The 72,089-nt window shown below is 37.3% G+C and overlaps 1 protein-coding gene across 1 annotated transcript; it reads left to right on the forward strand.

The window, feature by feature from the left end:
- Nucleotides 1-19,182: 19,182 nt before the first annotated feature.
- Nucleotides 19,183-48,555, forward strand: LOC146163169 (MAM and LDL-receptor class A domain-containing protein 1-like). Its single transcript, XM_083382944.1, has 32 exons — nt 19,183-19,497; nt 22,548-22,824; nt 24,309-24,472; nt 25,361-25,413; nt 26,988-27,084; nt 27,486-27,603; nt 28,458-28,639; nt 29,847-29,968; nt 30,981-31,074; nt 32,170-32,340; nt 32,754-32,948; nt 33,338-33,550; nt 34,068-34,230; nt 34,540-34,648; nt 35,069-35,330; nt 35,885-36,019; nt 37,344-37,483; nt 38,649-38,792; nt 39,225-39,281; nt 39,702-39,747; nt 40,241-40,381; nt 40,869-41,050; nt 41,348-41,503; nt 41,830-42,673; nt 43,173-43,359; nt 43,958-44,166; nt 44,497-44,715; nt 45,263-45,502; nt 45,919-46,037; nt 46,275-46,421; nt 46,751-46,841; nt 47,370-48,555. The coding sequence occupies exons 1-32, from the start codon at nt 19,437-19,439 to the stop codon at nt 47,561-47,563; spliced, it is 5,532 nt and encodes a 1,843-aa protein (XP_083239070.1). The 5' UTR covers nt 19,183-19,436; the 3' UTR covers nt 47,564-48,555.
- Nucleotides 48,556-72,089: the final 23,534 nt, after the last annotated feature.

Consider the following 72,089-nt stretch of genomic DNA (forward strand, 5'->3'; position numbering starts at 1 on the left):
TTGAAAACGGAATTTGGGGTGAAACGGCACCCCGGTTGAGAACGTAATATAACATCAACGCTTCTGTGGTACTCTAATGTTTATGTTGTGGGGTTGGGGATTTCCTTCAGATATCCAGATTGGCCTTGGTGGCAAAACTTGTGGTGGAGCATGAAGGTGGTAAACTTCTTGATTTGTTTGTTGCAGTCAACCTAGTTAGGCAATAAACAAACTCGATAAGGCGAAATGCAAGATGCTAGGGAGCAATTCGGGTTTGCAACCTTGGCAGACAAGCTAACGCCTTAACCTAAAACCTAAACACTGAAGGCAGTTAATGCATTCGCTGTAGGTTTGCAAAGCAATACAGTTTACCTGATAATATCGTTATGAATCAACAACAGTTGATTTTTTTTCAGACATTGCCACATTTTAAACAAATCACCGTTTTAAGCACTCAATTTTAGATTACATTCTAAAGCAATAGTTTCAAACCTTTGCGCTTGCAAACATTTGTATATTTCCACCAGCACTTGTGACACTTGTGAAAGTAGCATTTTTAGAAGTGTCACATTAAACAAAATTGAAACATCATGCAAAACGGATTTTTTTTACACCGTTGGCCAATTGGCAACCATTTAAAAAACCTTAAACAGCTGCTTTTCGTATGTGTAGGTGATTTTTTTAACCTACAAAGCAGTGTTGTAATGACTTAAGTCACTGACTTGACTTAAGTCACTGTTTTAAAATGAATTGACTTGACTTAAGTCTTTTGACCAGAATGACTTGACTTGGACATAAGTCATTCTGTCAAACATCTTGGGATTAAGTTAAGTGTTTTTTATTAAAAATGTATCCCAAGTTTTGCACACTAAACAATTTATTGCTGCATATTTCCTTTGTGTAAATTTTTAGTTGAACTGTTGCTTATTATCGGACGAGTTTACCGATTTTAATGGTTTAACAGTTTATTTTTATGACAATAACTTGACTTGAAATTGACTTGCTCTCATAATGACTTCACTGGGACTTGACTTGGGCAACCTTAAATTATTTTTCAAATGACTTGACTTGGGCAACAGATGACTGGGACTTGACTTGTTATTTTCGCAAAAGACTTGACTTGGACTTAAGTTATTTTTCAAATGACTTGACTTGGACTTAAGTTATTTTTCAAATGACTTGACTGGGACTTAAATCACTTTAAAATGACTTGTTTACAACACTGCTACAAAGTAAGCTGAATCTTTAAACCAGCCTTAAAATGTACTGACGATTGTCATCTTTCCACGGTTGCATTTATGTATAAGGCCTTTTGTGAGGCATCGGCAAGACCTGCAGGTTAACCTTTTCGCGATAAGAACTTGATTTTATCTCAACTCCAGATACCACGCTGCCTTAAGCGTGGGACGGCGTGACGTTGTTATAAGTTGGACTATAATGCGTCTGGCGGCAAGCTGTCTTTGTCGCAGCCCAAAATTCTCCTTTAATAAGAGCTATTGGAGGCCCACTATACGTGAAAACGAATGAAAGTTGAGTTATAAAACACTTAATCGTATACATGAAACGAATGAAAGTTGAGTTATAAAACACTTAATCGTATACATGAAACGAATGAAAGTTGAGTTATAAAACACTTAATCGTAAAAACCCTGTGTGTAATGCGAAAAGTTTATAGTCTAACTTAATAAAATTTTACCTTTGTAACGTTTATGAGTCACACGGCGCAACATCCCATAGCGTGCATAGCGTCTTTGGGCTTAAACGATGAAGCAAAGTTTATTTTTTTGGGGGGTACATAGCACGGTGATCCTATAAAACTGAAATATTTAAAAATAGCCCGCGGCCCACCGCTGTAATGTGTCTGGCGGCGAATAAAAATTGCAATTTTTCGTGTAGGTTTGTTTGCAATGTCTGTAGCCTCCCACATAGTCTGTATTTTATGCATATGTCGCCCACGCCAGTTACTTGCATATCGTCATTTTGCAGCATAATGCAGACGTTTCACTCAATGTCTGCATGCAGCAAATTAGCGTCCGAACAGGAAATCAATTTGGGCATTTTGGTGTCTGTAGAAAGTAGGCTAATTATTTTTGCTCGACTGTGCATTTTAGGGCCTTAGTGGTTTTAAAGTATATCAGTTCCACTTCAATTGCAGCTTATATATAATATAATTTAACCGCTAAATGTGTTTACAATTTTTTTTATCAGGACGAAGTTAATTTACAGAACGATAAAACACAGTATGTATGCGTGGTTCGACACTAAGATATACTTTCACACCACCCATGGAATAAAAATAACCTTTTTAACCCATTTACTCTAGTGGTGATTAAAATTAGTGTTACAAAATATTTTTTTACTTTAGTTATTAAAGGTCTCTTGACCACTTTTAGCTCAAAAGGTTCTCGTTATATTTTCTTCTACCTAACATTTGTTCAAGTTTTGTGAAATTTGTAAGTTTGGTTTTGAAATAGTTTCGCTAGTCGCATATCGAAAGAAAGAGTAAAATTTGGATAGAAAAAACACTTTGTGCTATTTTGATCTAGCCTACTAGCCTCACTGGCGAGGTTTCTTGATTTATATTCAAAAAATTCGCTAACCCTCATTTTAGTTTGTAAGAGAATATAGTTTTGTTACCATTTGCAGTGAAGATCAAGCCAATTTTTTGCAAGCCGACGCTGCACCTATCAGTGCAAAGTGTCAAACAAAACTTGGCGATCTGTCAAAAAAATCGCCCAAGGTGATAGCAATCGCCTCTGCTCGTGATTTGACCCAAGTTAACCTAGCTTTTTACTGCAATAGTTTTCATTGAAAGGAGATAAATTAGCAATGTTGCAGTTGGTCTTTAGCCTAAAGATTACAACGCTAAAGAAAAAAAAACATTTTTAACGTAACAAACACTTTTTGTACGCCATATCTTGTGATAATTCTCAACTCAAATTCGTTTTCAATTTTAGACAATTATAGATGTTCGAAAAGTGGCGACTGTAAACGAGTAATTGTGACGTCAAAGTGAAGCGTTTGTTACAAACTACTTAGTTACAAAAGTCTAAACACACGTTTTTTAGCAAGATTTTTGTAGAATATCCTCTATATACCAACTATATTTATCCTCTATATACCAACTATATTTATCCTCTATATACCAACTATACTTACATCCTACAGTAAGATAAAATAAAACTAATATTCACGCCACTTTTTTATGACTTTCTATTGTTTTTTGTCGATTCAGCACATATTATCTTCCAGTGTTGTATAATGTCTTTGTCACTGTTTTGAAATTACTTGATTTAAGTCTTTAGGACAAATGACTTGGACGTTCTTTACGTAAATAACTTCAGCCAACTTTAATTAAGATGTTTTAATTAAATACATTTTAGTAAAATTTGTTTTTCTAAGCCAATTATTATTATAATGTTGACTTGGTATTTGTTCCTGTACTTAGTGTGTGCTACGCGAATGGTCGATGAGACTTCAGCCATTATAAAGTGACTTGTTTATACCATTGCTATTTTGATGTGTACACAATTTATGAGTTATTTCGTTTACATGGCTGGTAAAAAATGACCCCATCCCATAGGCTGTTTTTAGCATTTGTTTTTTAGCATTTATGAGCAGTACCACAACAGTCGATAACAGGCATGCCACACCTTCAGTTGTCATACACTGTGACGTCACAAACTATGTAGTTAATATTACGTTTGCTAGTATACAGTCATTTAGTTCTACTACTTTCAGAGTCTTTGCTCTTTGAATGGTTTTGAGTATTGCGTTAACACTCAGTCAGTTGCTGCTCGAAACGGTTTGTTAATTGCTAACATTGTTATTTGTGTTCGGTACGGCAGTTAATAGAATAACAAAAGCTAAACAAGAAGCAAAATTTTTGACCCCCATCCCCAAATTTTCGGCTGGATACGCCACTGGCCCATCCCACTTGTATTAACTGTTTTGACGTATATAGCGCTCAACCATGCACTAAATCGCACGCTAAACATTCCACCGAATTAATCAAAGCTATTGCGAAACTATGATTACCGACGTAGTGGCGTTCTATAATTTCCGTTGGCTGCGAAACGTTTTTCAAGTTTTCCATTTATATCAACATTGAAAGCTGCAAGCTCAAATCCGAAGTCAAAGTTAAATGCAGGAGAAAACAAACCTTTATTGTATTTTAAAATACATTTAATAGGTTATTTACACGGACCACCAAATAGTATAAATCGATATATTATAATTATCACTAATCGATGTATTCGTACCAGAGCGAGCCGAATAAATAGCCAACAGTTCCTTCCTATAGCTATCTACACGTATATCAATGTAATTAAAATAGGTTTAGGATATACATCATGGAATTAGTACAAAAGTGTGGGTAAATTAAAATTAATCCGAACCCAAACTCTAACCTATAGCAATATATAATCACTAATGGGTCTATGTTTACTTAAACAATTCGGTCAAATAACCAATTTGATTTTAATATCACTTCTTATCTTAATTTAAAACTAAACAATTTCATTCACATTGTTACGTAACAAACTAGGTCAATGTGTGGCTTTACTGTGGGTAAAACAATAATCGTGCTTTGGTGACCACGAGTTGGTTTAACATTGTCGCAATTGGCATTGTGACGTTGTTATTGAATTGGACAAAATGTACGGTGTCTATGCATGCTTGAGAGCCCCAGCATCAATCAAAACATTACCACGACTTTTGATTGATATCCTCTGTCTGGGGCAATGCGTTGGTAGGTTCTGATATTACGCACTCATGTACAGGTCGATTCCAATTCGTTTCGTGAAATTTATCTTGATTTTAAAGTAAATCAGAACTAATTGATTGCAAGTAGTTAAGCCATTTTGTCCAACAATATACACCTATTAAATTGGGGAAACATTTTTCAAATTTGATAGACCTTTTGTCGAAAATAGTAAACCTTTCCTAAACTTATCAAAACTTTGCCTAAAGTTAGTAATATTTCGCTAAATATAGTAATTTTTAGGCAGTTTTATTTTTTTTTAATTCTCTTATCATAATTAGTAATTTGACTTTCAAATTCAGTCTTCTGTTGTCAAATTTATTAAACAATTGTAAAATTTAGTAATCTTAAGCGAAATGCTTTTTTAGTAAATCCTAAAGCCATTTTGGTAAATTCTAGGTCAATTTTAGTAAATCCTAGTAAAAGCCTACGATTTATAAAAAACATTTGTTAAATTAAGCCATTTCAACCTGTAGTGTCAATAATTCTTCAACATTTACCAAGTGCTTGAAATCATTGGATCAATTAGCGACCTAACGAATTACAGGTAAGGGGTGCATTAGCGTCGCTGATTAAAGCAAGTACTACCCTGTAATCGCGTACAGCGCGTATTGCACACACTAGCTCACCGAATACCGCACATAAATTGCTGCTAGAGCATCCATTAGAAATGTAATTGGGCTCAATTGCTCGTTAGCGAGAGCACGTTTTAATTCCCCTCTTAGTTGACGAGAATGATTGCTTCCCTGTGTGCGTTGATTGCGACCACGAGCAACGTTGCCGGTTTTTATTCGAAATTAAGTTTAACATATGTTCGAGCTTAGTTTACCAACTGATGGAGATTAGGGTTTGATTCTTAGCCCTGTGCTTAACACTTTTTGGATTAAACGAAGACTTTTAAGCAGTTTGGAGATTAGTTTGATGAAACATGTTGCAAAAAGCATGTTGCAATTACTAGGCTTTTGTATACATATATAAAAGGAAGAGCTAGCCGTATACATATATAAAAGGAAAGAGTTAAATAATATTTTGATTCTTAGCATTGTGCTTTCACCTTTTCAATTAGATAAATACTTTAAGCTAGTGGAGTTTGTATTTTAATTTAGTAAGAGTTGATAAATCGAGTTTGGATTTAAAAGGCTTTCAAATGATTGTTACTGTTTGGATTACTTTTCAGGTGAATGATTTAAAAAACGTTTTCTTGGTCAGTTGCAGCGTTGTCTGATATTGATTTCCTAGAAAAAGTCGGCGTTATTTAAAGTCGGTGTTATTTTAAATATTTAAAGTTTTGACTGGCTGTAGTTCAACATAACGGAATAATTCTAAGTGTGCCTATATTATTTAGGACAGGTTAACTCAAACTATGGTTTGTTGTTTTTTAGTTGAAATTGTTATACAAACGGTGATTTTCTGCTAAATCGTTGTCAGGTGTGTTTTTTCAGAGTATTCCGCAACAAATTTGATCTTGTGAACTATTTTGTAAAATTTGGCCGCTGTAGTTCGCTTTAAAGATTTATAGAAATACTGTTTATGCAAGTTTAGTGCAGTTTATTTTGTTCACTGAGGAATATCTATAATTGCAACAAACAATTAACCCCAACTATACTTTATCCACTGCAAGATTAAGATGTAGGATGAGAGTTAACATGAATATTCTTTTGAAAGAATTGAGGCTAAACCAATCCATATAGCACGTCCCATTCAGTTTAGCATTTATGTTACAGCGAAGTATGTTTCATAAAAAAAAAACATACAGGGATCCGTAAATTGAAAGTGGTCAAAAGTAAACTTTCCGATGTACTGTATCGCTTTTTAAACTTGCCACAGGGGAAGAATGTTCGCTCAAAAATTTGTTTATTCGACGAAATATTTTCGAGAGCAATACTTCGCGGCTTATTCTGCGTTCAGGATGTTTTTGGGTTTGTTTTTTTTCATTGCATTTCAGGATCGCATAGTAGTTTTAAAGAAGGGTGCCTAAGTGTTTTAGAATGTCAAAGCACAGAATGAATGTTTTTTGTTTGAAAAAGCCTTGGTTTAAAAAATGAATAAAGGGTTGTTCGAAACTTTCACAAAATGTTACCCACTTCTGTAGGGACTTTGGCATTCTACGTCTAAGTACAACCTACAGCCTTTTTTAAGTTTTATTCGTAAACATTAAAAAAATCCTGCTTCTATTTGGGCGTTAATATTAAGGCTACGATTTATTTTCCAAGTTGTAAAAAGTAAATAAGTACACAAATTAGTATGTTTTGGCATAGGGCCTGTGTATCTTCTCTATGATGTAGTATCCATTCCAGCAAATTAAGTAAACGTTCAAGTATGAATCTAAAAAATTTAATGAAACTTCACGTTCAACGAAACTCGGACAAAGGGAAGTACTTAAACACCCAAGAGTTACAACAAATACACTCACAGACTTAAACTCGAATCAGGCGAGTTTTACCGCAATTTGGCAGAAAACAAAGTATCTTAGCGCCTAGAACGACACATTCAGCCTACTAGCTGGGTGGTACACTCAACCTCTTGTGAAAAGCGCGTTAAACTTTCACTCTAAGCAACCAAAGCACTCAGCTTATCGTTTTGCGTGGCGTACCATCAGTTCTGCTTGGCCTGGATTAAATTCTGATTCCAATCTTAACGAATAACGCGGTACAGCCGTGGTTTAAGTAACTTGAGAACGTCGAATGCTGGCAGCTTTTATTGGCCTACAGATAACGTCGATTGAAAATGCGGTCTCCTATCTTACAGAAGGTTACTAGGTTTCACCTGTATCAAATAACGAATGTGGTTGGCTTATGCCTGTTTTATATCCTTATGAGGTTAAAAATTTTGGCTAGGAAGCCTATTTTCTGTCGCCAATATTTTGCCAACTCGTATATTGTGGAAAACGTGTTTTGACTTTATTTATTTTGATCATATTGCGATTAAGAAGTTGCTTTAGTAGTTTAAGATGGTTGGCCAGAAATATTACACTTACCAATAAAGAAAAATTGTTAATTGAAAAATAGACTAACCCTCAAATATATGAGTATTAGTTTGGTATTAAGGTATATATATACAGTGCTAACCAAAACTATCTTTTTATGTTGAAAAATACATGAAATGTAGTAACATATAAGTTGATTTGCATTGGAAATTGGTGCCTTCGTAGAACAATTAAAAAAATGACATTTTTTAGAAATATGAACAGTAATGTTCTAAGGTGCAGACCTTAAATTGAGATAAACCTTTAAAATAAGGACGGTATAAAGCCCATTGTATATAATGCATGCCATGCCCACCATAACGCAAGAAAAAACGCAATTTGAACGTTCCGATATAAGTTGATAATTTTATCCGATGCCTTAAACGACATTGCATTCCGTTTCACCGAAAAGTGCTCAACAACTACACGAAAACGTTTTCAAAATCACTCTCGTTTTGGCCGACACTACAAGAAAACTCTTTCAAAAGCTTGCGAACTTTGGCAGAAAATTCACCCGGAAGGCACGATAACATGGTGACCTCTCAGTTCTTGTGCTTCTTCTGTTTCTGAGAATCCTGCATCGCTTGTATACATCGGCCAACAACTTAACACCTTCAAATATCTGTAGGTTGAAATGTTGGACGCCTAAAGAAGGCATAAATACAAAAAAAAAATTATAACGATACCCGCTTCATAGACAAGACTTTTGCAATTGGACATGTCGTTCTTTTTTAATTGCAGTATAGTGTTTAAAAATGACTACATGCTGTACCCAAAAAATGTGTCACAAAATACTATAATTTTCTAAAAAAAGCTCCTAAGCATGGCAAACAATTAACACCAAATTTTATTAATGAAGTAACATCTCTATAAGGGATTTAAAGTAGATCCGTTCTAGACGTTTAAGGTGGATAGTAATCCTGCGAAAAAAAAATAAGTATGTTAAAAACTTTCTAAGCTTTTGTTGGCAAAAATCGTTGAAGTTTTTCTTAATCAAAATATGCAGAGGATTGTTTGAAATAGATATCATTTCCACTGGCGTTTTAATACTTTCGCTTGCAACTGAAAGTAGAAAAAACAACTTACGCGAGAAATTCCCAGGTCCGCACTTAACAAAAAGCACAGCACAAATCAGCATCGATGATGTAATTATTTATTGTTGATAATAAACAAGACGGAATTTGCGATTTTTTGCGATTACTAATCGAAATTGTGCCGATATAAAAATTTCCACGATTAACATAATGTACACCGTACACTATGCACGGATCTGTAATGTAGCTTAACAATGTATTTCAAGGCCAGCAGGTCGAGTAGATCGACGACATCATCTTGATTAAGACGTTTCGATACGAGCTTGTATCACCTTCAGTTAATGTGATGTAGAAATCGAAATGTCTTAATCAAGATGATTCTACTCTTTTGGCTTTGCAAAATTATTATCAAGCTACATAATTTATAAATTTATAAAAAACACCTTTAAGACAGCCGTGAAATATTTCGCCGTGGTACAATGTGGTAACAGTATAACTTTTGTAACAAGGCAGGGGGTCATAAAACACCCCTAGCATTTAGCACATGACGTCATGACACGATTACGTAACTCATGAAGAAATAGCGTCCGGAAGGGTTTTGTTTGCTTTTAGCGGAAGTACTTTGTGTACTGTATAGTTTGAAACGCGTCTAAGAAAGTTTAGATTTTTTTAATTAATTGCAAAAGCAGTTTATCGAAGTATTGTCTGTTTGCCAGGGGAACTTTTGTGTAATGTTTTTATCAGGTTGTTACTTTGTCCCCCCCTAGTGCCCGCACTTTGGTAGGGGGAGACTTTGTTCAAATTACGTCATCAATAAATATAGGAGTGGGCCGAAAAGGCCCGGAACTGCGTTCCGGTAAAAGTATATCATTTTTAGAAACTATATGTTTTCCTCTTTAGTTGCATGTTAGTGCGCGGCATCGAACGCTAAGTCTATGATTTTAAGGTTGTTTGCTTTATGACGTAGCTTAATGTCGTCATCCCTGACAATCTTGTTGCGTTTCGGTAAGAAAATTATTTTACTTTTACCCCTAGGTCAGTTTAGTTCATTTTTAGTTATTGTATAGCTTCATCAAAATTTGCATTCAAATTTAAATACATTTTTTTCTGATAAAAATTTTGTTAGCCATGTGTTAAGTCGCGTGGGCGTGATATATTGTTGCTTATCGTTAATTTTTTTGGCCTAAACTCTAAAATGCCAACCAGCTTAATGCCTTTTTCCTCGAGTTTTGTCGCAATCCGAAACATTACCGACGAAGCGATTCATAAAATACCATAAGCGTCCAACAAGCAATCCCGTGCATTCCATATATGGGAATTTACCTGTCCAAAAAGCGTGGGAAACATCCAAAAACAAGCAAGCTTTCGTATCGGCGTCACCCTACTTTATACCGCCTTGCGCAATACGCAAAAACAGCACGTGATCAGTCCGACGTAAGCCGCAGGATTCCATAAACAGCTTAAGTCTGTGTTAAGCTACATGTTCGGCGTCTCGGGAGAAATAGGTTCGAGGTGATTTCAAAAATCAATTTTTACAGTTGAACTGCGAAATAAACACCAAGAACACAGTTGTTCAAAACGCCATAGAATACTTAAACGGAATTTAGGCTTACCTATAATCTCGTTTTTTCACAAACATTATAGTAGGAGACTACCACCATATGCCTGGCCATTTGTAGTTACTTCCTATATAAATCGAATTTTCGTTTTACCTAAAATACTTTTGTTGAAGTATTGAGTTTGTGTGAATTTTAGGCTTGTATTTAAAGTGGATAAATTGTCATTAAACTTCTAAAACTTCCCAAAATAGCAACAAACCGAATTGCACAAATCCGTCCTTTATATTCCACGTATAGATATACGCGACTGTATAAAATACCTTAAAAATTAAAATGGTTATTTCTGAAATATTCTTCATGTAATTTTATACGCATAGACCATACAACTACATTTCTTATTATAAACTGCGAAATCTTTATAGGTTTCCAATTTACAAAAACAGATGCAGGATTCTTACATCCTTCAACCCATTATGCTTCATATAGTATAAGTCTGTATACGGCTGCATGTGTAGCTCAGGAGAATTAAACAGGAGGTGATTTCGATTCGACAAATGAGTCTGATTCTCATTCCGACTTCGAAGCTGACGTAATGAATGGCCGTAGCAGGTTTAGGCGGTTAGAGGAATTGCTGTAGGATTTCCAGAGTGCGTCTGCTGACGATTTTAACTTGTTCAACACTTGACAGATGGAAGTTTAAAATGCGTTGTCACTGTAATACGACTAAAAATAAATCTTGATGTTGTTGTTGTTATTGGATTCGCTACTTGCTGATTTATTTAATGATGTGTTAATTGTCAAAGATAGATTTAAAAATAATTACTCATTTGTTAAAAATATACATGTCGTCGATTTTACCTCTTAGAAAAAAATCAGACAAATGTAAAAAGCTGTGATTTATGTATTTTTTCTTGAGTCATTCCAAACACGTTAGAACGTAAAACAGCACAATTGTGGCTTGCCACTCATTTAGTATGAACAAGTTTGTTTCCTGCTTATTCATCACTCATTAAGCATCTTAATTGTAAACTCATCAAACTTTCAAACAACAACGAAATGCTTTTTGTTTACAGAAAATTGGCATTGCCCCTCCGATCAAAACTTTGCACAGAATATTTGGCATTATCCATTTCAAAACTTTAAGTTAAGTTTAAAAAAATAGTTATGTTCTTTCTTTTAAACTATTTTTTTTATATTGTTAACATTATTTGCTTTAGGGTGTGAGTTAGCATTTGGGTTCGGGTGGGTCAAGTATTATTATTGATATATAATTATTATCTCATATTTCTTTGTTTCTTGTATTAAAATTTTTACAACTTGTTTCATTAATGTGAAAAGTGGTAGGATGCTTGGCCATTTAGAAAGAAACAGTTCGTTTTGTTCTTATTTATAATTCATTAAAAGCATCAAGTTTCGAAAACAACAACGAAATGCTTTTTATGCACAGAATATTCGCATTGCCTCTTTAGCCCTTTCAAAATTTAAATTAAGGTTTACAAAATATTTTTATTCTTTCTTTCACACTAAGGCATGTTAGGTCGGCACGATGGACGGTCATGCGAATAGTTTGACTGTTATGTATATTGATAACATAACTTGGGTTAGGGTGCGAGTAAGCGTTTGGGGTTGGGTTTGGGTTGAAAAGTATCACCATTATATTTATTCTCCCATACTAATTTCTTTCTTGCAATTTCAATTTTGACAACTCGTTTTGTTGTTGTAAAAAAGTGGTAGGATTCTTGACCAGCGACCAAACTAGCTGTGTTTCTTCTTTCAAACCAAGACATTTTAGTTCGGCACGACCCACATTCACGCAAAAAGTTCAATTGCTGCCGAACCTTTAATGAAATTCTCATAAAGTCACTCGTTTGCATAATAGTTTGACCATTTTCAGAGAAGGCATGCAAATATATGATGTGTTTGTATCTTTAGGAACCACTATTGTAGACAGCAACTTACTAGACTTGGCTGATTATTATGTTATTGAGTATTAATATGTTGATATATGCGTAAATTTAAAATCGTTCTAGAGTTTTGAAATGTATGGGATGTGTTTTTAAATTAAGAAATGTGACATAAGCAGAAAACGTTTTTCAGTTTAGAATTGATTTTAAAATTATAAAAGTATTTGTTACATTGCAAATTTACATTATTGTAAAAATTTTGAACTTCAGAAATTGGTTAGAAATTAGGAATTTAATCCATAGTAAAAGCTGACTTAGAGGTATAAAAAAGTATAAAATGTATTTAAGGTTTAAAAATCTCGGCTATAGTTCAGAAAATCATTGAAAGTTTCTGACATGGGTCCTGTATTTTAAATGGTTGGTTCAAGTGCCGAACAATTAGCACGAGCGTCATCAATTGTTAATCCTCTTGTTTCAAAGCGCGACAGCTTTGCTCAAACGACAGAGTTACTTGTTTTAACACTGAACACTCCTTGTAGCCAAGTACGATGACTTATGTCTGCCCAATGGTCATCTCTGTAGAGACCAGAATTATTTGATGGCCAAGGTACGAGGCACATCTCTTAACTTGTTCGTACAACTTGTAATGTTGGCCTTAATTTGTTTTCGTTGGCAAATTTGTTGGTGGTTATTTTTTTAGGCTAAGATTTTGTTTTTTAGGGTTACCTTTGTGGCTGATTTGAAAATATATGTTTACAAGTCGTCGTTTGGCAGTTTTCTATGCAGTATGCCAGACGTGTTAATCCTATGTTTTGTTTACATTAACTGTGAAACGAAAACAGGCCTAAAACATCTGGATTGCCTTCCCACGATGCCCACATAATTATACTAAATTCGCTAAATAAAATTAGATTTTATAAAAATTTTAATTAATACACTACCAATACACTTTGGAGAATAATGGTTGGAGGTTGTAGTTGGACGTAGTAAGAATATCAAAGCCCATACATAAGTAGGTAGCATTTTGGACGTTTCGAATAAATCTCAAGATAATGGCTGGAGGTTGGAGCTCGACGTAGGATGAATATCAAACCGTTGGTATCCCGCTCTTGTATGGGTTTTGATATTCTTACTACAATCAACACAAAACTAGATTTTCAACTTCCCTAGGATTGCAAAAAATACCAAGTGGTAAAATTGAACGGCCTATCCTCTTTTTATGGGTTTTAAGGACGTAGTTCGAGGCTGTTGTGCGTTGTTTCGACTTTCTCTTTTCCCTAACCTTTTGACCGCCGATGGACTTAACTGACTCCTTAATGCTTTTTCTTCTCAGCCTTGATTTGCCCTTTCAACGCTTACTTGGACCTTTTCAGAGCCTTGCCTTTTTAAATTGTCCCCTCACGTCGTTTTGATTGATTGGTGGGCATGACCGAAAGTAAGCAAGGTCAGAAATGGTTTGCGGCGCTTAAATTCTAGCAGAAGTAAAAAAAAACTTTGAACTTTAAAAATCATCATAAATTCATAAAACAAATCATTTCTTGGGAGCATAATGGTTGGAGGTTGTAGTAAGACGTAATAAGAATATCAAAGCCCATACAGAAGTAGGTATCATTTTGAACGTTTCGAATAACTCTTTATTCATTTTCAACATCTTGAATAAAGACGTCCAAAATGATACCTACTTCTGTATGGGCTTTGATATTCTTATCAAATCATTTCTAAGTCTACTATCTCTTTAAAAATGCGTTAATCTTTTAATTTCGGTTACATGCAAAATATGCTTTATTAGATCTATATAATGAATATGCTTTATTAGAGCTATATTAAGGGTGTATCTTTGTGGAATCCAAAACCTTTGGCGGCAGGTTTCTGCTTATCGATCACTGCTCCCGCCGACTCGAATATATAGTAAACAAAGGAGTAAAATACAGGATAAGACAATTGGTAAAAAGGAATAGGCCTATATGCTTCGCTTAAGCGGCATTGTGAGTTCCATAATTTCAAATGATTCTTTTACATTTTATGAATTAGCCTAAATTGTATCTCGTTTAAAAAGAAAGGGCAATAAATGAAAAAAAATATTTTTGAAAAAAAAATTTTTCACGCTTTTGGAGGAACCCGAATTTTTCCCTTTAAAAGTGACATGTTTAAGTATGGAAATGTGCAAAATGGTAATTACAAATGAACACTAATTTTTCATTTACTAACTTCACATTGTGCTAACAACACTACAAAGTTGGACAAATTTGTAACTTGAAACATGTGTATATTGGCAACTGATACCAGTCATTTCTCTAGTTCCTATTTTAACGATAACTACTCCGTATCATTAGAACACCAGATTCCGCTAAATTGGAGTTTGTACTGAACTTATTAGGCTCGCAAGGTGTATTTGCAAATATGGCAAATAATGTATCTTTTCTTTTTAATTCCGAAATTCCTTAGAAACTGCAACCAACCCTAATAAAAAGAATAACCAGTGTAATTGCAATTGGAAGTGTCCATGTCGGTACTGTTTTTTCAAACCACGATTTTTTAGTCTATTTCCCAAACCCCCAAAGTCATGCTTTGCGTAACAGAGACCCGCTTCCTAATATAGAAACGTTATTGTCACCGGCGTTTTCTATATTACACTCTATCTGATGAAAACTCGTTTTTTTCGCGATTACATCATAAATCGGAAATCTTCTCAGCAAAATTCGCTCTGATATTTCCGTTTTAAAGTATTCCGACTCCGGTCGTGACAAAAAGTAAATGAAATAACTTTCGGGGCGCTTACCAGGAAGCACATTTGATAAACAACAGCAAAAATGTGGATTTTTTAAGCGATTTCCCTGAAAAGGCGGCAACCCGGGTACCACAAGGCGATGTCCCGGCTTATTTCGATGGATTCCTTGTGAAAAAGTTGTTTTTCACTTGACGCAACACGAAAGTCTTACAGCGGGTTGCCACTTTACATTCAAGTGGCCTCATTTTTTAGCTTTTCTTTGGTAGCGATTTTGTGCTGATTACGAACGCACGGTGAAAAAAGGGAGGCGGTCAATTTACATATTATCTGACTAAATTTGATAGTTAATATTCGTCTATATAGAAGCCTAAAATGATAACAATTGCGTGCCACCTTTAATAAGTGAGGTTTGTATGTAATTCAGTCACATCAACTGAATATGATACAAGTTCGTATCGAAACGTCTTAATCAAGATGCTGTCGATCTACTCGACCTTTTTGGCTTTGCAATTTATTATCAAGGCAAAATTGATATACATTTTGGAAAACAGGAATATGTGATCATATTAGCTATATAAGTTTATTAATAAAATCTATTACATAGCGTGGTTTTAATAAGGGGTCAGCTCGTTTTTAATGCGCTCATTTCAAATGACTAAATTCATGGTAAAGGTGACAAAGGACTTCGCTGAAAAAAGAAAGACGGTTGAATAGCGGTTCTTGAGCTGATAATCATTATACAAAATGTAACAAAGGGCGTGGGAATAAAAACGGTAAAGTTTGAAGCATCCTAAACTTATTTGAAAATATTAAGCTGAGACGTAGTCTAAATAAGACTTTTTTTTAGTTTTTATTAAATCTCTTTTCCTTATATTTCCTTTTAAAAAAGGTCGTTACATTTAAAATTATACACTCTATGTTTCAATTAGGCCTTCATCGACCTCCAAAGTGGTCCAAATACCCGAAGGGGTCCACAGACCCCAGTTGAAGAACTCCTGCTCTAAATATAGGTCGTATTTCAATAGAAACTTGGTTTTGTTGTGACTTTTTTAACATTAATATGTGACGATATAAACTTGACTTTTGTTGTGACAATTTTTAACATGACCATATGACGATAAGCAGTAAAAGTCCCTTACTCCCTTGAGTGGCAAAATAACGTCACACTTCGGTTTAATTTCCCCGAATATTGTTTACAACATTGTCAAGTTCAGCGGAAATGCGTTGGCATTAGCACAAATAAAAGGATGTTCGTATAAGGTGGACGTACAACATCCTGCCTGCGAATATTCGCGCGATGTGTGCAATTTGTAATTCATAATTCGTGATAGCAACTTCGGAAATCCGTGTTTTTGCAACAGCGGAAAATATACACACAGACAATCGCGTGAAGTTACCAAAGAAACCCTTTTATCTAATACTGTTGTTATTTTGAAATTTGAAATTATTTCAGAAAAATTGTCGGTCTTCCAATTTTAGCGATTCAATGCACTCCTTTTTCTGACATTTTTACCCAAATTTCTGTGTTTTTTTCTTTTATAATTCTTAACTTCTTTTTACTTCGACACTTTTAGTTCACAAACCAATCCTGTTTTGAAAAAAAAAATTTAAAAAAAAATCGCATTTTTTTTGGAAAAACATTAAAGCAGTTATAATAATCATGCCTATACAGAAATAACTCAAATACCAACAGTGTAACACCATTGCATATATATTTCCTATGGGCTATAACTTTCATTGCATTTGTAGCAAATTGCTTCGCAAACATATCAAAGGGAAGCAAATTTGAGGCGTTCAATTATTCCAAACCCGCCATTTCGCTCGGCGCGTTTGGCAACTGTGACAGCACAATCACACGCATTGTTTTGCAATCTTGAATCACAATGCTCGTCTCGCCCGGCGCCGGTATAATGCTGTAAACGCGATATTTTTAACATGTTACGTAAGGTTGTAAAAACTCGCAAAAAAAAACAACCTGCCAAAACAGCACAGGTTCCAAATAGCATCAGGCCCAGGCGACTGTCGAGATTACCACCAAAATACCATCAATCAATCAATCACGCTCAAAACGCGGCGTCTGATGACAAGAGGGCTGATTTCTCTGCTCGTTATAAAAGTCAGAGCTTCCGTTCTTCCGCAGTCGCATGCAAAACCCAAAAGCCGGGCCTTTTTTGGCGTCTTCACCCGCTTAAACCGCATTGGCGCCTGCCATATTTGCACTAACTTGTTTTGTCACGGCGACTAAGTTGCTTCTGCTGATTAACGTGCGCTTACGTGTTGTTTCTCTTTCGGTCTGTGTGCGCTGATGAACTTGTAGAAGCGGTCGACTTTTGCCATCAATTCGTCTGTGCATAATTTTGCATTTTTTTGATAAGTGAGGGATCACAGCTTAACCCTTTTCTATTTGAATTTTTGGGCTGCTTTTTTATAACATCAAGGCCGTTTCTCTTTCGGTCCGTGTACGCTGATGAACTTATTAAAGCTGCCGTTATCGTCAGCATGTTTTTGGTGTGCATATTTTTGCATATCTTCGATATGTAAGGGATTCCAGCTTAACCCTTTATGATTTGAATTTTCGGCTGAGTTTTTTCAATTTAAACATTAAGGCTTTAATCCTATTCATTTATTTTTTTAAGAAACTTCAATTTTACCATGAGCACTTTTACATCAAATTTAATACGACTGTTGAGAAATTTCAATGTTAATATTAAAGATTTAATTGAATTTTATTCGCTTTAGTGGTTTCTGGTCGTTCAGTAAAGCATGACAGGCGTGGGATTGACAAATAATCATTGCGGAATGCTAGCTCATTTTGCCTAATACTTTTTTTTAAATGCTTTGACGCAGATGGTATAGAGCGACGGTCCCGGTTTGGCCAAGGTCGTGGGTTCGAACCTCACTCCAAGATAGTTGTTGTTCTAACCTGGCCTCGCTTGCACGAAGTCCTTAATTGATCAACTCTCCTTGTTGTGCTCGCGGTATGCTATGATATGCCTACCGTTATCGTAGGTCAGTAAGTCTTAAAGAAAGTCCACAATCGCAATTGTATCTAGCCTCCTAAAGGCTCCCTGTGTACTATGATATGGGTGTTGTTATATTTGGTTAGAACGACTTTGAAGGACCTGATCGTAGCTTTATGGCTGGGGTCGAAATTCGAACCTCACCGCATGCTATTGTTGTTTCTCTAGCCTGGTCTTGCATCATAATCCTTGGTGTAAAATGATATGTTTTGTTATCGTTGGTAAGAATGGCCAGATCGCACTTGTTGCACATTGTGTATGCATCTTTTATTGACCTAATAAGGAACTGTAGATCTCCTTCTCTATGAAGTTGTGCATACGGATGAATGCAGCAGGCAACGGTGCCATTGTTGATCAGTTTGACTGATTTCGGTTAACCCTCCCGGTGTAGTATGACATATATGCTGTTATCGTCGGTTACTGTACGTCGTCTGTAGGACAAGATTGAAGTTGTACACACGCTTGTGTATGAACGTTTCAAGCGCAACAGAGTCAGAAGCTAAAGCGCAGATTTGCGTACTGCTACGTTCAATTTGCGCCCGGCGTCGATTCCTGGAGGCCTAAACGCGCGCAAGTGAAACGCGAGAGCGCCTTCTCGCGTTCGCTTATGACGTAACAGTAGCCCGGGGCTGTGCCGGAGTCATTTTTTCTCTCGCCGGCCCGGGCCTTCTTTATAAAGGCGCGCCAGGCTTGATTAAAGCGTACACAGCGTTGGTGAGCTGTGCGTGCGGCTGTTATGGTAGCAGCAGGGTCAGATATGCAGAAGCAAATGCCAAGTCGTTAAATGCGAGATCGTGCTTTGGCTATTTTAATTTCTCGGGTGTGAATAGCGCATCAGTTTAAAGTTTATCTTAATTGTAAGATGGTGTCTCTTGATATTTCCATCTGAAACGTTTGCGTAGGTTAAAGGCACTGTTATGCAGTCAAACTTTACAGTTTATTCTTCATTTTAGTTTAATGCAATTTGCGAAGGCTTTACATTTATAAAATATATAGGATATCGAGTGCTGCCTGGTTTATTGTTTGGGATTTAATCAAATGCTAGCTTGTAATTTGATACAGTTGTAAAGTTTGCCCTGTGAGGCGGCTTTTATTTTCATGTTTCTGCACGAATAAATATATTTTTTCATGTGTAAATATATGTATATATTTGCTAACCTTTTTCAGATTCTGAACAACGACGTAGTTGTCCTTCTCTTAGGCAACTCTAGATTTTTATTATTTATTTTTCGGGCCAAGAAACAAAGAAGCCGGTCTTCTCCCAATAAAACAACAGCCTTGGCCGCTTAAACAACGAGATTATAATATCGAGTTGCATCTTAACAACAACCTGAAAGATCTAAGAGAAAAAAGCGGAATTACGTTCTAAAGAAGAAACCAAAAGAAGCGGAAGTTCGTTTTAAACCTCAGTTTCCGGACCTCTGCGAAATTACCGCTTCCGTACTGCCGCGAAACATCGCTTACCGTACCGCGGCGAAACGCACGATGACCGAGATGCGATTTTCTCTGTGCGCAACAATCCTCTGCTTGGCGGCTTTTGGAGCAGGTGGGTACCGCAGAAAGCCCGCAATTTCTGGCGGCTTATTTTCGCCGCTGCCGCCGGGCTTACCGCCGCAAACGACTGCCACGAAAATCGCCGGTTTTGGCGCGATCAGATTACGGCGAAAGGGAATTAGCTCTTAATCCATCGGCGCTCGTGTAACTGGGCTCATTGTGCGGGTTAAACGCCCAGCAGATTTCGAGTCATCTTCTCGAGGATTGAAAGCGATTTCTTAAGTTCTTGAAGCGCTTAGGATTCCGCAGCCGATTGCAAACGTCACAATAGGCGACGCGGCGTTCGTGGCGCGATTATCGCCGCGACCGCGTCACAAGCGTTTGGCGGAAAACGCGCGATCTCGAGAGAGTGGCAAAAAAATTCCAGCTCGAAGCGCGATTAAGAGTGCCTTAATGCAGACTGAGCATCTGCCATAAAGCGTTCACCGTCGGCGTCGCTTCTTGATTCTCGAAACTTACTTCGTTGCTCGACTTCGAATCACGATGATAGCGCTCGCGAAATTACACGTTTCAGCGCCGCGCCAGACACGAAGAGACGCTTTTCAAAATGCTGAAGGCGGTGCGCGAATTTCGCGTGCGGCTCAATTTTACCTTATTTTGGTCCTGTAACAATACAACGCAACACATTTTCTGTTTTTTACAGGTATTTTTCACATTTAATTGGGAAATGAGATACGCTTTGGAATGCTCAAGGCGGTCCGCGAATTCGTCTGAAACGCTATTCCTTATAGATTTTCAGGCGATTTAAATTTCATTCCGGACATGTGAAAATCCCATGAAAACACACTTCTCTGTGTTTTAGTGAATTTTATTCTCTAGATTTTTTTAGTGAATTTTATTCTCTAAGATTTTTTTAGTGAATTTTTAAGTATAATTTATTTTGGACAAATTTCGATTCCAAGGCAAATCCTTTATTTTCTGTTCAAACTTCTGATTAAGTCTGTTCCTTCTCGGGCGTGTCGCCAATCGTGACGTATGTCGATGGCCTTAATGACGACATAGTGCATCCGTTTGTTTGCAATAGTTGGCCACGTCGATTTATTTTCACAACAGCAAGCCTTGACTAATTGCACGGGACGAAGCAATTCTAAACCCGGGTGACCGGAGGCTGTGCTGGGTTAAAAATTTTGAAGCAGATTGATTAGTTTTTGTGTTTTTTTGGCCTCGCATCTTGTTTCGCTTATGTCAGTTTTAAAATCTGAATAGTGCTTGGTTTAAGGGTGATGTTGAAATACGGTTAAAATTTAAAAAACGACCGCAGTGTCCAAATTTATTTAAATCCAAATTTGTTTTCAAAGTTTCGGTGAAGATTGCCTTATTTAGGTAAATCTGAAAACTTTAAACTTAAAAATGGTTAATTTAGGCATATAAGTTTAAAACCGAATTTTTAAACTGTAATAAAACTTTAAAGAACTATATTTTTGGTAAATTCGAACTTCGAGCAATTTACTTTTAGCCGGAATTCAAATCCCGAATTCCCGCCGAGATATTTTCAGATCGAGCGCCATGCCTTCCGCAATCCCACGTTCGTGTATTACCGCGTCACGTTGTCCATCCGGTTGGGCAGCGGCCAACTTTTGACCTGATGTACATTTGTCTGATTCCTTCCCCCTAACCTTTACGTTTCTACGAAAAAAACGGATTAAAAACGTGTTTTTTTTTCTGTAAAACTCCAACAGTGGATTTATTTTAAGCCGGACGTGTTTTTTGTTACACCAGTGATTACCAGTTTTTAGGTTTTCATTTTTTAAAAGGGTAAACAATTTGGTTCGAATAAGATAATCTGCCTGAATTCGAATGGTGAAAAACAAACGATTCTGATTAATTACTTATAGTTAAATCGAGGTTAGTTTACAAGTAAAGGTTCGGCAAACAGTTTTGGCTTTATTTTTAATTTAAAGGTAAACGACCATAATTTAGGTTTTTTTAAACGGTTGACAAAATGCTACCTACTTCTTTATGAGCTTTGTTATCAATTCTACGTCTAACTATAACATCAACTGTCATAAAAATCAAACCAAAAATTAAAATCCGAAAAAATTAAGTGTAAACACTGATAAAACCAAACTGATATCCAGGCAAGCAAAATTATTTTTCTATTTTTTGTAAAATAAAATAAAAAACAGGCGTACATCATTAAAGAGTTTCAAGCTTTTCACATCGTCGCGACCCCGAAGGTTAAGTCGCTGTAGCGAAACGAGCGAAACAGCGAATTTAAGTCTCGCCCATAGAGAGAACAAACAAACAACACCCGGAGCCGGTGGTTTTAAGTTGAAGCCATCAGATTGCAGATCGTCTTTTTTGATAGTCATCTCGCGGCTGCAAACATAGCTCCAGGCGCCCTGAGATGCATTTAGCGGCACCGACGTTATTATCCCTTCCGCAGGACTTGAAATACAAGTGCTGGTTATGAAGGCGTTTTGCACAAGTTCGACATTGGCGCTTGAATATTGCATTCTTTCTCGCATTAGGCTTCGGTTGTTTTGACCAAGTTTTGAAGATTGGCTTTAAAAACTGGCAGGTCGACATTTTTGTAGATGAACTGAGGTTTTTTGAGTAATTGCGCAGCGAATTAGAAGTTCTTTAGAGCGACTTGCAATTGTTTTTCGGAAAACCTGTTTTAAATCCTTTTATAATGAACTTTAATAACTTTCCAATGAAAATGCTGAAGCCATATACACATATCGAATTAGGGCTTTAGTATTTTTTTTTAAATTACTAAAAAGCGTGTATTGTGTTCCAATTTTTATGATTTTGTTTGCGATTTAAGTATTTGTAAATGAAAGTTTTACTTTTACTGCCATAAAATGTATCTATTTCGGTTTGTTTTTTTAAAGCAAAAAAATAAAACCCTATAGAAATCGAATTTATATCTATCGCTTGTACAACAAACATCTAAATTTTCCTGAATTAAAATTAAAAACGTATTTTTGTTTTTGTTTTTTTTTTTTGTTTTTTTGTCGATACAAACACCGACAACCCTCGCAAAGTTAACATTTCCGAATTAAACAAAAATAAAAAACATATCATTTTTTTCTGCAGCAAACGGCAGGTCGCTAGTGGGCGACCGTGATCGACTTCAGCAAGTGATCCAAAACATCAGCGCCGACTTACAAGCCTTCATCATTAAACCAGGCTCACTCTCGAGACAAATGGCAAACTGGGAGCTAAGAAAAAACTCCTTACCCACTAGGGGAAATACCCTGGCCCCTCAGGGTTCTCCGGGGCCCGAGTCGACCGACCAACCCGAGATGCCCCCCCTGCCCGATAACCCCCCATTGGACCCGTCTGAAGTGGACTCGGAAACCGATCTTACAGGGTAAGTTTTTTGATAGCACTAATGTAGACTATGTAATTTGGAAATGGACGTATTTGTCTACTTACAAATAGACGAATCCGGTGGTACTATATAAAGACACATTACATTGAATTGTTCAATTACAGTACAACCTGATTGCACTATGTATGTATGGACCTGTAATGTAGCTGAAAAATAACTTTTGTACCGTAAGTCGTTAACAGACAGTCGATTAATTAAAAGGGTGTCTCTTTATAGAAACTTAAACCATTGGCAGAAGGTTTCTGCTTGTCGATCACTGTCCCGCTGACCCGTATATAAACAATAAAAGTTTAAAAACCCGGGTAAAACCAGGATTAGACTAATCGGGTTTTTAGACTTTGAGTTTCATTGTTAGTCGATCAATTGAGTTCGAACCTTACTGCAGGCTAGTTGTTTTTTTAGCCTGGCTTGCATGAATATTCGTAATATATTGACTGATTCAGTTAGATTGTTGAAGATTTACGGTGTACTATGACATGCAATCCATTATATCGTTGATCAAAAAACGACTTTAAATAGACTTGATCACAGTTGTTGTACACGTATGTGTGTGAAAAACTTTACAGGGTACAACGTTAAAATTGGTAGAAAAGTGAGCAAACTGCCTTGGGAAAAAACTTAACGCCAAGATGAAGTCTATCAGACGACATTAATCGTATATGGCTTTGAAGCTAAATCGTGCGGTGCCAAAATAACTCGGGATTTTTTTTGGCTGCACAAAAGCGTGCTCGGTTAATCTTCCATCGCGCTATCTTTAGGCTAGAAAAGAGCCGATTTTTACATGGCACCGGCTCAAAGACGACTTAGCTCGTAATGCGATTTGGCTTTTTGAAACAAAAGGAAAGTTGCAAAACAAAACGCGGCGTCTCGTTACGAAACCTGTCAAGCGCGGCTCAATGTTTGTCTCGAGTTCGTGAATTGACTAGTTGAGAGAAATAATCGCGAGAATTTAATCGGATTTTCATGCAAAAAACCTCGACCCGTCGAAATTCTCATAACCCCGGTGCAAAGACGCTATCGTTTTTTCGGTTCTTTATAAATCGAAATTCACAATTTTAAGAGCGTTTTTTTCGGTTTCGGCTTTAGGGCAGCTGTTCTCGTGAATTTTGTTTCTTGTCTTTCGCTTTTTTTGCGAAATTACCTCGTTTGTGGAAATTGATTTCAACTCTGATAATTATAATTCCAAGAATGGCGGAGAAATATTTATTTTTTTCCAGTTGAATAACATGGTTAAAAATTTACCAATATTATTACCTAAAATCGCAAAAAAATGTTTGCTGAATCTTCATAATCATAAAATATATGAGAACTGGAATTTGGTAAAACATGTTGCATTGGCGGGCTGTAGATTACCCACCTCTTTCAGAGAAGTTAGACGTATACCCACTCTACTCTACCATTCGTGTCTTTTGTTGAGTGCAAACCAACCACAAAACTCTACTTGTTCCTCCTTTTCTTCCCAGAGCCATCACTGACTTCCGTGAAGAAGAGAAGAAGGTGAAATCTGTCATAGACGTGATGGAGACTCCTCCGGGAACAGATCCCAACTACTACGAGGAGGTCCTCCGGAAGAAAAGCCTCCGGGAGTCTATGGGGACCTTCACGACCATCTCCGGGATTAACCACCGTAAGTTGTGGAGGAAAAAAGCTTTCGGTTAAACTTTTCACGTAGTTTTTAAATTCCAATCCAGTTTTATCAAGTTCAGAACTGGTTTTAATATAAAAATGCATTCGTCCTTTTAAGAAAACATTGATTCATTTTTTTTTCATTAAAGTATTTCTAAATATGAAAGTTGCTTGAATTTTTTCAACTTTTAGTTCGCTACCTTTTATCGTTTGACTAAACCAACTAAGTATAGCAAAGTAAATATTAATTAATATTTTATGACAATGTTAGTTTCCTGACAAAAGCAACTGAAAAAGTCCGAACAAACCTTGCAATTAATAAAATCATAAAAGGCGAACGCTTCCTGTCATGGTTTCCATTAAAACATTTGGAATTCGACGGAATTTAGTTTCGTTGTCCTTTTGCGTCGCAGTTTTTTAGAACTCCGGTCTTCGATCATTCAGCTGCCAGTGATTAGGCTCTGGCGAGTAATTAAGACCGAAAATGGCGTCCAAATTCGTGTAATTATATCGCCGTTTTGGTCGGGCGTGTCCGTACAATGTCTGTTTCGCTTCTGGTCGAAGGCTCTGTTGAAAGGGTCTTTAAATATGGGGGAAGGCCTGTTCGAAGAACCTTAATGCTAACTAATTGCCAGTGGCGTGCTGTTCTGCTTAGCCGACATGGAACAGATGGTTTGTCGCTCTACCGAGTACCGCGTTTAAGTTTCGGGAAAGTGTGTCTTCTATACTGAAACTGACGCCGTAAACTCAGATAAACCGCATTACTAAGTATTTCGCAGCAATATTTGTTTGTAGAAACGTCTAGTTATGGCTGTATGTCTAGCTCAATTTTTTTGACGTTTTGGTGCATTTTTTCTCACTAAATCCTTGCTGTTTTTGTGACTTTCAGATGTCAACCTCACCGGAGTTGTCGAAGGAGATATTAGGGTGCTTAACAGGAGGGTAAGTAACTTTTTCTTGTTTAGTCGGATTTGTAAAACTATATTATCTGAATATTTAGAGCATGATGGTTGGAAACTGCAGTTGGCCCTAGAATGAACACCAAAGCCCAAACAGAAGTAGGAAGCATTTTGAACGTTTCAGGTTGTTGTTAGACATAGAATGACTATCAATACTTATACAGAAGTGTAGGTAGCATTTAGCGAACAGCATAAATAAATACTTTATCCAACTACAACCTGCCACCGTTATCTTCACAAAATGCGCCCAATTCCTGCTTGGGCTTTCATACTCATTCTACGTAAATCTAAGCCTTATCCTAGTTGACTGACAACGCCCCTTAAAGGATTCCAAGAATGCACGTTGCTAATTACACGGTTTAACTAGGGTTTGTTTATACTGGGAAAGCTTTTGCGTTATCATCCTACCACTATATTACCACTAATGGTTGCTAATTACCCATTAGCACTCCACTTAAAAGCTTATAAGCTCTGCTAATGACTGACTAATACTTTTTGGTCCTGGTCGCGACAAAGAAAAATACCCGCTTTCAAAGAAACCATATATATTAGATTAAATACTCGGGAAAAGGCTTGTTTTATGGTAATAAGGCCAAAACCAGTATTACCACGTACCTGAGTCCTCTTATGAAGCCCATTTTTCGTGCGGCGCTTTTCAGAATTCCAATGATTACGTCAAACTCTGTTGTGACGTCAATTTTATCGTCTTTGACGTCATCGCGCTTGACATGCGCTCATAAAATCGCGCCAAGAGCTCCTGACGTTTTAGGCCGATCGGGTTCGCAGCTGATTAGAACGTCAGGAGTGCCGGGTGCAGTTAATCTCCAGAAAAACGCTGATATTTTTGCAGAAATTGGCTACTGTTGTCTTAAAATAAAGGTGCTTAAAAATCCTTGTTCAAAGCAATTTATATCAGTAACAGAATTTCAGTAAATAACCTTTTCTTTTTTAATTCGAGTTTAAAACATTTCGAAAAAGATTCTCTCATATACATTTCTGGTCGTTAGCGCATTTTTACCCATTTTAGTGTTTTGAATAAAGTTGGCCTAAAACCAACGGTTTATTCACTGATCGACTATTTCCATGCGGCGGCTGCATTTTTGCAGCTCGATTAAATTTGCTGGATTCCTGCCGAACACCGGATGCCGATTATTTCTTGGCCTCGTTCCTTACGTTTCGTGAAATGCGAGCAAAGCGCCAGAGTGTTTTTCCGCACGCAAGTCTCCCTGTCTGTCCATCCCCCTGATTTTTACCATGCAAGGCCTTAACCTCATATCTTGGCTCAAATTTTATTTTAACTTTACCAATCTGGCTCAATGTTTGGTCGTGACATCACTAGTTTGCCTCAACTGTAGTATGACGTCACTCATTTCGCTTAAACTGCACAATGACGTCACTTATTGGCTCGAAAGTGTTATTATAACATCACACTACAACTAAAAAGGATAAATATAGCATTTAATAAAGAACAGCAAAACTTGACTTTAATGCTGGAAACTTCCACTATCATCTGTTTTTTTACGTTGAAATAGTTTTAATATTGTTACTTTTTCTCAGAACCGAAACGCAGCGAGCAGTGACAAATGGCCCAAGTCATTCCGTGGCAGATACCGAGGCTTGGTGCCGATTCCATACAAGATCTCGTCAAGATACAGTGAGTTTGCATAGTTTGTAACACTGTAACATCGAAAAATAGAGCAGTCCTTCAAAATTGGGGCTAAAAAAAATATCTGAAGTACTGTGTTTGTGTAAAAATGATAAATATTACCAGGCACTAAAATCAAGTGGCACTGTTGACAAATTGCATTTAATTATTTAAGTGTCACTTGATTTCAGTTTTTAAATATGTCTAATACAGCTATCAACCAAGATCATTACTATTAGGCGTAAGATTTCTCCGCTAAAATGTAGAGTAAACTTATACAAACAAATACATTTTGGACTGAAAATTTGCGCTGTAACGCCACAGCTCTGTACAGTTTCGCCTATTTTTAGGTCTTAATTACTAAAAGTACTTCAAAAACGTCTGTTAATTGAGTTTTGTTTCTTCTGCAGACCGCACACAGCTTGACGTCATCAAGAGCGCCATGCAGATTTACGCAAACCACACTTGCATAAGATTCGTGCCAAGGTCATCGGAGATCTCGTACATTGCAATCAAGGACGGCAAAGGGTAAGAGAATAATAAAAAAATAATTTTTGTGTTTTTCTCAATGTTTTGCTGTGGAAATTTTTGAAGTACATTTGCGCTTTTTTTTTAATTTATTTTTCCTAAAAATATTTTCTTAAAAACCTGTTCCAGTAATTCTTATTTTGTCAAACAAGATAATTTCTTCTCTTACTAAAGTAAATTTTTCTCACGGAACACTTAAAACATTGAAAATATCATTTTAAGGATTATATTTTAAAGGCTTTATTGGTAAATGTTCTAGGAATTGGTTGAACACATTTTAACGAAATGTCATACTGACTTGGTAATCTTGCGTTTTCATCAATGTCTGTTGTTCGTACAATGACAGTTCCTTTCCTAACATCGCTAGTATTTTTGTGAATGGAATGCCTTTTTACTAACTGAGCCGGGGCATTCCGAAATGCCAGTCAGTTCCTAAACTTCCTAAAGGCTGCTTATTTTTAGTTTCGCTGGTCACGATTTTCGCGCCACCAAGGCAAAATGTTCGCAGATTTTTAACTTTTTCTTGGTTTTGTCGATTTTATAGTTACCCCCAAAATAGAAAAAATGGTATTTAGTATTTTTTTTGAAGTGTCTTTAACAGCGCCGATTATATTGGTGTAATTAAAAAAATAAGATACAAAAAAATTTAAGAATTGACAAAACTTTGTAAAAAATGACAAAACCTTATAAAAAGTTAAAAAAGTAACAAGATTGTACAAACTCAAAAAGTGACAAAAATTTGCACAAAAATAAAAAAAGTGACCAACAATTGAAAAAACTCACTCAAACGTATATTAAACTTAAAAAAGTTGACAAAAAACAACATTCTTCACTAACCCCGTCTTAAATTCCAGGTGCTGGGCTTACGTGGGCAAGACAGGCCTCTCCGAACAGACGGTGTCCCTGGGAATCCCCGGGTGCGTGGCCAAGGGCATCGCGGCCCACGAACTCATGCACGTGGTCGGATTCCAACACGAACACTCAAGAAGCGACCGAGACCAACACGTCAAGATCGTGTCTCACAATATTCAGAAAGGTGAGATTGTGCTTTAAGAAACATCTTCATAGACCAATATGTCTAAATCGTATCTCACAACATTCAGAAAGGTTAAATTGTAGCTTTGTTGTGTTTTAAGGATTTTTTCTCGTTATTTTGACCACTATTTCGCTTTTTTCTTGTAATTCTGACATAAACAAAAGCCGTAGCTTAGCTTCAAATTGTGGACTAGATGAAACACGAAAGGACCTCGTAAGAAACACGAAAGTCCATACAGAAGTATGTATCATTTTAAACGTTTTAAATAATTTTTTCTTGATTTTCAACGTAAAAGAAAGGACTTAAGCGCTGTTATATCCACAACAAACAATTTTACTCTTCTAAGTCGCAAAACGTTTACTTTCGAGAATAATGATTGGAGTTCGTAGTTAGATAAAAAGGGATATATTTACTCATCACCATCGGTTGTTATGAGCCTTGATATTCCTCAAACGTTTACAATGCTGCCTGCTTTTTATCTTATAAAACAAACATTTGAAAGTGAGTGAAAATGTTTGATAAAAGCTATTTTAAGTCTGTTTGGAAACTCTTTCATATCAAAGCACTTAAAACGCTGCTTCGTGTCAACAAGATACTCTACTTGTCTGGATAAAACCCTCTAGCTGTTTATCCAATGAGAATAACAGTACAAGTTTTAGCCGATATATCACCACGACCAGTCACGAAATACGCGCCGAGGCAATTATCCCAGTTTCGTTCATGGCACGACCTTCTCCAAAGTTTGTTTTAATTGCTTTTTTGCGACGCCCAAAGCCGTTTTCCCCAAACAGAAAACTTGCGGTTTAGGTGAAGTTTTGCGCGCTTAGCATTCTTGTACGGCTTATTGAGTAGATGTATGGATCCTTTTTTATGCCTTGTTTGTCTCAACTTGACCAAATTGCGTTATATTTTAAGAAATGCCTTTTTTTGTGCAGATTTAATAATTTTACACCTCCCACCCCTCAAAAAAACAAATAATAAAAAATTTCTGAAAAAAGTGAAAAAAATTAGGCAAGAAACCTGTCCGAAATAGAGTTACCAACAAAAATACTTTTAAACTAACAAAAACTAATTAAAAACCATTTTGCGGCTGGAAACAAGGTTAAAAAAGACTAGATAACTTGGAAAGTACGCATAGTGCTTTAAGAGAATACAAACTGCTTATTAATTGTGGTTCACGCTTAAAAAGCCCTTCCTTGTATTTCAGATATGTCGCTTAACTTTGCCCGCTACAACGACACTACAAACCTTGTAATATACGATTACAACAGTGTGATGCATTACGGAAGAACCGCCTTCTCAAAGGAGCCATACCTACCCACAATTCAGGTAAGTTGAAAATGTTTACTCCAAAATAGGGCTATTTATTATAAGTATAAATATGTTTAATATAAATCGAAATGGTGATCATGCGACACCAGAAGACCCTTTTTGCCCACTCGAAAAAACTCTATGTTAATGCTTTAATAGAATTAAGCTTAACAGAAGAGGTTTAAACTTTCGATGGAATCTTACCTTTGCTTTATGCTTTTTAAAGAAAATAAGTCCTTAATACAACTTCAAATTTGTTTACTTAAAAGTGTTATTATATGTTGCCTAATTTAAGCGATATTTTATGGACGTTATAGTATGCGCATGTCAAAAAAAAATAATTGCGACTTGTATAACATGTAATCCCAAAATTCAGCGCCCTAAACAGCCAAAACGTCGGCACACACAAGTGACATATGTATACGTGTAAATGCGCTTCCGGCTAAGTCTAACGTGTTATTGCATGCGCGCTGCTCAACTGGCTTATCAAGCCTGCAATCTTTACCGAATCCTGCAGCAGTAGCAGTAGGTGTAGGTTTTTTGAGGTCCTTGCGTGCCAGAGCTGTAAAAACACGTTGCATTTTGCCCCTTGGCACCCCGCGCTACAGATTAACACGCTGCTGGGGATTTGAAGTGTTAGACCAAATGTTCCGGTCATGTCCGACACCGCATTATTGCTGCCAGCATTGCAACGACTTAAATGACCTTTGAACACACTTATTGCGATCTGTTATCTGTCTTTTTTGATAGGACTGAACATCAACAGTGTTTCTATGTTCAACTTTGTTAGGTTATACTGTGCTTCGTAGGGCTAGATCTCAGTTATTAACACACATATGTGTGAATGTTTCGTTATTCTCTGTATGGCGTTTTAGTTCAAATCCGATTTTACAAGTTTTCCTTTCAGAATTTTTAATGTTTTTTTTTTTCAGTTTGCTCCAAAACGTAAAGTTTTTTTTCATTTTTGGCTTTATTTTTAATTTATTTATTTTAAGCGTATTTTTTACAATTGTTTTTTAATATATTTCAGGTCGTTCCCAAACGCAAGCCAGAACCGATCATTGGCCAGCGAGAACGCATGAGTCCTTACGACATTGAAGAGATCAAATACCTTTACAACTGCGGTGAGTATTGCTGCTGTTTTGGTTGAAAATCTGCCCGACAAAAGAATTGTCCTTTTGGTTGTGACGTAACACCAGGAAAATTCAACTTGTTAAAAACTGTTGTACACAGGGTTTGGCATGAGTTACTTTTGATAATTAAATTTAACGTATAATTCAGATAAGGACTTGAGAAGTTCGTAACAAAGGGAAATTCACGCTAAAATATATGCAAAAAAAGGGGGGAGTGGCAAAGTGAAATAATTCAAAAGAAAAAAAAAGAAAAGCATGTTGAAATGGCCAAATGTTGAAACAATACCAAAACATGGTTTACAAATATTTTTAATAAAATGCTGAATATTAAAAAAGCACAAAATACGCAAAAACACATTGTTTTTTAAAAGCTAACCACGTATTAGGGCGTCCATGTAAAATAGACCTCAACCAGTTTCACTACATTCTGTTGAAGGGGGCAGAGTAATATGTGGTCTGCTGTGGCGATCGCCCTACATCATTTAGATAAGATCTCGAGCGCGAGCCTAATGCCGCTATAATGAGACCGGTTTGGCAACAAGTTTCTCCCTAGCTATAAGCATATCGCGTGTCCGTGAATGAGTAAAGATGTTTTGCGCCGAGATTCCTGCCAGACTGAATCACCCGTTTTGCCAGCGGCCCTGTTTTTTGGGCACCACCAGCTCTTTGCGGTGTAAACTTCGGTAAAGGTACGCGACAGGTTCAATTTGTGTGTTGAGATTGTAATATAACCCAAAAGTTTATAAATAAAAAAAAAATAATGGGAAATTATTTTTATATTGTCGAAAACCGTAACTATCGAAAGCCACCGATGTTCAAAAAAGTAAAAATCAGTAAAATGGGCGTGTACATTTTTTTTGTATTTTTGTCTGAAAAGAAAATTGCTCATTAAAAATGTCAAATTATTGTTCATATCAAAAAGTTAAAATATGTAAAAGAACATCAAATGAGCCAATTAACTAACAAAAAAATTCCAAAAAAAATTTTGAAAAAGTTTTCCCCTTTCCCCTTATAAAAACGTGTATTTATGTGTATTGCTCGAAATAAAAATGTTTTTTTTCTCAATTTTTAACATTTTTTTTTCAGCTGCCGGCACTTACAAGCGTTGCGGTCAAGACTTCGTAAACCGACAAAGCGGTTCCTTCAGCAGCCCCGGCTACCCCTCAAACTATCCGCTAGAGGCGCACTGCACGTGGAACATCACGGCGAGGCGCGGCAGATATGTAAAGGTCACCTTCAGCGGAATCGATATAAAAGGTAGCAATCAGAAGTGTTGTTAAAAACTTGGTTCTTCAGCTAAATCGTTGTTGTTTCTGATGCGATGCTTTAGTTGGGCCAGTCAGTAATCCGAAGGTTCATGGTTCGAATCCTGCCTGGTGCAAGAATTTAGAAATGCGTTAAATTGTGGTATTTTTTAAGTTTTTTTGGGATAGTATCACCAATGTCACTAAATAGTATTTTCTTCCGTTTCCTAAACGTCCAGGAAAAATTAAATGAAACCTGTACATTTAGTCCATCGAATCGTAACTATTCCTTATAAAAATAACTTTGTCATAATAAAATCAAATCATATGTTCGAAAACGCAGGAATCAGTTATAACTTCACAAAGTCGCCAAAAAACACTTTTACGTTACTCTGCAAATATTTTACTCTTATTTTCCATCCTTAGACTCTCCTCTCTGCCAAAACGACGCAATCCTAGTCCACGATGGAGTCAACGCAGCATCCCCATCACTGAAGACCATCTGTGGGACACAGAGCAAGGATGTAACAGTCACTAGCAGCGGAAGAAACCTCTTCATTATCTTCTCTTCTGATGCAAGGAGGGACTCCAACAAGGGATTCAGAGCAATTTTCACCGAAGGTGAGTTTGAGTTTGTGGGTTTTAACGAGATGTTCCTTGCTCGAGATTCGAACACGAAACCTCAGTAACTTGTGGCGCAGTCTTTAATTTAAGAAAAGATTTATAACACTGTAGTTTGAATGAAATAAACTGCATTTCAATGTAAATTGAACGGTTGTATTTACACAAACGGTTTCGGAATTAAAATATTCAACCACAGTTTTTCAATGTCACTTTTTCTTTAATAAACTGGCAAATTTTTAGCACTGAGATAAAAACTTCTAACTCGCCCCCTTTTGCTTTTAAAGTTTTCAAAACTTTTTTTTTTTAAGTTTCAAAATCCCCCCCCCCCCTAAAAAAACTTAAAATTACAATTTTCATCCTCAAATAACCCCCATTTTCACCCCCAGTGAAGAGTCCAGGTCCCGCCCCCGGTGTTGTGGCGATGCCCACCCTCCCCCCAATCACACGAACAACCAACAGCTTCAGGTGCAACTTCGAGCAGGGGTTCTGTGGGATGAGGCAAGACACGTTGGACGAGATTGACTGGATTCGTTACCAGGGTTCAACACCAAGTCGGTACACCGGACCCAACGGAGACCACACTACTAACAAAGGGACAGGTAATAATAGTCAATTTAGCTTTTTGGGAGACATTTAAAAAAAAAGTAGAAACGGTGTTAAAAATGAATGAAGATTTATTTAAACTTCACAAAATGATACCTACTTCTGTATGGGTTGCTATTCTCACTACAACCTCAAATCATTATGCTCTATTATGCAGTGGGGGCGGGAAATAGCGGATTCGATTTTTTTAGCTTTTTGTAGACAGTTATTTCAATTTTTTTTTCGGAAAAGGTTAAAGTTACTAATTTAGTGTCGCAAATTGAGCACAAGTTTAGCGGCGGTTGTTTCGTCGGTTTGTAAACAACGAATGAACGTGAATAAGGCATAAATGTGAAAAAAATCGGCAACCTTTCGTTTGCACAAGTCAATATTGTCGCATTTCTTGTCAGTTTTCAACTGTTCAAAGACAAATAAAACAATTGGGCAAATATTCATAAAAAATAGCAAAACATCTAATTTGTTATTAATTGAAAACCTGTGTGCGACCTTCGCTAATCGACACCGCTTCGGCAGGCTATTACATTTACATCGAGGCGTCAAAACCGACCAGGTCGGGCGACAACGCCATCGTGCGGACGCCGTGGATGCGTGGAACAACCACTAGGTGCATCTCATTCGCTTACAGCATGAACGGAAGGCTTATGGGAAGTCTCAGACTGTACGCCTTCGAAAAACGGTTGGTACTTGTGTGATTTGACCTAGGATATAAGGCTAAATAAATAAAATTGTTTTGCACTTTATTAAAAGATAAATTACAGCATTTTTTTTCGTTACAAACAAGCACTGAAATATTAAAAAAAAACAGTTGAACCAAGAAATAAATTTTACATGAACAACAATATCCTAAAATGTGTAGAACTTCATTAATTCACATGGTTGAATTTTAATTATTACCTATTCTCATATTTGAATATAGTATGTATTCATAGCTTAATTCAAGTTTATTCATCAAAATACAATTTCTAATGAAATTTTCTTTGCTCAGAGTCTCAAGTTCTTACGGCCACGAGGTTCTTCTGTGGGAGAGGATTGGCGACCAGGGAAAGACATGGCACACTGCTGACGTCAACTATAGACCGAAGAACTCAGTGCAGGTATTTTCACTTGGGCTTTTATCGTCCTATTGACAGAAACATTACCGAAAGAGTTATGGTTATTTGATTCAAAAATGGATTAGTTTGGTTCAGCTAGGCCATTAAATTTCACCAAATTAGAAATTACAAACACAACATTCGTAAATAACTTCCACAAAGGTTAAAATGTTCCAAAACAACGTTATTAAAATTCTTTAGTGTATTTCCATTTAACTGTAAACTTAAGAAAAACATTGTAGTTTTGGGTTTTCAAGTATTCCGAAAATTCTTTCAGTTTAAAAACGCCAACTTTTTTTTATTAAATCGTTATTCAAAGTAAAACATTTTTCCTTGTAATAATGAGCCTTTCTGTTGCCATTTCCTGAATTATCTTTTTCACCTTTATCCAAATTAAAACACTTCGCCACTTATTCCCAACAGTCGGTGCAGTTCTACTGGGAGGTCTACGTCAACTTCTACCAGTCTGACGTAGCACTCGATGACGTCATCATCTCCGGCGCCGGTTCCTGCTCGGCCACGACGGTCCCCAACGTCATCAGTTGGACCACCAACACTGAGGTTTCGACCAGACCGATGGCCACCACAAAACAACCATCAACAACCAAATCGACCACCACCAAAGCACCAACGACCACCAGTAAACCAGCAACTACCACAACAACTGCACCAGCACAATTTAAAGGTAAGCGTCGCCAAATAAAACACGCGTATTTGCTTTTCAAAAGATTTTTTTTTAATTTTGAAAGAAAAAAATATATTCCGGTTACAGTTATAATTCATTAGGCCTTGTTGCAATCTAAAAATCAAGACCAACTTAAACTCTAAACAAATAAATGGCGGAGATATTACAAAGAAAACCAAAATATCTATCGCCCTCGGTAGTGGCAATAGTGCTACAATTCAAAAGTTTGTTATCTTAAAACTGAAGCTTTTTGTGCAATGTAATTAAAACGGGATTTTACTAGTTCTTTTACCCCTTTCTGTATACGCTTTGATATTCATTTCACTTCTAACTACAACCTCCAGTCATTATCTTAAGATTTTTTAAAATGCTTTTTTATGTAAAAAAGCCAGGTTCCTTCAGTACAAATTTTAAAATTAAATATTTGGTAAAATTTTATGTAACTTAAACCTATATTTTATTATTTTTCAACCTTTTTTCGTGTTAGCCCGAGTTGAATTGAGGCTAAAGTTTGTCCATTTTAAACTTATAGTGTTTTTATTTTACCTTCGCAGAACTGAACTGTACTTTCGACTCTGGGATGTGCGGTTGGCTCCAATCCACAACCGACGACTTCAACTGGCTCCCCAAGTCTGGGAAAACCCCCAGTTATTCGACCGGCCCCAGCGGGGACCACACATCCGGATCAGGTAAAATATCAGGAAGGCTAAACTTGTCACAGAAATAGCATAACTTATCTTGTACCTTGTTGCTGGAAAAAACATCATGATAACACATCACGTGTTATTAGTGATTAATCTGATTATATAAGAACATATAGAAGCCCGATTGGTCATATTGCTCTGCGGCTAATTTTCAAAAAACATACCACCTTTATATTTTTACCTTCATTTTTGGAATATTTTATGGAATAAATTATTTTTAAGGCAGCCTTACTTTTCCCCACTTCGGAATACGATTCATTTTTATTTGATAATAATTAATAATATTAGAAGTTTAGTGGAGATTACTATATAGCTCAACAACTGTTGTTAATAATCCGGCTAAAGCATCAAAACATTTTGGCAAGGCTTACAGGAAAAAGCTGTTAAAAAAATTAAAGTGAGATGGTAGATAATATCAGAGTATAAACTATTTTATTACAAATTTCATTCTTGAAATAAACTTTAGTCGTGGGGTAAAGTGGTTGATATATATTAAAAAACATGTTATCCTAATTTCAACGTTGGCACATTAACGGAGAATTGGCATTTCATTTAACTGGAGCAGGATTTCTTATTTCGCGAACAAAAAAACTGTCACGACCACCTAGGATTTCCATAATTTTGGCAGCCAACACGTTACCTTTGCACGTGTGGGCCAGATTGCTTCATCCAGAATACCTTAGGCTCTTTTCCAAATCAGCAAATCACGCGTTGGCCATTACTGGAAAGAATAAACTGCCAGTGTGACGCACTTGGGAGGCATGAGGACAGGAATGCGGCAGGATTTTGATCGTATTCGGCGTATATTTGGCATTTCAACACCTTGCATGCAAATTTGTGCGGGAATCGTTGAAATCGCGTGACGACTTCTGTAATACTCGTCCCTAATGATACCTAAGCAAAAATAAATGACGGTAGTTTTTTGGTTGAAATCGGTTGTTTTTAGCCAATAGTTTGCGATAAGTTTTTATAGTGGACTAAAATGTTTGTATACATTGCTATCCAAGCATTTGCAGTGCATTTTTTTCAAGTTTTCATTTCGATCTGAAATTAGGTGGCATTTCTTAACGACAAGTTGTGTTAAAATTTTGACAAGCGAAGCACAAACGAATTTTCTACTGTTACCACTTAATTTTTGTCAACTTTTAAGGGTTTGGGCGAATTTTACTAAGTTCTCATAACTCGGGGAGTACTTGGTGGGGAAAAAGATTGCAGAACCCAGGGTTAAAGTAGTTAGGTTTCAACGAAATAGGTTCTGCTAAATTGTGGGCCCATGGTAACATGATTATTTGATTTTTTCTTGTTGCAGGCAAGTATCTCTACATTGAAGCTTCATCTCCACGAAAGAACGGGGACCTTGCCCGGCTTGTGTCACCCCTGCTCACCCCTAACACCCACTGCGTTCACCTCTGGTACCACATGTACGGACGGCAAACCGGCACCCTTAAGGTGGGTGAAAAAGGGGGTTTAGAAAAGTCGCAAAGTCGTGATTATGATTGCCTTTTTTTCGGATTTTTTTTCGGGCATTCTGTACAGACAGTGTTTTTTTTTTTTGTTTGATATATAACAAAGTGTAGGTTTTTTTTGTGTGTAATTGTACAAAATTGGTTTGAGCCCGGCATTTTGCGATTTTAATAAAATAAAAAAAACTTTGGTATTATGCACAAATCTGTAATGTACAACTTGAAAATGAATCTCTAAACCAAAAACGCCCGAGCAGATCGACATCATCTTGATAAAAAGACGTGACGTTTTGATAAAAATCTCACTATCATCTACGTTTGTTTGTGACAAATCACTAATTAACTGAAGGTGATACAAGTTCGTATCGGTAAGTCTTAATCAAGATGATGTCGATCTACTCGACCTTTTCGAATTTGCAATTTATTTTATCAAGCTAAATTAGCGAGCCGTGCGCATAGTCTAAATAAATCACTAAATTCGCTAGAAAAATCGCGTTCCTAAACTATACACAGCTCGCAAATTGCAACAAAAGTCCCTCCAAAGCTGCTATTACATAATCACAGAGAGGCCCTTCTTCCCACAATGGGACTTCGAAAAAAAAATTGGCCAAACGAGAGTTCACGCCCCTTTGGATGAATGGCAAGACTGCATGCAAATGCAAAAGGCTCGTGACAGCAGCTACCTTGGCCTTAGCGAGTTAAATGCTTGTCACGATTCGGTAATGATGATTACAAAGCTGAGACGATCGTTGGTTCAATTGCTTTCCAACACGTTTGACCTCCGCTTTGTATGCCAAGGTGCAGGTGAGGTCATCGCGGTATTTGGCATGTCCGATGACGTCAGATCGGAGCCGATATCCAACACCAACTTAAATTAAAGTGCACTGCTCTAGGTGATTTACTTGACCAGCTATTTTTCCCCATTCCAAAAATTTTTTATACCTTGATTGACCCAGGCATATTGACTACAAGAGCAAATGAAATATAAAAGCGCTTTATGTCTTTTAATATATTCCAATATTGGTCCAAACAACCCTAAACCACCAAAATTTTGGCTGTTACAAAAGCAGTGACGTAACAGCCTCCAAAATGCCGCTTACCCCCCAGTTCACCCCTAATTTTTTTAAATAAACCCCCTTTGCTTTTTCCAGGTCCTCCAATCGGTCGACAACGTTGTCAGCACTCTTCTAGTTAAGTCGGGTGATCAAGGCGACCAGTGGCATTACGTAACTGCTGACGTCAGCATGATCGGTGACGTCAAGAAGTCGAGGCGCATGCTCGATCGCGAGCAAGAGGTGCGTAACAATGCTTCGATTGTTAACAATTAATACAATACCTTCGTAAAAAAAAATGTTAAAAAAAATGGCTTGTAAAAAGTAAAATATATTCTTCGCAAACCAAAACAGTGATGAATAAGTACATTTGTTTTACAATCCTTATAAAAAAGATTTATTCAATTATAGCACTTTACACTTATCTTACAAATCCCCTGTTGATGTGTCATCCTAAATGGCGTCATTGCAATCGGTCAGAAATAAAGTTTGTAATTTTGCCGGCAATACGATAATATTGTGCGCGCCTAATTTATATTAATCAGCAACGCCCAAAAAAAATAGTTGAAGGTAGACTATAATGGCTTAAATGAACCCGAAATGCAAGTTAAAGCATCGTAAATAAAGTTGTAGGCTCCTATAGACCCTTAACGAGCTTATTTTGTCGATTTACAGGAATACGGGGTTCTTGCTGGCAGGAAAGGCGCAAGGGAAAACGAAGAACCAATTGAGGTAATAAAAGTTGAACACTTTTCTCTACTTATGAAAAAAATAAAAATAAAAGTTGAACACTTCTCCCAAGTTGAACACGGTAATAAAAGTTAAACACTTCTCTCCACTTAAAACTTTTCACACATACGTATATTAATAAACTGGAAACAGCCACTTTGGAAGTCGAACCAACGATAACCTAACCGTATCAATATTGGAGGCAGCCCGGTATTCTCAAGCACTTAACAAGCATCCTTGACTCTGCGATTTGCTTCCGAGTGCAATTTAACGTTAATTAGCGCTTTAAAGCAATGGTAGTTAACGTTCCTTGATGGAGCCAAGGTGGTCCATAAATCGCAGGGACGCTAATTGACTTCCGACCGTTTTAAGCAATTAGCTGAGAGCCTTTCTTTGAGTAAAACTTCTTTTTTGCGTTTTCAGAATGCTGATTCGGCCGAGAGCAATTCGAAACCTTCAATTTCACACGGTAAGGTATTCTGAGTTTTTAATGCTTTCACGTGTTGGGTTTAACACATCCTCTTTTCTCGCTACGTAAGGATAAGATTATTTTCCGGTAAAAAAAAACATAATTTTATTTGTGCGCTGTTAAACAAAATGTTCTGCCTTTTCTGATTTTTTTTAACAATTCATAAAATATTTCAAAAACGTCCACAGTAGCATCAAACTTGACGAAGAGTGAAACAAATAATTTTTTGACAATTTCCAGAAATAGTCTTAACTTCTAAAACCCGAATTTAAAGACAAAAAGCACCTGTTCAAACTACTACTAAAAATATCAAAGCCCTTAATGAAGTTGGTAGCATTTTGAACGTTTCGAAAACCAACTTAAAAAATGAATACAGAGATATTCAAAACGTTCAATATGCTACCAACTTCTGTATGGGCATTGACATTCATTCTACGTCTAACTACAACCTCCAGCCATTATGCTCTTACTTAATTTCGCAATCGTTTTTCAGACTCTGGAATCTTCAACGACCCTCTCTACTCGAACGGTTTCGCTTTCCAAAGCGTACGAGTTTTAATCGAGGGTTCAATATCGGAAGGTTATGCTGGTGACATCGGAATTGACGACCTCGCAATTACAGACGGACCCTGCAGTAAGTAGAGCGATTATACATATGCGAACTGGGTCTGGTATCTAACAGTCAGACTTGCCACAAAGTCTTCTTTTTAAATCATTTTTAACAGTTTATGTCCTCAAATTGATTTACGTGTTGAAAAGTCTTTGAAAAACCTAAACGTTTTTCAAAAGTCTTTCAACAACCCTAAGTATATGTGCCTTCTCACTATGTTACAAATGAATACAGTGATATTCGAAACGTTCAAAATGCTTCCTACTTCTTTATGGGATTTGATATTATTACTACGTTAACTACAACCTCCAGCCTTTATCTTATTAATTAACTTTCGCAAAAGGCTACCTACTTATATATGGGCTAGGACATTCTTTCTAAATCATAATTAAAATTGCCCTTCAATCTGAAAGCATATATAACCACTATTATCGGATCTTTCATTTACCACACCCATCCAAATCCCCCCATTTTCATTGTTTAACAAACATTTTTTCCGTCCTTTTAACAGACAAAGCTCCCAAAGTCACTCAAGCGAAGCCGAAACTCCTCACAGAGCTGACGTGCACCTTCGAGCAGCCAAGCGGAATGTGCGGAATCACTCAAGCGAAACAGAGCGACGATTTTGATTGGACGAGCCACAGCGGGGCAACCCCTAGTTCGGGAACTGGCCCGAAAGTAGATCACACTTTGGTAAGTTGAACAAGATTGCAAAAATATCAACTTAAAAGTTTAAAAATAAAAGTTTAAATAATTTTCTACTCAAATTTTGTCGAGATCTTTGGAGAATAAAATCACCAGTTGAATGCCAAAAATTGTAATTTGATTTAAATTTTTTGAGGACGAATGATATTTCTTTCTAATTTCGCGAAAGATTTTGCTAATTGGAAGAAAAACAATTAATTATCTTCAAAACAAACTGAAATAATTTTTTTCCCTGGTCGATTTCACCCAATTGCTGAATTCCAATCGCCCCCATTTCTTACCCAGGGTCGTGAGAGTGGGGTTTACATGTACATCGAGACCTCTGGCCCCGACCGCCTAATGGGCCAAACCGCCGATCTTTTAACTCCCAAGTTTGCGGCCGGATCTTACTGCGTCCGATTTTTCGTCCACATGCAAGGCTCGGGAATGGGAGCTATGCTGGTGAGTTGAAAAGTATTGTTGCTAGTGTTTTCATTCAAAAAACAATATTTTTTTATTTGTGTAAACAGACGCTTTAAAATTAACTACCGAAAATCTGACTTAGAAGAAATAAAAATTGCCCCCCAAAAAACAACATAAAATAGCTCGTTCTGTTTTTAAGTTTAGCTTTTTTTTAAACCTTTTTTTCTTTATTCCTAATTTATTTGCTAAAAAATATATTGGTCTTCGTGGTAAAAACAAGATTTATCTGGAAATATATCTTGTGAAAAACGCCTATTCGATACAACGTACTTAATCTCATAAAATAATCTTGTTTGTTTTTACAGGTTTTCTCTAAACAAGAGGTCACCGGCAAATCGTCGAGCAAGACTTCGAAGGAGTGGAGCTACAGCGGGGACAAGGGAATAAACTGGTTTGAGGGGAAGTTCGACTTTACAGCTGAGAGCCAGGCGAGATCCGTTCAGTTCATCTTCCAGGGTCAAGTTGGACCCACGTTCACAAGTGACGTTGCTCTCGATGATATTTCTATCACTAGAGGTTCGTGCAGCGGGAAAACTAAGCCACAGAAAGTTACAACTACAACAACAAAGGCTCCGACAACAACCACAAAAGCTACGACAACAACAACCACAAAAGCTCCTACTACTACAACAACAACTACGAAAGCCCCTACTACGACAACTACAACAACAATGGCTCCGACAACAACCACAACAACAAAGGCTCCTACTACGACTACGACAACAACAAAAGCACCTACAACAACAACTACAACCACAAAAGCACCTACAACTACAACTACAACCACAAAAGCACCTACAACTACTACAACTACAACAACAAAGGCTCCTACAACAACCACAAAAGCTCCTACAACTACGACAACAACCACAAAAGCTCCTACAACTACAACAACAACCACAAAAGCTCCTACAACCACAACTACAACCACAAAGGCCCCAACAACAACCAGAAAAGCTACAACAACAAAAGCTACAACGACTCCCAGCCTGCTAGCCAAGTTGCTCCATCCGACCAGTTTCGCTTGCAACTTTGACGCGCGAAACATGTGCGGTATGACGCAATTGACTGATGATGTGTTCAACTGGCTGGCGCAAAGAGGGAGAACCCCAAGTGGGGCGACCGGACCCCGATCGGACCACACCAGCGGTAAGACTTATTCTAAAACTAGATGCTGAATTATAGAGATGACACAACTATTTTTTTACGGATTTACATGTTTCCTGGTAAAACTTGTACAAGGCCCTCTCAGAATATAATATAATTTCACATTGAAATTGTTTAGGAACAGTTTTAGTACTTTTTGCTTTAAATCCGAAATTGATATAAAAGTATTTCAATGCGGCGCTTAAAACCTGCTGCATTTATGGCGTTTATTGCAGCATTGAACAAAACATATGTCAGAGGAAAATTTCGATTTGTTGAAAGTATTGAAGTACCTATTCAACCATTCTTTTCACAAATCTGTACACAAAAGCGCCCTCATTTTTGTTATCCTTTTAATTGGCCGAAAATGGCTAAAAACATGCTCGGAAAAAACTGCATAAAAAACTATTTTAAAAAACATTTTAAAAATCATTTAAAAAAACCCACTGCATAAAAAATCATTTAGACATACATAACTAAACACCTTTTGATCTTTCAACAGGTCGCGGTACGTACATGTATATTGAGGCGAGCAGTCCTCGAGGATACGGTGACAAGGCAAAACTTCAGTCGCCCAAGCTCTCTGTCAGCCAACCAAAACGTTGTGTAACCTTCTGGTATCACATGTCTGGCCAGGGCATGGGTTCCTTGGAGGTTGTAGCCCAGTATGTCCCGGCTACTGCTAGCAGGTAAGCAAGGATTTTTTTTATAGTCGTTTTTTTTGAAAATTTCGTACAGTTGCGAATGTTTTACTCTGTGTCTTGCACGAATTTTTTTTTTAATTTTTAAGTACAATCTTGAACACAACAAAAATAATTATATTATAAAAAAGTCCCACAAATAAATAGAACAGTAAAAAAAATCTTAGTAAAAAACAGGAAACACCAAAAAAAAAACTAATATAACAACATTTGTGCAAAAATGTTTTTTTGCCACATTACCCCAATATTCATTATTAAACAATTATTTTAGGTTCGATGCTTGTAAACAGGAATTTTTTTATTGTACGGTAAACTGCACGACCCTGTACTTTGTATTTCAACACATTAGCCTAAAAAACACCTTTAATTGTTAATTAGAAGCGGCAATCTCAGTCTGTGAAACACGCAAATGACAACGCCCTCACATTAATTCCAGATCATGGTCCGACCTGTAATAATCATTCCTCTAATTGGGAACTTCGGGCTCAAAATTACCGGGAACCTGACCATTCCCTGGAACAGTGACGTCACTTGCTCACGAAAAAACGTCTAATTGTCGTTAACCTTTGCTTAATTTTACTTTTAGCTCCCACAAATCGGCTCGCGTTGTGATGAAGGAGAATATTTTCACGGCTCGCGATAATCAAGGGCCGACCTGGAAGAAAGCTCGCTTTGAAGTCGATCAGAATTTGTACCTGGGCGATTCGGTTTCCCTCCTGTTTGTGGGGACTAGGGGACGATCTTTCCAAAGCGATATTGCGATCGACGATGTCTGTACGTCGGAAGGACCTTGTGGTAAGAGTTGGTTTGAAGAGCTGCTATTCTTTAAATATGGTTTTATTCAATGTAATAAGAGGACTTGTTATCTATGGGGTGCTTAAAAATCACAATAATGAGTTGTATGGCTTTAAAAAGAAATTAAAAAATGCATTAAAAAATTTCTTTTAAAAACATCTTTTCTTTTCAATTAAATTTGGATGATTTAAACAAAAATGATTTTTTATGTTATTTTCGTGTTATGCGAAATAAATTATAACAACTCGGCTTTTACCTTGTTTAAAAATAACAAAACAACACTTTATTTAAAAAAGTCATAAAATTGACAAATTTATTTATTTTTTGCAGACAAGAAAAATCGCTGTAGCGAAAACGGCGTTCTGAGCCCACCTCCGGCGCTTCCCCGTGTCACAGTGACGTCACGACCCAAACCAGTGACGACGACCACGAAAAGACCGACTACGACCACCCCCAAAATGACCACGACCACCACGACGACCACAAGAAGACCCGCAACTACGACCGCTGCAGTTCGACATGACCCCAACTTGGGAGTTGGAATGCCACGTAAGTCATTGGATGAAAACCTTTGAAATTAGAAAAATGGGATTATGAAGTTTAAGGTTTCTTGCTCTTGTTGCTTGGATATGTGGATGAAATACTTAAAAAATCGTAAACGTTTTAAATATAAAGGTTTTATCAAAAAACATATAAGGTTTTATCAGTGATATAGTATTACTGGTTTTATACAGTAATTCTTTTTATTTTGTTAAACACATGGGTAAAACAGGCTTCGTGAAACCAGAAACAAAAACACAAAATAACTTTTGCAGCAATCTTACACGTGCAATAACGAAAAAAAAATGGTGCTTAAGAACCTAATTTATTATGCTTAAAACAAAACGTTATTTTTTTTCATACCTCTGAATTTTTCATATAAAAATTCCTTTATTTAAAAGCAGTGTGGAACCCAATACACGTTTTTTCAGTATTTTCAATAAAAATACCAAAGCCGCTCGAATGTGTTTTTTGTTGCTTTAAAATTTAAAGTTTAAATTAAACTTTTTTTTAATTTTTCTGAAAAAATATAATCATGTGTCTTTTCTTTCAACAGTCTGTACCTTCAACACGCAACGTAGTCGTCCCAATGTCCAATCAAGGTCGTCGTCCACCCCGACCCAGAGAGACACAGCTAGGGACAGAGGAGAATACAAGTCACCCCGGGATTTCTCCAAGCAGCACATGTGCGGCCTCACGCAGCTCAAGAAACAAGATAAGTTCGACTGGACGCGAAAGGCTGGACCTACCAGCTCGAGGAACACTGGGCCTTCAAGGGACCACACCACTGGTTCCGGTAAGATTGCCTTTCATAACATTTTATTTTTTAATGGCTTCTTTTATAATGTTTTTTTAATGGCATTTTTCATTATACTGTTTTTTTTAAGGTTTTTATAATATTTTATTTTTAGAGTTTTTTTTACATTTAATAGCTTCTCAGCAAATTTTCCTCAGTTTTTTCCTGTCTTTTTTGGTTGTTTAGTTTAAAAAAAAAACACTACTGTTTACGGTTTATATAAAAAATACAGAAACGCTAATGTTGCCCTCTTGAAAATGTTCAAAAAGTAATTTATCGAACACAGAACATCGACAAAAAACGATGATATCCAAAAAGCTGTGTGAAAAAATGTGATTGTGCTTAGTTTTGTTTTCGTATCGCTTCCAACAGAAGTCCAGTCAAAATAAGACTTTAACCTGTTTTGTGTTCTGCAGGTCACTACATGTACATCGAGGCTTCAGCCCCAAGACAAAAGGGCGACGTTGCCATTATGCAAACGTACAGCATGTTCCCAGCCAAGTACTGTGTAACCGCCTGGTACAACATGTACGGGGTAAGTCAACAAGCATCTTTTACTACTAATAACAAGCAATTTTCATGTTCGCGACTGAAACTAAGTTTATAGCCAAAAAATAGAAGATACCTTGATTTCCATATGTGCTAATTTCTCTAAAAAACTACTTAAAAAATAAACTAAACATCCATTTCATCGCAAAATTTGTCTTTTTTTAATAACATTTTAGATTGACCCCCTCGTTGTGCGTGAATTTAATCTTATGCTTCGTTCCAGGCTTTCATTGGAAGGTTGAGCGTTCGATCCCTGCAGAAGCTTTCCAACGGTCGTTACGTGCGATCTTACATGAACAACATAGTGGGAAACCAAGGAGCAGCTTGGAAGAAGCTGCAAGTCGACTTTTCACCGAGACCTGACGCACTGGTAAGTATTTCAGAATATTAGTAAAACTCCAAAAGTTTCTGTGGCATTTTGTTAGCGTTAATGTTGGAACTCAATAAAGATATATTGGAAATGTTCACAAAATGCTTCCTACTTCTGTATGGGTTTGATATTCGTTCTACGTCCAACTATAACCTCCAGCCATCTTTTATTTTGGCAAATAAATGACTTTTCCTTTACATCCATGTAACTGTATGAAAATGCATTTTTCACGTTAATAAAGCACAGGTTCGCCCGAGTCTGGTAACTTATCTCTGGTGGATAGTTGTATATAAGAGTTTAATCTTAACGGAGTTTTCTTGTTTCTTCAGGATGTCTCGTTCCAGTTCGAAGGAGTGAGGGGCAACGATTACAGGGGAGACCTCGCCATTGATGACGTCACAATTATCGCCGGCCGATGCGGTAAGCATTTTGTCTCAACATTGATTTTTTGTTATTCTTGGAACGTTGGTGATCTTCAGTATAAAATTCGGTTACGATAAACCCGAAAGGTTTTCGCCAAACGTTTGCAAAAAGGGAAATATGTCCCATAGCCATAAAAATAATCGCCGGAAAAGAGTGTTTTGTTATTTTGGTTAAAATTAAAAGTGAAAGTGAAATAATTTTCTTACTGGAAAGATAAAAATATATGACGTAACTTTGTGACGGGAAAACAGCAGTAACCTTAAAAAACCTAAGGTAGCGTTTGAAGTCGTGCACAAACATACAACTGAAATCTTAGCTTAACCGCATGCAAGAAAATGGAGATATGGCCAGGTGGAAAGGGGACATGGTCTGGTAAAAAAAAACATTATAAAAAATCAAAAAAATCATTGGCCTGGTAAAAACATCATCCCAGTAAAAAATCAAAAAAATTATTTTTTTGCCCGAACACCGCTCCGGCCAACTTTCAGACCTGTTTTTAAACATGGATTTTTGTTTCTTCAACAGACGCGTGCACGAAACCAAACAAGCAGTACACCAACAGTCTCAAGCAGCAGCAAACCTTTTCGACCGGCTGCGTTAATAAAGGCATCTTCTTCGTGAGATGCTGCAGCCTCACGCAAAAGGAGATCGTTTACAGGAAGGTGCGCAACTGTAGACCAAACATGTTCTCATCTCGGATGCTCAACTGGCTCTGCTGAGCTTAAAACGACTGAAAACAGTAGACAATCAGTGTGTGGTAAGCGGCCATTCGGTCGCTCTTGTGGTAAGCGGCCTTCCAGCCAGATTGTGGTATGCAGTCATGCGAGGGCGCGTTTTGCGAACTTTTCGCCGCCATTTCCCGCCGCGGCTGCGAGTTTTAATTCGTTTTCTTTTCTTCCTATTTTAAATTATACTTTTTATCTGTCGTGTCTGTTCCGCGCGCACTTCACCGCCCTATAGTGAAGTTTTTTTCGCGTTTTTGTTCTGTTTTCGCGCAAGAAGACCTCCTGCCGATAATCCAGACCAGTGCAGGCCGCACGGACCAAGATAACCCCTTTTTTCTTTTCCGTTTCTCTCGCTCGTAGTTTAAACTGTGACCGGGTGATTTTTGCACTTACACTGATACAATAGAATGATAAAATAAAACTTAAAAATGATTTTAACAGCGACAAAAGCTACTTGGAACTAATTTTAAGTAAAATAAGTTACAATGGTCCAAGCTGCATTATTTAACTCCAGTTTGTTTTTTAATTAATATTATTTTCTCTCGTGTTTTGCGTTACTTAGAGCCTGTTCCGCAATGCGTCCTACTAAAGGCTTTTTCGTCATAATTTTAACGAAAGAGCCATGTTCGCCACGGTTCCATGCAATTAGAAATTCCTATTTTACTCTTAGTGTGTTTTCCCTGCGTTGTTTTTGTCGGTGACCAACCCTTTACTTGCAATCTTGCCCGAATTTTCTTGTCTTTTCTTTGCTATGAGATTTCGCGGCCTTAGAACATTATCATATCATTTTTTTGCTGTCGCCTCAGCGTTACTTGTTATCATTCTTGTTTTTTGTTGTTGTTGTTGTTATTAATTATTATTATATTATTGTTGTTCTTGTTACTTTTGTCGAACGGCGAAAGAAATCGTTATTTTTCTGTCGTTTAAGCAGTTTTCTTGTTTTTTTATTACTACACGTTGGTCTCTGTGCAATTAAACTACACACGTCGACGAAAATTTAGTGCGTTTGTAAAAGTTGGAGGTCCAGAGTAAATACTGTAGGCTACAAGAGGCAGATATCTTACCAATTCGTGTCAAGGTTGCGTGTCTAATAAAAATATGCACCAGAAAATCAATGTATATAAATAAATCAAAAAATGAAATAGGTATAGACCAAACTTTTCCAGCACCAATGCTGTTTACAACTACGACCTGTAGTCCAGATGGTTACCGCACCAAACGGTTGCAACAATACAAAAACGTAGTCAATACAAAATTTCAGAAATTTCAAATAAATTTTAGAAAACTTCTTTTAAGTGCTTTTCAAGATAAAATCGCTGCGTTGGATCAAAAATCATCGCTAAAATTCGTATATTAATTTGGTATCGGATCGGCACCGATACCAACCTTATCAGACGAATACCGATACTGCCACTTCGCATCGAGTATCGGCTACGATCCGATATTATCGGACGACCCTGGTTTGATTTGTTAGCAGTGTTGTGTGCAGTAATTTTGAAATAATTTAAATACCACTAGAGTCAATTTGTGAAATAAAGTCAAGTCCTTGTCATAAATATTAAACGTTAAATTAGTAAAACTGGTAAACTAGTTCGATTATTATGAGCATTAGTTCAAAAAAAATCTAATCGCTTTAATGAAAAAAATAGATAAATAGCTCAATTGTATGATAAAATGAAAAAAAAATAACACACATAATTTCAATTAAAGTTATTTTAAACAGATAATTAAGTGCACTGAAGTTTTTTTTGCTACTGTCATATGTTGTGTTGGCTTACAAAAAGTCCAGTAAAAATAATTGAGTCGTCAAACCTTCCCCGTCATAAATAGGCTTGTTATCTGGATTTTCTCGAAAGAATGTTGATGCACAGTTTGCTACAACATTTGTTTACAATGTAAGAATTACTATTTACTAACATCGAAAGCCCGCAGCATAATTGCCAATCAACGTTCTACACACCGGTTAATCAGCACTGTGTACAGCTCGCAATCTAAAAATCAAACCGTCTTAATGACTTAAACTGAAGACAGTAAAACAACAGCAAAAGCAGCCAGAAGAAGTGCGTTTTTCACGACCAACGTTTGCAGAATGAGTTGTATTTCTCAGCATATTGAAAAAGCGACCAGTATCATGCATTTTGCATATGAGTGAAAATTGGTTAAGATGTCACAAAAACAGTTGAGATTTCGAGTTTTATCAAGAACTACAGTCGACTAACCGGTAAGAATAATTTTAGTTCTGTGAATTAACTAATTGTTAGTGTTGTAATGATTAAGGTCAATGACTTATAGATGCACTTAAGTCACTGTTTTTAAATTACTTCACGTGATTCAAGTCTTTAGGTCAAAATTAATTGACATGGACTTAAGTAATTTTGCAAATGACTAAATGATTTGACTTAGACTTGTTAATTTTGTTAATGACGTGGCTTGAGTCACACGCATAAACGACTTGACTTTGAGTTAACTTGACTTGACTTAAGTTTGAAGGGCCAAACTAACTGACTTGACTTTACGTCATGCGCAGAAACGACTTGACTTTGACTAAAGTTATTTGGAAAATGTCTTGACTTAACGTAATGTGCGTAAACCGGTTGATTAGGACTTAAGTTATATTGAAAATGGCTTGGCTTGAGTCATACGCATAAACGGCTTCACTTGAATTTCAGTTATTTTGCAAATGATTTGACTGGATATAGGTCATCACAATTACTCGTTTACAAAACTCTAAATTGTTTACATGTTGTTAAGTTGATCGTTTTTTTGTTTAAAGCAAGGGTTCGTAAACTTTTTTTACCGCAGACCCCTAAAAAATATTTCTGCTTCGCGTGGACCAGTGGAGGCGGGCAATTTTAAAGATGACGTCATATATTCATGTCACAATGCAAAAAGACTTAAAAAATATGCTGTTTCCGGGCCAAAAAGTGTGAAAGCGTAATGGAGTCTAAATACATTCAGTGCAAAAACGTTTTATTTTTAATTCAACACTTTTTTTAAAACATTAATTGCTTTTCAAATATACACTAATATTTCAATTAAGGCTTCATGGACCCCCAGCAGAAGCCAGTTGACGTACCCCAAGGGGTCCATGGACCCCAGTTCAATAAACCCTGGTTTAAAGCTTTGTTGCAAGCGGAATTCGTACTTATTTGGCCGCTCTATGTCGCACGAAAGCACACAAGTATAGCTAGCTGAGAAAACTTTCCCAACTAAGTTATGCTTTCACGACGACGTCATATCACAAGATCTTTTCTTTCAAGCATGTGTAACTGTTTAGTGGCTTGCCAATAACATAATATAGCTGCAACTTTGTTATACGAGACTACTAGCCTACTACTACTAGCCATTTAGTCATGAGACTTGAATAGGCCGATGCATTATTTAGTTATGAAAGTGACTATATGTCCGGATCGTTCGGGTTAAGCATCCACCCGTTAATGGTTGCATTATTTTTCGCTTAACACTTAACCTGGCATCATTTTCAAGTTAAGTTTGAGTTCGGGTGGTGTCAAGGTTATTAATATTATATTTTATTTTCTGGTTTATGCGTTATTTTCATAATTTATCCCCTAGCGGCTCTAGTTATGTATTTTCGTTCAATACAAATCCATAATATTTACGTTTCACTTTTAACACTACAATAATGGCTGTTTATCAACTCTCCTGTGATAAAACAAACACTAAAAAAAGGCTACACTAAGGTATTTTTATCCTATACACGAGGTATGCGAGCCATTGAATCAAATGGTTTTACTTTGCGAATCTTAATTCTTACACCTTATATTTTTCTATTGGATGGGGTTAAAGAATCACATGATTTGGAAATGGTATATGGGTATATTGTTAAAATGCACACATCACACATACTGAATATAAAATCTACAATTTGACACAATTCAAACGACAATATTTACAACAAGCTCACTGATAAACAGAAACATAAAGCGATGGTGATTATACTAAATAAGATTTCTCAGTATTTGAAAGTAAATGAGGGATATTTCAGTCAGCTTTTGTGTGTTTATAAGGTCTCCCTGAATTTAAATGGTTTTCAAATAACCCATAATTAGCCTACAATATTTTTTGGTTTTCTGGATTTAAAATTGACTTTCTGCTATGACATTTTCTTCTTTATTTCTGCTTAAGGCAGGAATCATAAGTTTTTTAAGTTTCCCCAATCGAACAGTGCATCTGTCTATCAATGTGGAGTAAAGCAATGGGTTCAACGCACTATTAATGGGAAGCAAAAGACCAGCACTAATAAGATAAACATCATTCGGGAGGGGAACACCAGAAACAGCCAAGTAAGCAAGCACACACATTGGGATCCAGCAACAGAAGTCAGTAATAAGCAAGCGAGAAATACGTTTTTGCATTTCGCTGTTTGGTTGCTTGTTTCTAGATTTAGCCATTTTGTTACTCTGCATATAAATGATTATGTATGCCACAAGCATAAAAATGAACAGCAGGAAGTTAAGTGTGATAAGAAACACAGAATATTGCCAAGAAGCGTCATTTGCAGAGGCGAACAGTCTGGGCATGCAAACACTAGTTTCACCATAATACCCAAAAACTCCCTTTATCGGTTGATTAGGGAAAGTTTTGCTCATTAGTTGAGTGACGTCATGCCAATAAAGTGACGTCATGTTATGTGGTTTTATGCTATTGGCTAAATGCACCATCTTTTGTTTAAGGACTTGATTAGTTTTAAAAAACCTGCTTAAAAACCAAACATGAGAAACAAAAAATCCTGAACTGTAATCAAACAAAGGCAGAAGTGAAAATAAAAATGCAAACAGCCAAACACATGCACATGAAATGTAAATCCCCTTTAATTCCATAGTTCTAGAAATAAATGGTTTATAAACTGTTGCAAGTCTAAACGCTGTCATGACAGCCATAGTACCCGAAGAGGCCATGGTAGCTACAACACACAAAACCCCAAGAATAGAACAGGTGCGACTTGTGCGCCAAGCTGCGTCAAACGAGCAGTAATCCCCAGAAAACTGTAAACCCTTTATGCTTATTGCAATAAGATAAATGCCCATGAGAAAGTCAGCAGATGCCAAACTAAGCAAAAATATGTATGTGCTTTTGGTAAAATTATCTGCGTTTTTGTTATTTACAATGTCCCTTATAGTAATAACGACAACCGCTAAATTCCCGATGCAAGCCGCCAACCCCATTAACCAGAAGAAGGCTCTGTAAACAGGGTTGGCGATCATTTCCTTTTGGTTTGAAAAAGTGGAACTTCGCTTACTAATGGGCGGACATTCGTCACTTCCGTCCGAACATTGAGGAATTCCATCTTCAACCAAGTTGATGTCGACCGACAGGGGCTTTCCATTGCGACAGTAAAACCTCGTTTCGCTGCATCGCGTCGTATCCTCGTCGGATCCGTTGTCGCAGTCTATTGTTCCATCACAAAGGTTGTTGACATCGATGCTGGTGAACGTTCCTCTGGAGCAATCGTGACGCTTGGGGCACAATCCACGTTCGTCGCACGTTGACCACTCCAATCCCTTACATGCATCTCCCAAAAATCCTCTTACACTCAAGCAACCCACACCACAGAACTTGGGTCGAGGCTCACAACCATCGCATTCATCTTCCATGTTCTCACATTCAGGTCTACCATCGCATTTAGTGGCTCGTATGGGGTATGAATTGTAGGCGGGTCGGCAATACATGTGATCTCTTTCACCATCATATGGAGCTAGTCCGCAATATTTCGTGTTGGATTTTCCCGTACAATTAACCTCTGGGTTGCACAGTACTTTGTCCATATCCACGCAGTCCGTTTCATTGAGGCAATGCATTTGGTTGGGAGGGCAAGTGTGTCTAGCGTCGCCCAAGATATCATGGCAAACTGTTTGGTTGTCGCACAAACATTCATCGGAAAGATCATAGCAGTCTGGAACCCCGTCGCAAACTTGCTGTTGAGAAACTACCAGTCGTTTGTCCAAACACAAGAAGCAAACGAATTGACCATCAACGAAACATATATCTGACTTGTCCGCACACTGAGGTTCATCGTCGTAGATGTTTATCTGCGGTAAAACACAAATTCCGGTTCTGCTTGTTCCCGAGCATTTAAGTCCCAGCCCGGTTTTGATTTCATCGTCATTGCAATAAATGTAGTTATTGCAATATTCATGGGTTGGAATGAGATTACCGTTACTGCATTGTAAAAAACTTGTATGCGTTCCATCCTCACAAACCCACTGTCCATTCCCACAAACCCTGTCTCTCCGCCCTTCACACGGCCCCACAAATTGGCGGCAAGTTGTCTTGTTGTCGATAGCTTCGAGGTTGCTTTTGCTTGTTTCGTTTGAACAATGCTTCACCGTAACCCACTGGTGATCTCCAACTCTTACATTCCGATCATCGCAAGGCTCCTTTCGTCCGACGCACTGGATCCTACCGTCAGCCACTTGTTGCTGGCAAGTTCCACAAAACCACTCGTCGCTACCGTCTAAACAATGCTGAAAACGACCTCTACATATGTCCAACTCGCTAACACACTGAAGCCCATCGTTGCAATGTACCGAACCACTTCCACAACTGCTGCAGTTCTTCTCATCGCTCCAATCGTCACAACTCTTGCGTCCACTGCACCAGTCACTTTCATAAACACACTTTCTTCCATCATCGCACATCTTAGCTCCTGGTTGACACGTTGTACAATTCATTTCATCACTCTTATCATAGCAATCCGTTTTCCCATTGCACCACCCACTTGCGCGAACACACTTGCTCCCATCATCGCACATCTTAGCCTCTCGATTGCAAGTTGTGCAGTTCCTCTCATCGCTAAAATCGCGACAATCCCTTCGCCCATCGCACCACTTACTTTCATGTACACACTGCTTCCCATAATCGCACATCTTTGCGCTTGGTTTGCAATTTGTGCAGTTTGTCCCATCGCTCCAATCGTCACAACCCTTTTTGCCGTTGCACCACTTGCTTTCTGAAATGCACTTGCTCCCATCATCGCACATTTTTGCCCCTCCATTGCAAGTTGTGCAGTTTGTCTCATCACTCCCATCTTCGCAACCCTTTTTCCCATTGCACCAATTGATTGCGAGAATACACTTGCTGCCATCATCGCATATTTTTGCCCCTCCATTGCAATTTGTGCAGTTTGTCTCATCGCTCCAATCGTCACAACCCTTTTTGCCGTTGCACCACTTGCTTTCTGAAATGCACTTGCTCCCATCATCGCACATTTGTGCCCCTCCATTGCAAGTTGTGCAGTTTCTCTCATCACTCCCATCTTCGCAACCCTTTTTCCCATTGCACCAATTGATTGCGGGGATACACTTGCTCCCATCATCGCACATTTGTGCCCCTCCATTGCAAGTTGTACAGTTTGCCTCATCACTCAAATCATCACAACCCTTTTTTCCATCGCACCATTCACTTTCATTTATACACTTGCTCCCATCATCGCACATCTTAGCTTCTGGTTTGCAAGTTGTACAGTTTGTCTCATCGCTTAAATCGTGACAATCCTTCCGCCCATCGCACCACAAACTTTCATGAACACATTTGCTCCCATCATCGCACATCTTTGCTCTTGGTTTACAAGTTGTGCAGTTCCTCTCATCGCTTCCATCTTCGCAATCATAACTCCCATCGCACCACCAACCTGCCAGAGTACATTCCCTCCCATCATCGCAAATCTTAGCTCCTGGTTTGCATGTCGTACAGTTCTTCTCATCACTCTTATCGTCACAACCCCTTTTCCCATTGCACCACTTGCTCATGGGTATACACTTGCTCCCATCATCGCACATTTTTGCCCCTCCATTGCAAGTTATACAGTTCTTCTCATCACTCTTATCGCCACAACCCTTTTTCCCATTGCACCACCAACTTGCGCGAATACACTTGCTCCCATCATCGCACATCTTCGCTCCTCCATTGCAAGTTTTACAATTCTTCTCATCATCACCGCGCCTACAATCCTTCCGTCCGTCGCAAACTTTAGCTTGGTTGATGCAACGACTAGACTTTCTACACTTAATCTGTTCTCTGGTGCATCTTGCTTTAGCTCCAATGCACAAGGCAAGCAACGCACAAACACAAGTAAACATTCCCAACTGCATTTTACAGCCTATAGTGTGCAATATGTTGCTTTAGATCAAAATAACACATGTGTAGATAAGTACCTGAAGAAAAACGGTTCATAATTTTGATTTGTCTTAATAGTTTCTCGTTTTTTGGACGACATTTTTGCTACTTATTACGTTCGCATTAAGCTGTGATAGTCAGGGCACTATAATATGGTTGATGTAGATCTAAGTTGTTCACAGGGTTTGGGCGCAATGCCACCCTCTCCACAAACTGCGTTTTTGCAAATTCTAACAACAAAAGTGCGAAATAATTTTGCGCTTCTCGCGAACTTCGTTTATACATCACAAGTTAGGGGGAACTCCTGGACTTATTTGCGCGACTTTGTTATGTTATTTGCAGTATATAGCCTTTGAATTGTATGTAATTACACCAACGCAATGTTTATTTCTTGCGCTTCGGCGACATTTTGACGTGAATTTTGAAGTGTGGAGTCAATGTCTTGAAACATGTTTGTCAAAATCAGCTCGATGAAAACCATTATGGAGCACCAGTATTTTTTGTTTGTCTCCCAGGTTAAGTTTTAGCCAATTCAAACCAAATAAACGCAATTTTTTCCTCCTTCGCGCAATTAAGTGTTAACTTCTGTATTTTTGTTATAATACCACTGATATGATATAAAAAAAAGACCGATTTTTTTTAGTAAAAACTTATTTGATATCTGAGGGGGGGGGGGCGCAACGAAAATGTATTCCTTGGATAACTTTGCATCTGTAAAGTCATAGGTGAAGGCAGGAAATTTTTGGCACATATTTGTTTTTGCTTGCAAAAACAAGTCAAGGGTAATACAATTCGATATATACCCTAAAACAAACAAACCAAAGTGTAATATACAATATTACAAGAATTAACCTGGTTAATAACCCTATTTATAATCACCCAATTACTTTGACAAAGCACCCTGAAAAATAAGGCCCTGAAAAATACCTCCTGACAAAATATACAACAACCGCAACCCCTTCTAGTTTTAAACTTGTTTTGATAGCTGTTCTATCAATGACTTCATTTTTTAAACGTTCGCAGCTGTACAGTAAACATATTTTTTTGATTCTACCTTTATAGTCTGATAAATAAATTTTAAAGCGGGTATTACTAAAAGAATCTCATTCCATTAATCTTTTTCAGATTTAAATCGAGCCCTAACCACACAAATGTGTTACATGAAGTTAAACGGTTCAATGTTAGGTTCTTAAAGCGACAAAAAAGCAATAAGTTAATAAGAAAATATATTATTTTTCTGAAACGAAGACCTCTAAATTATTTCCTTTGTTAGATTTCGGCTCAATTACCAGAAATTTAAAACTAAATTTGAAAAGGACGTATACGCACTAATATTTTACGGCTACAGCACACCAGTTAACACTTGCACTCTTTAAATAACACTTGCTCGTATTAGCGTCATAACACGCAAGCAACGCCTAATCTTTGTAGACGCAATTTCTATTCAATCATTTAAAGGCACAACGTGTATGACGTCATGTGCCTTGCATTTTTGAACCACGCTTAAACGGAAGCCATATTGAAACGTGAGGCGGCTTTGCAACAAATTGCTGTTTGCAAAACACTGCTTCATGCTAGTGTTGCCTGTGTGTGAGTTCTGTCGTTGGGGTTTGTCATGCGGATGAGAAGTTAAGCTTTAAACACTGAATTGCTTGATGCCATTTGCTGCTGAGTAAAACAATGCACGTACAACAAATGAAACAACTCCTACATGAAAGAAAATGTGAAACTGTATTCGAGCTTAAACAATGCACCTTTGTACCTACCACACGTAAAACAACTATTTATGAAAACCGTGAAATCAAAACTCGCTCAAAACTATAATCAAGCTGCATTTCATTCCTTTGCAGTTTTATAATTCTACCGGTAACCTTTGACTGAAAATAACTACCTTAATATACCCCCATGTAAAAACCGCACAAATAAACTTTTCAACGATTTATGTGCGACTTGCAACCGTGATATCTTAATTGTATTTTGATGCATTAAGTAGCTATTTCTTGGGCTTGATTATAAGCAGGGAATAATAAAATATAAGCTGGGAATAATAAAATATAAGCAGAGAATAATAAAATATAAGCTGGGAATAACACAATAAGTAGGACTTTGTGATACAACGTGTAGAAACTCCAAAACTTAACTTCAAGGTAAAAACTCGTTTGCCTTGTCTTAGAAGTAATTTTTCGTAGGATATACAAAAGTCACAGAAAATTTTACTAAATAAATGCTATGTGCAACCACAAAAATAGCAAAACTCTACCTCTTGCTTTGCTTTGCTTAGGCATATTTCTGTTCGTTTTTTGTCCGGAGCTGTATAGAAAAGTATACATTGTAGAATTTTCATTTTTTTAAAAATGGCGTAGAAGAGTATGTAGGTATATATAAGAGCTTTAGATGTCTTCGCCTCAAGGTGGGTTCGCGAAGCGAAAGTTTTAAAAAAGATCAGGTGCTCCATTTTCTTATATGTCTTATGCAGTATGAACTTAGTTCGTTTTGAAGAGGCTTTTTAGCAGAAATGCATTTTTTGTGATTCCCACTAACATTTGACGGGTTGGATAAATGGCCTTTACAACTTATTTGTTCAAATTATCCTGATAAATGCCATTATATCTATTAATGTGCGAATATTAATCCTCTATCTCCCGCAACGCTACCCGGCTTGAAATATGCCCGTTTCTGGAGGGGGTCCTGCGGCTTGCATGGTTGCGCGTTGGGTTACGCTCAGCGAAGCGTGCAATTTGCCTTTTTTGTGTTGTGCTTTATAATCGCGTTTGTGTTGCGCTGATGCCCTTTTTCAATCGACGCATCTACAAAAAAGCATCAACCGCTTCAATCTTGCATAATTGTTTATAATCAACATTTCTAGAACAAATCGTTATCAATCCGAGCGGGTTTTGGGACAATTTCGACCAAGGTTTGATTTCTATGGAATGATGGCAACGGCCATTGGGTGTAGCGCCTCTAGTGACAAGAAGTGGTTATTTTTTAATGAACTGGGGAGTAGAGACGATAGGACAAAGCCACTCGACACATCGGACATAAGGTGTGTAAACAAAAAATTATATACAGACAGTAAATAGTTAAAAAGTCATCTTTTTGGTTTTAATACATTTCTGTTGTTATTGTTCAAGTTGAAATTAAAATTTTATATATTTTTAAGTGTGAACAAACAATAACATATTTTATTTTTTAAAGAATTTATTGTTTAAGTTGCGTTATTTTGTTTTTTTTCTAAACTTACGACGATACAAGTGCGTTTTCGAAGCGTCGTTAATACTGATATAGTAAAAACACTATTAACGTATGGTATTAATTACTATTGCAATATTATTATTTTATTCAAAAAAAAGCTAAACCTTGTATAAAAATTTTCTCAAGCAGTAAAAGCTATTTAACCGTATTACGCTTCAACAAATTCATTAGAGAAGGTGGTATTTATGTTAGAACGTTGTGAACGAACCTTATTTTTATATTATTTATAAGTAATTTTTATTAACTTTTTCATCAAAAACACAACAAGCCAAGACTAACCACGTGTTTTTCAGATTGATCCAGTTTGACCTTGAGATCTATAGCAAGGTCACTGTGCGACACCCAGTGGTCGGGATTAGTCCGTATCTCTGCTATATTGACGATAACGGAATAAATTGGTATCTTATAAAGGTCAGCGTATATATATATATATCTCTTTTCACTACAAATAATATCACGCTAAAAAGAGTGCTTATAAAATGGCGTTATGCAAAATGCTAACCAATATTATTAAATAACAAATATAAATGCTTAAAATGTTAAGTACCGGACATCCCTATCTAAAAACGAGTGGACTCCAGTCATAAAAAAAACTTAAATAAGAACAACATCGAAGTCGGAATAAAAATACAGTTCGGACTAAGACCAAAATACGACTAATACCTAATAGTCGTAATAACGTTTAAATCGGAATAAGACCTAAATGGCAAGAATCAGACTTATACAACCTTTTACCTAATCCAAAACCCCACCCCGAGGTACACCACTAACTCCCCTAATAATTCTAACCCTAACCTAATTTCTAACCCCTACCATAAACCCCCTAATAACCCCAAATAAGAGTCGAAAAATCTAGTGTCGTCGACAACAAAACGGCCGATGTCAGACCGACGGCCCCCGAACCTCTACCTACAGTTTAAGGCGGTATTTTGGCAATTTAGGCCTGTTTCTGGTGAATGCATGACACATTCCGACAGGTTTAGGTCTTATTCAGACGATTTAGATTATATTCTGTCGTATATTACGGCGTATGTGGCTTTATGTTGATCTTACTACTATGGTATTATAGATTATTCCGCTTTAGCTATTGTTGTAATAAAGGTTTAACGCAGTGATTATCAAACCGCGTGCACACTGAGAGATTTGTTGCCGCCAACTTTCTGTAATTAAAAAGAAATAACCAATTCGAAATAGAAATGCAGACAAGAATGCGAGAATTGATTGACTATTATTCGCTAGAACACTGGATATCGCTATGTTTACTTATTGCCTTGTGATATGGAAACTTTGAGGTTCTTTTTGTGAAGTGTGTGCAGTGAATATTTTTTGATATTTTCTGTTCTGCAAGCGAAAAAAGTTTAGAACCACTGTTTTAACGCACTATGCATAAAAAGAAATGGACTAAATACAACTGGAAAAGTTATTTTTCTTGTATAACACAAACAACGATTATTTATATACAGAAAAACTTAAATAAAAAAACAATTTTTTTGTTAAATGATAATATTATAAAAATAGCTTGACAATGAATTTCAAGCCAAAAAGGTCGAATAGATCGACATCATCTTGATAAAGAAGTTTCGGTACCAACTTGTAATTAACTGAAGATTATACAAGTTCGTATCGAAACGTCTTTTCTAAGATATTGTAGATCTACTCAAATTTTTGGCTTGAAATTCATTAATATTATAAACATAAAACTCAACTTGAAAACGACCATTTTTTCTACAGGTTCTTCCCGAATCGCCTGGTCCATTAGTGACGTCATAACAGGGCGGCGCTTCCTTCCAGCTTCTACGAGAGGTTCGGGGTCCCGGGTTCGAACCCCGGTGAAGCAGCTTGCGATTCCTACGACTACCAGGCGCCCTCTAGAGGTGACCTTGGCGCCCAGTGGTTCAAGGTCAGAGGGAGAAGTCCCAGAAGTTTCGTGAAATGCAAGAGTTTCTGCTTCGACACTGGGATGACGTCACTCGTGTTTGATGACGCAAAAAGTAAGTGTTTTTCGATACTTTACGAGTGTTTACTTCATGAGTGTTTTCGATACGGTTCGATAGTCGATATTTTTCCAAATTTTTATTTTTTTGGTAGATAAAACCGATATTATCGGACGTCTTGTTTGTTTTGTAAACACGATATTATCGGGCAACTTAATTTTTTAATACACGATATTATCGGACATCTGTTTTTTCAAATAACGATATTATCGGACACCAGGTCCGTTTGCCGGAATTTTATTTTTCCAACCAATGATTAAGCGACACAAAGTTACATTTATCGATTGCAGGGCTTTTCAACCGTAGCACCTCTAAAATATATTAGAACTCAATTTCCATATTCTGGTCATTCTAGACATGACACCACCTATTATTCTAGTACACCTTACGATTTTACCTTGAACATCCTTTTCTTGTAGCAAAGTGCAAGGCGATAACACTTCTTATAAATTGCAGTAGGTCTAGTGGGGGCCTGACATATTTTTGAAAACAAAAGTGGGCCCTGGTTCAAAAACGTTTTCGTCACTGGTTACACAAAACAGGTAGGTTTTTATGATGCCTACTGCCAAAAAGATTAACATCTGCTTTAGAATAGATTCCAAACAAGCATATCAAGTGAATAAATGGCAAAAGTGATACGGAGGTCCATGAAGGTCTAATTCTTATTGAAATTGTATTATTTAAAAATGGAATTAGTTTTTTAAGAAAAGCAATTTATTGCAAAAACAGCGCTTCGGCGCCTTATTCTTGAATTTATTTAAACGATTTTATTTTTGGTTAAGTTGTTTTGATAATAGCATCTGTGAAGGAACGCCTCTGTTTCAAATACTAGCTAAACACTTCCTGGTATATACAGAGCATCGCTATGTTTAAAGACAGGAAGCTTTGATTGAAAACAGAATCAGGAGCTGGTATTTGGCTCGCGTTAGCATCTGCGTTCAATACAAAATCGCACAATGTTTACATTTTAATCTCATCACTACAATAATGGCTGTTTATAATATCTGCTGTGATAAATCAAGCAGTAACGAATGCCTTACAATAAGATCGTTTTTTCCTGTTCCTAACACGGACATGTCGGCCATTAAATGAAAATGGTTTTATTTTGTGAATCCTCATATTGCTTTCACCTTATATTTTTCTATTGGCTTGTAAGAAAGAATCACAAGACTTTAAAATGTTATATGGGTATATTGTTGAAATGCACACATCACACATTATCAAATCACGGCTACAATTTGATACAATTTAAACGACAATAACGAGATCATTGAAAAACAGAAACAAACATAAAGCTATGGTGATTATATATGCCAGGGGTGGGCAAATGTATTCAATGGAAGAGCCATTTGAAGAAAATTTAATCACCAGAGAGCCTTAAAATTAGCAAATGAAATTGCATTGACTTGCTGTTAACTATAACTTTTCGAATCTATGTCTTGTGTTACGTCATAAACGAATTGCTGGCCTAAATGAGGAAAAGAAAAAGAGAAAAAACGTTCATAAACGCTACTCTTGGTAGCCTTTACAGTGTTTTGGAATTTTACGATTCAACTGAAAGAGCCTCAAAAAACATGTCGGCAAGCCGCGGTTTGCCCACCCCTGATATATGCTATTAGCATGAAGATGTTAAATTTAAAAGTATGTGGGAAGTTATTTCGTCAACTTTTGTGTGTTTATAGGTTTTCCCTTAATTCAAATAGTATTTAATTCCCCTATACAGTAATTAATATATTTTAGTATTTCTGGACTTAAAGTTGACTCTCTGCTATGACGTTCCCTTCGTTATTTCTGTCTAAGGCAGAAATCACCCGTTTTTTAAGTTTCTCCAATCGAACAGTGCATCTGTCTATCAATGTGGAGTAAAGTAAGGGGTTCAATGCACTGTTAATGGGAAGCAAAATACCAGCACTAACAAGATAAACGTCTTTGGAAAGTTTAACACCAGAAACAGCCAAGTAACCGCAAACACACATTGGGATCCAGCAACAGAAGTCAGTAATAAGCAAGCGAGAAATGCGTTTTTGCATTTCGCTGTTGGGTTGCTTGTTTCTAGATTTAGCCATTTTGTTACTTCGTATGTAAATGAGTATGTAAGCCACAAGCATGAAAATGAACAGCAGAAAGTTGAGTGTGATAAGAAACACAGAATATTGCCAAGAAGCATCATTAGCAGAGGCGAACAGTCTGGGCATGCAAACACTAGTTTCACCATAATACCCAAAAATTCCCTTTATCGGTTGATTAGGGAAAGTTTTGCTCATTAGCTGAGTGACGTCATACCAATAAAGTGACGTCATGTTAAATGGTTTTATTTTATTTACTAAATCAACCATTTTTTCTTTAATGACTTGGTCAGTTTTAAAAAATCTACTTGAAAACCAAACATGAGAAACAAAATATCCTGAACTGTAATCAAACAAAGGCAGAAGTGAAAAGAGTATTGCAAACAGCCAAACACATGCACATGAAATGTAAATCCCCTTTAACTCCATGGTTCTGGTGATAAAAGGCTTGTAAACTGTTACAAGTCTAAACGCTGTCATGATAGCCATAGTACCCGAAGAAGCCATGGTAGCTACAACACACAAAACCCCAAGAATGGAACAGGTGCGACTTGTGCGCCACATTGCGTCAAACGAGCAATAGTCCCCAGAAAATTGTAAACCCTTTATGCTTATTGCAATAAGATAAATGCCCATGAGAAAGTCAGCAGGTGCCAAACTAAGCAAAAATATGTATGTGCTTTTGGTAAAAGTATTTGCGTTTTTTTTATTAACAATGTCCCTTATAGTAATAACGACAACCGCTAAATACCCGATGCAAGCCGCCAACCCCATTAACCAAAAGAAGGCTCTGTAAACAGGGTTGGCGATCATTTCCTTTTGGTTTGAAAAAGTGGAACTTCGCTTGCTAATGGGCGGACATTCGTCACTTCCGTCCGAACATTGAGGAATTCCATCTTCAACCAAGTTGATGTCGACCGACAGGGGCTTTCCATTGCGACAGTAAAACCTCGTTTCGCTGCATCGCGTCGTATCCTCGTCGGATCCGTTGTCGCAGTCTATTGTTCCATCACAAAGGTTGTTGACATCGATGCTGGTGAACGTTCCTCTGGAGCAATCGTGACGCTTGGGGCATAATCCACGTTCGTCGCATGATAACCATGAAACATTAAGCCCCTTACATGCTTCTCCATACTCCGCTCTCCTACTCATGCAAAACACTTTGCAGAACTTGGGTCGAGGCTCACAACCATCGCATTCATCTTCCATGTTCTTACATTCAGGTCTACCATCACATTTAGTGGCTCGTATGGGGTATGTATTGTAGGCGGGTCGGCAATATATGTGATCTCTTTCACCATCATATTGAGCTAGTCCGCAATATTTCGTGTTGGATTTTCCCGTACAATTAACCTCTGGGTTGCATAGTACTTTGTCCATATCCACGCAGTCCGTTTCATTGAGGCAATGCATTTGGTTGGGAGGGCAAGTGTCTCTAGCGTCGCCCAAGATATCATGGCAAACTGTTTGGTTGTCGCACAAACATTCATCGGAAAGGTCATAGCAGTCTGGAACCCCGTCGCAAACTTGCTGTTGAGAAACTACCAGTCGTTTGTCCAAACACAAGAAGCATTTAAATTGTCCATTCACGAAACATATATCTGACTTATCAGCGCATTGAGGTTCATCGTCGTAGATGTTTATCTGCGGTAAAACACAAATTCCGGTTCTGCTTGTCCCCGAGCATTTAAGTCCCAGCCCGGTTTTGATTTCATCGTCATTGCAATAAATGTAGTTATTGCAATATTCATGGGTTGGAATGAGATTACCGTTACTGCATTGTAACAAACTTGTATGCGTTCCCTCCTCACAAACCCACTGTCCATTCCCACAAACCCTGTCTCTCCGCCCTTCACAAGGCCCCACAAATTGGCGGCAAGTTGTCTTGTTGTCGATAGCTTCGAGGCTGCTTTTGCTTGTTTCGTTAGAACAATGCTTCACCGTAACCCACTGCTCATCTCCAACTCTTACATTCCGATCATCGCAAAGCTCCTCTCGTCCGACGCACTGGATCCTACCGTCAGCCACTTGTTGCTGGCAAGTTCCACAAAACCACTCGTCGCTACCGTCTAAACAATGCTGAAAACGACCTCTACATATGTCCAACTCGCTAACACACTGAAGCCCATCGTTGCAATGTACCGAACCACTTCCACAACTGCTGCAGTTCTTCTCATCGCTCCAATCGTCACAACTCTTGCGTCCACTGCACCAGTCACTTTCATAAACACACTTTCTTCCATCATCGCACATCTTAGCTCCTGGTTGACACGTTGTACAATTCATTTCATCACTCTTATCATAGCAATCCGTTTTCCCATTGCACCACCCACTTGCGCGAACACACTTGCTCCCATCATCGCACATCTTAGCCTCTCGATTGCAAGTTGTGCAGTTCCTCTCATCGCTAAAATCGCGACAATCCCTTCGCCCATCGCACCACTTACTTTCATGTACACACTGCTTCCCATCATCGCACATCTTTGCTCTTGGTTTGCAATTTGTGCAGTTTGTCTCATCGCTCCAATCGTCACAACCCTTTTTGCCGTTGCACCACTTGCTTTCTGAAATACACTTGCTCCCATCATCGCACATTTGTGCCCCTCCATTGCAAGTTGTGCAGTTTCTCTCATCACTCCCATCTTCGCAACCCTTTTTCCCATTGCACCAATTGATTGCGGGGATACACTTGCTCCCATCATCGCACATTTGTGCCCCTCCATTGCAAGTTGTACAGTTTGCCTCATCACTCAAATCATCACAACCCTTTTTCCCATCGCACCATTCACTTTCATTTATACACTTGCTCCCATCATCGCACATCTTAGCTTCTGGTTTGCAAGTTGTACAGTTTGTCTCATCGCTTAAATCGTGACAATCCTTCCGCCCATCGCACCACAAACTTTCATGAACACATTCCCTCCCATCATCGCAAATCTTAGCTCCTGGTTTGCATGTTGTACAGTTCTTCTCATCACTCTTATCGTCACAACCCCTTTTCCCATTGCACCACTTGCTCATGGATATACACTTGCTCCCATCATCGCACATTTTTGCCCCTCCATTGCAAATTGTACAGTTTGCCTCATCACTCAAATCATCACAACCCTTTTTCCCATCGCACCATTCACTTTCATTTATACACTTGCTCCCATCATCGCACATCTTAGCTTCTGGTTTGCAAGTTGTACAGTTTGTCTCATCGCTTAAATCGTGACAATCCTTCCGCCCATCGCACCACAAACTTTCATGAACACATTCCCTCCCATCATCGCAAATCTTAGCTCCTGGTTTGCATGTTGTACAGTTCTTCTCATCACTCTTATCGTCACAACCCCTTTTCCCATTGCACCACTTGCTCATGGGTATACACTTGCTCCCATCATCGCACATCTTCGCTCCTCCATTGCAAGTTTTACAATTCTTCTCATCATCACCGCGCCTACAATCCTTCCGTCCGTCGCAAACTTTAGCTTGGTTGATGCAACGACTAGACTTTCTACACTTAATCTGTTCTCTGGTGCATCTTGCTTTAGCTCCAATGCACAAGGCAAGCAACGCACAAACACAAGTAAACATTCCCAACTGCATTTTACAGCCTATAGTGTGCAATATGTTGCTTTAGATCAAAATAACACATGTGTAGATAAGTACCTGAAGAAAAACGGTTCATAATTTTGATTTGTCTTAATAGTTTCTCGTTTTTTGGACGACATTTTTGCTACTTATTACGTTCGCATTAAGCTGTGATAATCAGGGCACTATAATATGGTTGATGTAGATCTAAGTTGTTCACAGGGTTTGGGCGCAATGCCACCCTCTCCACAAACTGCGTTTTTGCAAATTCTAACAACAAAAGTGCGAAATAATTTTGCGCTTCTCGCGAACTTCGTTTATACATCACAAGTTAGGGGGAACTCCTGGACTTATTTGCGCGACTTTGTTATGTTATTTGCAGTATATAGCCTTTGAATTGTATGTAATTACACCAACGCAATGTTTATTTCTTGCGCTTCGGCGACATTTTGACGTGCATTTTGAAGTGTGGAGTCAATGTCTTGAAACATGTTTGTCAAAATCAGCTCGATGAAAACCATTATGGAGCACCAGTATTTTTTGTTTGTCTCCCAGGTTAAGTTTTAGCCAATTCAAACCAAATAAACGCAATTTTTTCCACCTTCGCGCAATTAAGTGTTAACTTCTGTATTTTTGTTATAATACCACTGATATGATATAAAAAAAGACCGATTTTTTTTAGTAAAAACTTATTTGATATCTGAGGGGGGGGGGGGGCGCAACGAAAATGTATTCCTTGGCTAACTTTGCATCTGTAAAGTCATAGGTGAAGGCAGGAAATTTTTGGCACATATTTGTTTTTGCTTGCAAAAACAAGTCAAGGGTAATACAATTCGATATATACCCTAAAACAAACAAACCAAAGTGTAATATATAATATTACAAGAATTAACCTGGTTAATAACCCTATTTATAATCACCCAATTACTTTGACAGAGTACCCTGAAAAATAAGGCTCTGAAAAATACCTCCTGACAAAATATACAATAACCGCAACCTCTTCTAGTTTTAAACTTGTTTTGATAGCTGTTCTATCAATGACTTCATTTTTTAAACGTGCGCAGCTGTACAGTAAACATATTTTTTTGATTCTACCTTTATAGTCTGATAAATAAATTTTAAAGCGGGTATTACTAAAAGAATCTCATTCCATTAATCTTTTTCAGATTTAAATCGAGCCCTAACCACACAAATGTGTTACATGAAGTTAAACGGTTCAATGTTAGGTTCTTAAAGCGACAAAAAAGCAATAAGTTAATAAGAAAATATAATATTTTTCTGAAACGAAGACCTCTAAATTATTTCCTTTGTTAGATTTCGGCTCAATTACCAAAAATTTAAAACTAAATTTGAATAGGACGTATACGCTCTAATATTTTACGGCTACAGCACACCAGTTAACACTTGCACTCTTTAAATAACACTTGGTCGTATTAGCGTCATAACGCGCAAGCAACGCCTAATCTTTGTAGACGCAATTTCTATTCAATCATTTAAAGGCACAACGTGTATAACGTCATGTGCCCTGTCCTTTCACAGCCACGCTTAAACGGAAGCCATATTGAAACGTGAGGCCGCTTTGCAATAAATTTCTGTTTGCAAAACACTGATTGCTTCATGCTAGTGTTGCCTGTGTGTGAGTTCTGTCGTTGAGGTTTGTCATGCGGATGAGAAGTTAAGCTTTAAACACTAAATTGCTTGATGCCATTTGCTGTTGAGTAAAACAATGCACGTACAACAAATGAAACAACTCCTACATGAAAGAAAATGTGAAACTGTATTCGAGCTTAAACAATGCACCTTTGTGCCTACCACACGTAAAACAACTATTTATGAAAACCGTGAAATCAAAATCGCTCAAAACTATAATCAAGCTGCATTTCATTCCTTTGCAGTTTTATAATTCTACCGGTAACGTTTGACTGAAAATAACTACCTTAATATACCCCCATGTAAAAACCGCACAAAAAAACTTTTCAACGATTTATGTGCGACTTGCAACCGTGATATCTTAATTGTATTTTGATGCATTAAGTAGCTATTTCTTGGGCTTGATTATAAGCAGGGAATAATAAAATATAAGCTGGGAATAATAAAATATAAGCAGGGAATAATAAAATATAAGCTGGGAATAATAAAATATAAGCAGGGAATAACACAATAAGTAGGACTTAGTGATACAACGTGTAGAAACTCCAAAACTTAACTTCAAGGTAAAAACTCGTTTGCCTTGTCTTAGAAGTCATTTTTCGCAGGATATACAAAAGTCACAGAAAATGTTACTAAATAAATGCTATATGCAACCACAAAAATAGCAAAACTCTACCCCTTGCTTTGCTTTGCTTAGGCATATTTCTGTTCGTTTTTTGTCCGGAGCTGTATAGAAAAGTATACATTGTGGAATTTTCATTTTTTTAAACATGGCGTACAAGAGTATGTAGGTATATATAAGAGGTTTAGATGTTTGCACCCCAAGGGGGGTTCGCGAAGCGAAAGTTTTAAAAAAGATCAGGTGCTCCATTTTCTTATATGTCTTTTCAGTATGAACTTAGTTTGTTTTGAAGAGGCTTTTTAGCAGAAATGCATTTTTTGTGATTCCCACTAACATTTGACGGGTTGGATAAATGGCCTTTACAACTTATTTGTTCAAATTATCCTGATAAATGCCATTATATCTATTAATGTGCGAATATTAATCCTCTATCTCCCGCAACGCTACCCGGCTTGAAATATGCCCGTTTCTGGAGGGGGTCCTGCGGCTTGCATGGTTGCGCGTTGGGTTACGCTCAGCGAAGCGTGCAATTTGCCTTTTTTGTGTCGTGCTTTATAATCGCGTTTGTGTTGCGCTGATGCCCTTTTTCAATCGACGCATCTACAAAAAAGCATCAACCGCTTCAATCTTGCATAATTGTTTATAATCAACATTTCTAGAACAAATCGTTATCAATCCGAGCGGGTTTTGGGACAATTTCGACCAAGGTTTGATTTCTATGGAATGATGGCAACGGCCTTTGGGTGTAGCGCCTCTAGTGACAAGAAGTGGTTATTTTTTAATGAACTGGGGAGTAGAGACGATAGGACAAAGCCACTCGACACATCGGACATAAGGTGTGTAAACAAAAAATTATATACAGACAGTAAATAGTTAAAAAGTCATCTTTTTGGTTTTAATACATTTCTGTTGTTATTGTTCAAGTTGAAATTAAAATTTTATATATTTTTAAGTGTGAACAAACAATAACATATTTTATTTTTTAAAGAATTTATTGTTTAAGTTGCGTTATTTTGTTTTTTTCCTAAACTTACGACGATACAAGTGCGTTTTCGAAGCGTCGTTAATACTGATATAGTAAAAACACTATTAACGTATGGTATTAATTACTATTGCAATATTATTATTTTATTCAAAAAAAAGCTAAACCTTGTATAAAAATTTTCTCAAGCAGTAAAAGCTATTTTACCGTATTACGCTTCAACAAATTCATTAGAGAAGGTGGTATTTATGTTAGAACGTTGTGAACGAACCTTATTTTTATATTATTTATAAGTAATTTGTTAATTTTTATTAACTTTTTCATCAAAAACACAACAAGCCAAGACTAACCACGTGTTTTTCAGATTGATCCAGTTTGACCTTGAGATCTATAGCAAGGTCACTGTGCGACACCCAGTGGTCGGGATTAGTCCATATCTCTGCTATATTAACGATAACGGAATAAATTGGTATCTTATAAAGGTCAGCGTATATATATATATATATATTTTCACTACAAATAATATCACGCTAAAAAGACTGCTTATAAAATGGCGTTATGCAAAATGCTAACCAATATTATTAAATAACAAATATAAATGCTTAAAATGTTAAGTACCGGACATCCCTATCTAAAAACGAGTGGACTCCAGTCATAAAAAAAACTTAAATAAGAACAACATCGAAGTCGGAAGAAAATACAGTTCGGACTAAGACCAAAATACGACTAATACCTAATAGTCGTAATAACGTTTAAATCGGAATAAGACCTAAATGGCAAGAATCAGACTTATACAACCTTTTACCTAATCCAAAACCCCACCCCGAGGTACACCACTAACTCCCCTAATAATTCTAACCCTAACCTAATTTCTAACCCCTACCATAAACCCCCCAATAACCCCAAATAAGAGTCGAAAAATCTAGTGTCGTCGACAACAAAACGGCCGATGTCAGACCGACGGCCCCCGAACCTCTACCTACAGTTTAAGGCGGTATTTTGGCAATTTAGGCCTGTTTCTGGTGAATGCATGACACATTCCGACAGGTTTAGGTCTTATTCAGACGATTTAGATTATATTCTGTCGTATATTACGGCGTATGTAGTTTTATGTTGATCTTACTACTATGGTATTATAGATTATTCCGCTTTAGCTATTGTTGTATAAAGGTTTAACGCAGTGATTATCAAACCGCGTGCACACTGAGAGATTTGTTGCCGCCAACTTTCTGTAATTAAAAAGAAATAACCAATTCGAAATAGAAATGCAGACAAGAATGCGAGAATTCATTGACTATTATTCGCTAGAACACTGGATATCGCTATGTTTACTTATTGCCTTGTGATATGGAAACTTCGAAGTTATTTTTGTGAAGTGTGTGCAGTGAATATTTTTTGATATTTTCTGTTCTGCAAACGAAAAAAGTTTAGAACCACTGTTTTAACGCACTATGCATAAAAAGAAATGGACTAAATACAACTGGAAAAGTTATTTTTCTTCTATAATACAAACAACGATTATTTATATACAGAAAAACTTAAATAAAAAAACAATTTTTTTGTTAAATGATAATATTATAAAAATAGCTTGACAATGAATTTCAAGCCGAAAAGGTCGAGTAGATCGACATCATCTTGATAAAGAAGTTTAGATACGAACTTGCAATTAACTGAAGATTATACAAGTTCGTATCGAAACGTCTTTTCTAAGATATTGTAGATCTACTCCACCTTTTTGGCTTGAAATTCATTAATATTATAAACATAAAACTCAACTTGAAAACGACCATTATTTCTACAGGTTCTTCCCGAACCGCCTGGTCCATTAGTGACGTCATAATAGGGCGGCGCTTCCTTCCAGCTTCTACGAGAGGTTCGGGGTCTCGGGTTCAAATCCCGGTGAAGCAGCTTGCGATTACTATGACTACGAGGCGCCCTCTGGCGGTGACTTTGGCGCCCACTGGTTCAAGGTCAGAGGGAGAAGTTCCAGAAGTTTCGGGAAATGCGAGAGTTTCGACTTCGACACCGGGATGAAGTCACTAGTGTTAGATGACGTGAAAGTAAGTGTTTTTCGATACTTTATGATTGTTTTTCGATACTTCTGTTTCCATACCCAATATTGTCGAAAATTTTATTTTTTGGTAGATAGCCGATGTTATCGGGCACCTTGTGTGCTTCTTAAACACGATATTACCGGGCAACTTAATTTTTCGATACCTGTTGCTATCGGACATCTTGCTTT

Source organism: Ascidiella aspersa, chromosome 2 (assembly GCF_963924565.1).
Source record: "Ascidiella aspersa chromosome 2, kaAscAspe10.2, whole genome shotgun sequence".
Taxonomy (NCBI): Eukaryota; Metazoa; Chordata; class Ascidiacea; order Phlebobranchia; family Ascidiidae; genus Ascidiella; species Ascidiella aspersa.

Excerpts from the sequence above, each read along its gene's own strand:
- LOC146163169 (XM_083382944.1), top strand. The coding sequence starts at position 19,437 with ATGACCGAGATGCGATTTTCTCTGTGCGCAACAATCCTCTGCTTGGCG. Across the intron at positions 28,640-29,846 it reads GTCTCACAATATTCAGAAAG|ATATGTCGCTTAACTTTGCC; the intron begins GTGAGATTGTGC and ends CTTGTATTTCAG. Across the intron at positions 34,231-34,539 it reads CTGTACGCCTTCGAAAAACG|AGTCTCAAGTTCTTACGGCC; the intron begins GTTGGTACTTGT and ends TTCTTTGCTCAG.